The 72,089-nt window shown below is 36.4% G+C and overlaps 5 protein-coding genes and 3 long non-coding RNA genes across 18 annotated transcripts in view; 7 read left to right on the top strand and 1 right to left on the bottom strand.

Moving 5' to 3' along the window:
* Positions 1–4,452, bottom strand: part of LOC105440969 (fibropellin-1-like) — an 89,853-nt gene extending 85,401 nt beyond the window's left edge. For all 11 annotated transcript variants that reach the window (XM_030992371.1, XM_030992376.1, XM_030992372.1 and 8 more), the window contains exon 1: positions 3,946–4,452. In XM_030992371.1, the coding sequence (XP_030848231.1) occupies positions 3,946–4,165 (220 nt within the window). In that variant the 5' untranslated portion in view covers positions 4,166–4,452. The remainder of the gene's footprint in view (positions 1–3,945) is intronic.
* Positions 4,453–12,856: 8,404 nt separating this feature from the next.
* LOC100892133 (neurogenic locus notch homolog protein 1) lies at positions 12,857–26,132 on the top strand. Its single transcript, XM_030992370.1, has 13 exons — positions 12,857–12,948; positions 14,442–14,706; positions 15,353–15,596; positions 16,279–16,340; positions 17,087–17,203; positions 18,189–18,305; positions 18,585–18,704; positions 20,368–20,484; positions 21,159–21,278; positions 23,024–23,143; positions 24,008–24,124; positions 25,155–25,274; positions 25,887–26,132. Exons 2-13 carry the CDS (start codon positions 14,466–14,468, stop codon positions 26,006–26,008), a joined length of 1,617 nt encoding a protein of 538 aa, XP_030848230.1. The 5' UTR covers positions 12,857–12,948; positions 14,442–14,465; the 3' UTR covers positions 26,009–26,132.
* A 7,132-nt stretch (positions 26,133–33,264) lies between these two features.
* LOC115926511 (putative defense protein 2) lies at positions 33,265–36,797 on the top strand. Its single transcript, XM_030991284.1, has 3 exons — positions 33,265–33,270; positions 33,319–33,469; positions 36,556–36,797. Exons 1-3 carry the CDS (start codon positions 33,265–33,267, stop codon positions 36,795–36,797), a joined length of 399 nt encoding a protein of 132 aa, XP_030847144.1.
* Positions 36,798–40,586: 3,789 nt separating this feature from the next.
* On the top strand, positions 40,587–42,514 carry LOC115926565. The gene is made up of 3 exons (XR_004065091.1): positions 40,587–40,619; positions 41,484–41,555; positions 42,414–42,514. It is a non-coding gene; the product is annotated as an uncharacterized LOC115926565 (long non-coding RNA).
* Positions 42,515–43,048: 534 nt separating this feature from the next.
* Positions 43,049–45,623, top strand: LOC115926564. The gene is made up of 3 exons (XR_004065090.1): positions 43,049–43,102; positions 44,593–44,664; positions 45,523–45,623. It is a non-coding gene; the product is annotated as an uncharacterized LOC115926564 (long non-coding RNA).
* A 122-nt stretch (positions 45,624–45,745) lies between these two features.
* LOC764806 (integumentary mucin A.1) lies at positions 45,746–51,277 on the top strand. Its single transcript, XM_030991282.1, has 11 exons — positions 45,746–45,758; positions 46,453–46,524; positions 47,079–47,150; positions 48,009–48,080; positions 48,635–48,706; positions 49,251–49,322; positions 49,877–49,948; positions 50,190–50,261; positions 50,504–50,575; positions 50,816–50,887; positions 51,129–51,277. The coding sequence occupies exons 1-11, from the start codon at positions 45,746–45,748 to the stop codon at positions 51,275–51,277; spliced, it is 810 nt and encodes a 269-aa protein (XP_030847142.1).
* A 684-nt stretch (positions 51,278–51,961) lies between these two features.
* On the top strand, positions 51,962–52,953 carry LOC105439990. The gene is made up of 4 exons (XR_004065089.1): positions 51,962–52,001; positions 52,244–52,315; positions 52,556–52,627; positions 52,869–52,953. It is a non-coding gene; the product is annotated as an uncharacterized LOC105439990 (long non-coding RNA).
* A 12,630-nt stretch (positions 52,954–65,583) lies between these two features.
* LOC115926510 (latent-transforming growth factor beta-binding protein 2-like) overlaps positions 65,584–72,089 on the top strand; it is a 7,969-nt gene continuing 1,463 nt past the window's right edge. The window contains exons 1-6 of the mRNA XM_030991281.1: positions 65,584–65,599; positions 66,491–66,748; positions 67,291–67,425; positions 68,683–68,937; positions 71,240–71,352; positions 71,800–72,016. Coding sequence (XP_030847141.1) covers positions 65,584–65,599; positions 66,491–66,748; positions 67,291–67,425; positions 68,683–68,937; positions 71,240–71,352; positions 71,800–72,016 — 994 coding nt within the window. The remainder of the gene's footprint in view (positions 65,600–66,490; positions 66,749–67,290; positions 67,426–68,682; positions 68,938–71,239; positions 71,353–71,799; positions 72,017–72,089) is intronic.

Below are 72,089 nucleotides of genomic sequence, written 5' to 3'. Positions count from 1 at the left end.
TTATGTTTTATACTTTAGTAGGTGTGTCATATTTATATGTTGACAGTAAATACACCTTACGTGGTATGTCTATAAGACCTAAAAGTGCAAAAACTTGGATATTTCCTGTATTACACTGCTAATAAACGGAACTGTTCATACCCCCTTGTAAATTAGACGTTTTTGTGTGTTTCGTAACTCAAGAATAAAAGGTGGGCTGGTTAGGGCCTTTGTTGAATACATTTAGATGTAAGCTTTGATATGCCACATTCCCCAGAGACATCATAAGGAAAATCTATTTCACATACTTGAACAATTATAAAACTTGGTAAGGATATGATGATTAAGTTGGTAACTGATTGTCATCTAGCCTGGGGTTTTCGTACAAATCTATTAAATATCAAGCTTTAAAAAGAATTAATGTTGATTTACACATTTGTAGTTACCTTCTTATTTTTTAAAGATTTTTAGTTAATAGAGCTTATGAATGAATTAGCGATAGGCATAATAAGTACAGTGTCCCTTACCTCTTTTAAAATGATGGGTGTTAATACTTATTCGACCGACATAGAACAATATCCCTTCCAAGTAAGAACAAATTTACTCAATAATATAATATCAATAATACTATCATTATTCTCTTCATTTGATCCTCTCAGCTGTACTTCTCTTAAGATACCAATATATTTCGTTGTATTTTTCTGTTTAAATACTAAATATAGCTCGAATATAAATATTTATCATTTTTAATTTCATTAAAAACTATCACAAGAACCTATCAATATCCGCCATACGTATTACGTCTAAATGGAGCCATAAACCCGTTATTACTGTAGAAAATGATAATGAAGAATGCCCTTGGCTCCATACGGCCAGCAATACCGTATTCTATTATTATCGTCATTGTGTTTGTGAGATATTCCTTTGGTCATTTTGACAATTCTTCGTTTCATCACAATGTTCATCCCAAATTCGTAAATAGATCAACCGATTTACTTGCTGCTCTAATTCCTCTTATTTTCCACTCAACGCATCGCAAAATCACCTCTTCTTTCTTACTGACCATAGGATTGAGAGCACGCGCACACATCCTATTTCTGTCGGTTATATTGCGTATTTTGTGTCAAACCATAGGTCCATGGTCAACCTCATTTCTGATTTATCTTGCCACATTTCCCAATTAAATGTTCGTATTATCTTAAAGTAATGTTGTATGTTGATGATCACCTACTCCCTTTCTTCTCTCTTTTCCTCAGCACTCTTTCTCTCTCTCTCTCTCTCTCTCTCTCTCTCTTTCCCTCTCTACATCTCTGTCCCTCTTTACATCACACCCTCTCTATCTCTATATCAACCCATCTCTTTCTCTTTCTCTCTCTTTCCCTCTCTCTCTCTCTTTCCCCATCTATCCCTCTTTCCCTCTCTACATCACACCATCTATATCTATCTGTCAATCCATCTCTTTCCCTGTCTCTCTCTCTCTCTTTCTTTCCACCTGCCTCCCTTTCGCGGTCTTCACGTAGATCAATCTGTATTAATTTGAGTCTTCACCTACACACCTAAAATGGTACTACTAATTTTAATGGTAGATTACATGTGCTCCTAAATATTATACTCATGAATAATTAACAAAAATATTGCAGACTGTATTATAATGATGCTATATAGTGTATTTTCATAATGTAAACACTTTTGTAAATCTATTGTACAATCCATTACCCGGGCTGCGATTCATATTTTTGACAACGGAACCATTGCTATTATTATTATTACGCACTATATCATAGGTCAATTTATGGAGCTCCAAATAGTTCCTTCCCATAGAGATTGTATGTCAGAGAGAACTATTGGAGCTCCGTCAATTGACCTGTGATCGCGTTTGTGGGCGCGTGTCACAACTATCTTTCTCAATACGCTATGCAGCTGACAGGCCATACCTAGCCTCCCTCTATTTACAGTTTTTACCTTTCTCATCTTCTGAGAATAGTTTCTTGAAGGTTTCTTTCCCCTTGATACTATCTTTAACAAATCTTATTTTTGCATCGTAATACAAATGTCACACTTTGTTCGGTCCATCCATAAGGCCTATTTTCTATTTTCCTTTTTTTAAAATTAATTATTCTTTTACAAAATATATCAATTTACAAATTCAGTAGGAATGGATACATCATCTCCGTACTTTTATTTCTCCTTATTCTCCATGCTAGAAATGTAAAGAAAGAATACATACATGTATGTTTATTAAAATGGCTTTTACAAAAAGAAATCGATCAAATGTCTAAATATGTTCCCTCTCATTATCAGAAGTAAATGTCTAGTTTTTCCCATTCTCATTTTCCTTCCCAGTAGCATGCAAATAAGTTTTCATACTGAGTCAAATGTTTATGATTGCAAAGACCTTAGAAATCAACATAATAAAACTTTAAAAGCCTTGTCATTCACCTATAAAGTACCATAGCGTGACGTCATACTGGCCAAGTTGGCAATAATCCTAGTTTCAAACAATTTTGTTCTAAAAAATGGCGTGGTGACCACACCAGAGCCAGTACACTGAATTTGCCCTGCTCCAGCCAGTTGCTTGAATGGTTTCACGGTGAACCTCATGCGCAGGTTTTGTTTTTTTAAAAACTGTAACTTGGACGACAACAGAATATGACCAATGACAAAGCACGTTGATACTCTATTGAAATGTGCTAACATTGCAATAACATATTACGTAATCAGAACATGGTGTCTATGGGATATACAATGAGATATTGATATTGTCCTTGAGTTGATTTCTCGAAAGTCTTTGCGATCGTGTTATTGTTTTTCTCAGTGTTCCCAACATAAAATGGCTTTCCGGGTTTTCATGTTCGTGAATTTGCAATGTCTACCGTAATCATGATTGTTCCATTTTCAGAAGGACGTAAATATGAATTTCAATTTCAACTTCAATATTCATCCTATCCTACAGAGGAAGCAACCAAAGTATTTATTATGTTAAGGACATATTAGTTCAACTTCCACGATTGATGCTGAAAAAAAAGTTTCTAATTACACAAGAGTTTCTTTCTCCCCCTCGTCAACTCTCTGATCCTGTAATTTGGGGAATATCCAAGCTATTTCCTCAATAAGTGTCCCATTATTCACCCATACGTTTCTGGGTATTGTGGAGTTCTGTACATTAATTGGCATCAAATTGATGGTCCACTGGTTGTTTACCTACACAAATGTACTTGCTTACTTAGCAGTCCGTTGAAATAAATCATTATAACTTTCATCGTCATCATCATCGTCATCTACACACATGTACGTCGTCGTCATTTGATCTGATCTGAGCTCTAATATGGCATTTAAATCTATGTAATGATCAGATATACAAAACTATCTTAGTGGCCACCTCTCTATAAAGACCACCTGTCTGTAACGGCCATGCATTTTGCATCCCTTGAGAAAGAATTTGGGTAACAGAACATGTTTAGAAAGGCCACCTGTCTACAGTGGCCACTTAACTAATTCGCTTCGGCGGCCTCAATAGACAAGTTTGACTGTACTAAGATTGTCGAAGTGGTCGGCAAAACGTATGGGACAAAGTGGCATGAATTTTTCCTTTAAAGGTATAGACCAGTTTTGGAAACGCCCCCCTCTCAAAAATTAAATGGAAGCTCTTATTACCAATCATGTGAAAGATTATGTTTTTGACTAATACGTGATGATACAAATTTTGCCGGGAAACCGCCTACTAATTGATATATTTTGGAAATTATTATATCGATCCGGCCTGGATAGATATCGCGAATGCACTTCAACATTGAATATTTGGTCATATATTTCTGTTTTTTTTTGTGAATTTTGGTTGAAGTATTGCCATCTTCTGAAGGCAATATTTAAACAATCGATTGATATTGTGCACCCAAAACCCTTGAACCGCAATTTTACCACTTCCGGTCTTTACCTTTAAAGTGACGTGAGTAAAAGAGAACTTACCAGTCATCTGCTGTCCTGGTTGGTAGAATGCAGAACTCACGGTGATGCTGTAGGGACTGACCGACGTCTGAGCACTGAATCCATGATTCGGTGTCATATCACCGCAGGCAGATATAACAGCTCCCGTTGGGTACGCGTTGCTGTTTTGAACCTGACAAAACACGAGAAAGGAAAAGGCCCCGATCATAAATGACAGAAGTGTCATCACGTTTCCCGCCATCTTTGCCGTCTTTCTCTACCCTTCAATATGGGTACACCAGTACACTGAATATTACTTCCTCGTAGACACTAGTATATGTTCGTAATGACTGTTTCCAAAAGTCTTTGAGGAGCTACGCCTGTATAAGGCCTTAAGATATACCCAAGACCAGTTGAATAAATCTATCACAATCGCTATATAAATGTTCCTTGAGTATTCCAAAAATAAATCCAAAAATGGTTTGAAAGAGTCCAGGACCACCAGGAGTGGTTCAAGTTAAGTCTAGAGTTGACTCGCTCACTGCCCAAATCCGGTTTCGCTCTTTCCGTGGCTTTCGCAAATACATGGGTGTACACGCTTTTATGCTTGAGCGAGCATACCAAACAGAACTAAAGCCTTGAGCTGCGGGATGGGCCTGGCACGGATTTCTATTTCCTCACCCCTATTGTATTGTCTGCTCCATATTTTGGGCATTAATCATATTTATTCAGATATAAGCCAACTGTAGACTTATACGGGTGTGCCCGCTTACAAGTACAATTGTCAATGGTACAATACAGTGTCTATAACCAATGAAAACTCGTGGTAGCGTTATGCATTATAAATATGGAATTGAAAGAGACGATAGAGAATGACAAGTCTACAATAAACGAGCAGTTTGATAGGAACCACATTCGTAATGCTAGTTAGTTGAACTATATATGTAATTCAATTTGGAAGCTGAACATAGGTTATTAACATTTTACTTGGAATAACTAATCAAAGTTTTGAACAAGGCAGACTAATTTCATACGATTTTGGGATTGATCAGACGGAATGACATATATCATAAGTCTATATTACTTGTGACTTAACACCCCACATGTCGGAGCAACCTAATACAGGGGCGGATCCAGCCGGCGGCGAAGGAGGGGGATTGGGGGAGCCCAATTTATGAGAAAATAATTGGCGGCGCGTTCCGAACATGGGCGGACAGGAGGAGTCTGAGTGAATGTGACCCCCCCCCTCCGAAGCTGAAGAAAAATTAAACACCGAATCGCATGAATTTTTTCACACTCAATTCGTGCGATTCGGTGTACACTTTTTGCCAGAATATCATTTAAAAACTGACTTTTTCCAGCATAAATGTATAATAAGCCTTGGATTTTTAGGAGTTTCTCCTCTTTGTTTACTTGTTTACAATGTGATGAGTTAACAAACAGTTCGCGTAATTTCGAATGATTAATTTCTGTTTTCTATGACCCTCGGGTATAATGATCTGTCTGGTTGCCATTAGGTAGGTGATGGAAGTGATCTCTGGGCTAGTATCAAAGAGATTCGATCATACACAGTATGTCCTCTGAAGAAGGACTAGAAGGGCAACTAAATTGTGGCCTTTGATATTTCACAGGTATTGCATTGGATGCATTGTGAGAGTTTGTCCGATTTGAACGACGATTTTGGATTAATGAAAACGAATCAAGAAATAATGGATTTTGTAAGGGAATATTATAAATTCTGTTCAACAACATGAAGCAAATAGTAAGCTTCTAATAACTTCAGATGTCTGTTTGATTATGATTAAAGTTTGAGTCATATCAAGTAACACAATACGATCATTATCATGGCAGCGAAATGTTAAAGAAGTTGTCATTTTTCACCACGCCCTCCAAAAAATGAAAATAAATGAACCTTATCAATGCAAGGGAACATTCGAATATATAGTAAAACAAAACAAAAGTAGGAAAAAGAAACAAGTAGAGAATACAATCATGAGAAAATAGACAATATGTCATTAATCTAATGTCTTTAAGGGTACCTTTTTTGCATCTGGCTCGAGTTTGGCTCGGTATTCGGTACTGGCGGATTAACATGGGCAAACTGCACTTGTTTACATGATCGCATTATCTCTTATTCATTTTAGTTCTAATGTTTTATGACTGTTTCAATGCAATATCATGTTTTTAGATCAAAGTTCTATGTAGCTTGATGTCTCAGGGTAATTTTTAGGGAAAAGCAAACTAAGCACCGATTATAAATGTAATGCTTCCTGGGAGAAATTTCAAACTTTTAAACATATTTGTGGCTTACACCCAGTAAATAAGATCGATTGATCGATCTGTTTGGAAAAACAAGTCAGAAAAAAATCTTGGAACCAGCGGGACTTTTTTCTGATTTTGTCTGACTTGTTTTTCAATACAGATCGATCTTATTTACTGGGTGTAAGCCACCAATATGTTTAAATAATTGAAATTTCTCCCAGGAAGCATTACATTTTTAACAGTTATTGTCCTATGGCGGACTAATGAATATTAATGAGTCAGAAAGAATTAGGTGAGCTTAGGTATTTGTTCTAGTTCACCGTGACTGTGCCATGGACCAGTGATGGCCTGGTGGTAGAGTCGCTGCCGGAAAGCATTAGATGCAGGTTTAAGTCCCGCTGGTTCCAAGATTTTTTATGACTTTTTTTTCAATACAGATCGATCAATCGATCTTATTTACTGGGTGTAAGCCACAAATATGTTTAAATAATAAGCAACGATTGTTGAATTTTAGCGACAATCGTTCGCCACTGCTGCTCGGTAATACTTCCATGACATGCAGTAACAAATTGAAATCTCAGGACTCATGACAAATTCGTTTAACAGTTGATTGCGCTTGGTTAAGCCCACTGTCTACAGGAACCAGGTGATCCCTGTGTTAAATCTATGGGAATGTGAAAATTCAGCCGTCAACGGGTTAATACCAATGATGAAACCATTGATAAAGAAGACCAGGGGGGTGTTTCACAAAGATCCTAAGTTGAACTTATCTCTAAGTTGGACTTAAAATTTATGGGAAGCCATTAGCATCCTTGAAAATATTTTGTAATTTTTTTTTTAGAAGGCATGAAATGTTGATTCAAATCATGCATATCTTCTATCATCAAGGAGATTTAATATTCTGGATGTGGAATTTATAAAAAGTCTAAAATACTTGAATTTCTGCTTTTGAATATATTTCATTTTAAGGCTCCAATGGCTGTCCATAATTTTTAAGTCCAACTTAGTATTAAGTTCTACTTAAGATCTTTGTGAAACACCCCCCTGGTTTTTATTCATTATTAACAAATAACAGGAGAAGGGATTCGGATGAGGAAAGCTTATGAACAAATTCCGAATCATTTCACACGGCAATAATTACATCATATATAATTTAAAAGTGAACCCGTGACATTGTTGAAGGTTGATGAAAAATGATTGTATGAAATATTAATTATTATATTCCTTTTACTGTACTAACCCTCTAACATGCAAACAATCCTGAACAAAAATTGAAACCACAAAGATATTTATGGTTTTCTTTGGAGACGACATTGTGCGACATCCTCTTATCATTAAATTCTCCCGACCAATTTTTGAATTTTCCCAAACGTTTTTCCATGAAATTAAGACATAAAACAGGCTCTATACAAAATATAGTTTGGGGAATTAAGGAACCGATCAGATAATTGTTTCCAATTGTTATCATTAATAATGGTGTGTTTTCACTCAAACTCTCAGATTATCTTTAACTGTACATTTCGCATTGAAGTCACTACCTTAGCACCATTTTCTCTCATCTGAACAATGGTACAAGTCCCTTTAAGTGTATTCAAATATGACTTCCCCCTGTATACAAAAAAGTGTTTGGACAATCTGACTGAAATTAAAACCTCTTGTTAAGAAGTCTAAAATGTACAAGTATGTAAAAGAATTTACACATAGCATGATATATGAGACTATGCGAACTACGGGTTTATACAACATATATACTAAAATGATTTTGTAACAAAATGTTTGCAGCATGTATCGTGGGAGACATTGAAACGGACACACATATCTATTTGAGCATTCCTCCTCTACTAGAGCACGGATGAGATCACAAAGCATAGGGGTACTAGCATGACCTCAACAAAACAAAAGAGGGAATATTGCTTCAAAAGGAGGAATGTTTAGCTGTGTTCGGTACTCGTGTTGTTTGTGTAAAATCACTAAGCCTGCCTTTTTTTAATTACAATTTTATTTTTATTCACAGAAATATAGGCGCCATGTGGGAGTGCGAGGCATTCGTGCGCATCACAAGACAAACATTTTTGTACGAAAAAAAAAAATCTGTTTCAATATTAGCTAGTCACTGAACTAATGAACAAATGAACTAACCCCAGATAATGAGTGTAGGTATTCTGAAAAAAAAACGATATGATATCCTCCCTTTTGATGTACAATAAATCTTACGAACGTGTACAAGAGATATATAAATGAAGATTTCTTGGCATGATGTAATTCCTTTTAGCATGAAATGGGTGCAGATATTTTCTTGAAAATGTGACGTACCAGGCGGAGTTGTACATGTGTCGTGCACATGGCTTTTTTGGGAAAAAAATTCAATTCAATAATAAAACCTTTGCTATTCAGTGAGGGACAATCACAGCCGAGAAGTAAAAATTACATTTGGTAAAAAATATATAATAGGGTAACAATTGTAACTCATTCAAAAACAAATTCTGATATAAAGCAGAATATATAAAGAAGAATCTATGTCATTCATGCGAAACCTTCACCCCAGAACAGCACAACTATTTATGCAATTTGCATTCTGGCAATTGGAGTACAAAGGATTATAGCAGGTGAATGAAATGCTTCAACACCACAAGCACCTGGGAAGAAAGCACCCATATATTTGAATATATTTAGTTGATAAAGACTCCGCATAGTTCGTCGTGCAATCAATCTTGCTGACAAACTGTCCATAATACTGCTGTCCAGGGTACTATTGATATGCAGGTGTTTACACAATCAGCCTTAGAAGGATTTCATTTTTATTTTCTAGCTGTCTCTCATTCATTTCGCGATTCACCTTCCCTCATCCCATCTCTTTACCGTCTCCCTTTCTCTCTCCCCCTCCCTCTCTCCCTCTCTCTCTCCCCCCCTCTCTCTCCCTCTCCCCTCTCTCTTTCTCTTTCCCTATCCATTACCAAGTCTTCTCAGAGAGGATTAAAGCCTTTGGTCCCCATGTTAATTACTCATATGAATTATTAGCAGTCGGGTAAAAAAAATAATTAACAAATCTCTCTTTCTGTTCTCCCCTCACAGTTCATTGAATAAACCTTAAAGGTAATACAAAGTTTTGGGAAAATTCAAAAATTGTGTGGGTAATGATTCTTTACAATTTTGATATATTTAGACTCGATTTCAACCGCGACAACGATCACCGAATAGTGCAGGATCGCATATGCTTTCAATACGTTCATTTGAACCAAATTCATAACCCCATACCAAAACTTTGCATTACCTTTAACTTCCATTTCTTTCATTTAAGCCGAAGTATACCCATAAAAGCAATGTACTTTAAAAGATTAAAGTAATCTGATTTAATTATGCTCAATAGAGCACATTCAAAAATAGGTAGGATGGAAGAGATTGCAATGAGATACTAGTTTGAATGAGGATTGCTTCTTTAAAAAAAAAAAAACCTAGACAAGAGTTAATAATAATTTCACATTCAAAATATACCAGATGCATAAGCGGAAAAGCACATGTATACACATAAACTTGTACATGTATATACATGACCTGCTACCATTTCCATGTGTAATAATATTCATTTATACCCTAAGGATTTATTTAAAAAAAAATCATTGACATATATCTAAAATGGAAACAAGATGTACGGTTGAGCAATCTGGTGACATATTATTGGCATTCGTCTTTTAATTTACGAAAAGGTCCAGGTAATGTGCTTTCTTTTAAGATGCAATGCTTTTTTCCATTTGTAACACGTGTAGTTAAAGAAATCTTTCAGTGCTGCTAGATAAATCTGTACAAAATAAAATCTGATTGATTTAACCCTTTTGAAATACATGACCTAATTTGGCGTAAAATAATAAGTGGCTCCTGTGTTGCCATAACCCTTTCTTTAAAAAAAGAAATCAGTTTGTTTTGTGTCATTTTTGTTTCACAATGGGTGAGCACACCTCCTTGTTTTCTTAGGCAATCGTCATCACTGTCAACTATATCTTTACCACTCGAGCCTATGATGGGAAAGGCAGCATCTCGTAGGACTTTCAATGTCACTGTCTTGCTCTTAGCCAAGGTGTGGAATGAAAACAAGGATGCATAAATAGAGGAGGCAGGACGTCCTAAAAACACCGACAGGGAAGGTCCATCAATGTTTAGACACCTTGTAGACGTGTAGCTCTCCATCAGCACCTTGTCAAGGACAACTTTGGAAGCAAAAATGTTGATCAGCTCATTTTATGATTAATTCAGTAATATCTTGTGTTAACCACTTCGTTGATTACATTTTGTATAGTTTAGAATGCATTGATTTCCTACCTAAGGCGTAATAATGTATCGAAGATGGTATAATAAAGCCCCACTGCACTAGTTTGGCCAAGAGTGATTATACCTCCCGGCATGGTCACTGACAGGTGGTTATCTCATCAAATCAGCTCTAAATTAACATAAGAAAAAGGGGATCATTGGGGACCAATGGTCACCGATTAGGCATTGTTTGCTATATAGAGGGCGCAAATAGCTATAAGTAGTGCATTGGGACTTTAATGAAACAGTAATCATGATTATGGTCTTAATTAGTCTTAACCATATCAGGGTTAATATTGACCTGCCAGACGTTACCCTAGCATTAATTGCCAGGTAGCCATTAATGCGCATTGGTCGAGGGGGATAGATATGGGTTAAAAACCTTGCGAAGAGATGGTTACACCGCGGTGCACCATGACGAAATCGAACTCAGCATTTCTAGTATGGGAAACAAGAATCTTGACCAATTGACCATATTGATCCCACTGTTAATTTCATCATCACTAATTTTCATTCCAGGAGTTTGTAATGTTAATCACTTGATATCGTGATTTATGAATAGGAAAAATACTGGAGTATATTTTGGAGCTCCTTATGAGTGCAAGTAAAAGGCGGTGATGAAACAGCAGATTGATTTGGACTTGATTGGAGAGAATCAAGGTGGCTAGTATATACGAAATAACGATCATGAACAATGGCAGTATGAATCCGCTTTTTAAAATTCAATTCAGACGGAGGAAATATTTGTATCACACGTTGAATACAGATTGTCCTTATATCATGTAGTACTTCAGAGCTGCATCGAAATCAGGAGTGTCGATAGAGGGGGCTGTGCGGTGTGAAAACATCTTTCAAAATTAATATCTGCAAACTTGCATTTTTAAAGCTTGGTCGATAAATCTCCATATTTGTGTACCTTGTGCACCTTGTGCATCTCGTTAACGTTCAGAACCACATTCAAACAACACAAACATGAACACATTTAAACTGTAGCAAGGTATCATTTCCATTGTGGTCTCTTTCTACCTGCTTTCTTCGTTTAGGATTGCATCTCTGAGGCAATATGACACATAACGTTGGGCAGATATCTAGGCTTGGGATCGGATAGGGTAAAAAGTAGGTGAGTAGATGGCGGGCTTTTGAATTCGATATCAGAGCCATCTATATACAGAGTTTGTCACAACATGGTGTTTCTTCGTTCTTTTTGTGCGTGCGCGTAAACTATTCAGTATTCGTTATATTGTAACTTACTATATAGAACTGGATTCGCATTTTTAAAAATCTATTTTGATTGCTCTGTTGGATATGATGCACACAAAGAAAACAAAGGGGGCGCTGGTCAGATAATTTGCTGCCTCATCCCCTTGACCAGAATTTTAGGTATGAAAGGCGAAGTCATATCAAACCGTCTTCTATGTCATAAGAATTAGAGAGAGGAAGAAAGAAATATATATATATATATATATATATATATATATATATATATATATATATAGAGAGAGAGAGAGAGAGAGAGAGCAAGAGAGAGGGAAAGGGAGAGGAAGAGAGAGAGAGAGAGAGAGAGAGAGAGAGAAGCAATGAGTGTAAGAGAGAGAGAGAGAGAGAGAGAGGGAAAGGGGAGAGCAGGGGGAAGGGAAGAATAAAGAGACACGTACCAACCCAATAATGTATGAATATCTGTAAACATCCGTGATTTGGATATATGCAATTCATTCAGCTGTCACATCGGAATCTGTAATAGAGTCTTCCCGAATCTTTTTTGTTATATTTTGTACCATAAACCACATCCTGAGTCTACCGATACGTCATTAATTGCACAATATCTTTGGAAGGCCATTCACACCTTAAGAAATATGACAGCCAATAGCTCAGAGAAAAGATAGCTCTAGGAAAAAGTGAACCATCACAATGGTCTGAAACAAATTAAACCGAATAATAATGATACAGAAAGTAGATCACAACCATGACCTCCGTAGGTAGCCCAAGCAAACGGGTGAGATATTTCACAGGTTCCAATAGAATCTTTGTAGACATGGCAGCTATGCATGACTCGTTCTCTCGTTCACACTGCTAGTTTAATTCCATTCGGAATATTGTCTTTAAAAAATAAAGATATCACATTTTCGCATTCAATTAAGTGGATATGATGTTTTTCTTGACATACAAATACTTATTGGTACGAAATAAGGTACGCAGTACATTTCTTACTCCTGTATCCGTTGTTTCTGGTGATTATATCAAACACAGCTAGAGAAAAGACTCTGGAACTTAGACTATATATTCAACACTGTTATTATAGCAGGAGAGAATTAATAAAAGGCATATATTACGCATCCAGCTATTGATTATGATAAATACGAAAACACATGCTATCTACGTGTATCAATTTTGCACCACCATTTCATCCGCTGACACACAGGGAGTAACGTTCTTCTTCATTTGTCCTCACTTCATTGATTAGCAGGAACATATCTGAAAAAGGTTCGTATTTTCAATTTATTACTATTTTATAAATCTCCCAGTTTCACCTCTTTTGCACAAATGTCTTCAAGATTTGTATTATTGCCTATTGCAGACGAGGCTACATTCTGCTTGCATTATTACCTGTCTTAATCGAGTCAGTGAAAGCAATTAGTCAACTTGCCAGTTATTAAAATCATTATGTAAAGCGCTTTTCACTTTCCAATTACTTTTTGTATGATGTGACTTCATATGGTTCTATAAAAAAATAATATCTTCTGCATCAAATACAAATAAATAGAGAGACATATAATAAGGGAACAGAGATAATGGATGGCAGAAAGAGAGAAGGAGAATCAGACGGATTCAACATGACTTATATAGACGGAAATGAATATTAGAGAGAAAGAAAGAGAAAGAAAGAGAGAGAGAGAGAGAGAGAGAGACGGGGAGGGGGTTACAAAAATAGAGTCTGTTATATACCTCACTTAAGAAATCCAGCCATCTGATTGGTCGAAATTGCATTCATAAACTTTAACTATTCCTGTAAAATTTCCGGTAAAATTCCAAACCCATGTAATAGTTCTAAAAAATAGTTCTACAATCCCAGTTACCATGGTTACCGGGAAAATAGTTCAGTCTTGGTGAAATACCCATAGGTTGACATGTTAAAAAATGGTCTGAGCGATCGAGGATACCGTACGTGTGCGATGAAATGGTCGGTAATTTCATTACAATTGAATCTCGATCGATCTTACCGACAATTTTATCTTGCATTGTTGACATGAAGACGAAAATAAAGTTCCAAAAACAACATCTGCCGATAGATCTTGATCTAAGTTCGTGCCAATGCATTGTAAAAGAAGGGCCCGTTTAATGGAGCTGCCGCGAAGCATCCAGCACGCGAAGCCGTTTTCAATCCATTTTAATGTATAGATCAGAGAAAACTGCTAGAATTGGTATCAGTGCGCGATGGCCGAGCGGTCAAAGGCCGTGATTTTAGTCACATCATCGTTGGTGCGCAAGAGATCGAATCCCATCTTCGACAAAAGTGTTTTTATTTTATTTTTTTATTTTTTAGTCTACACTCAAAGATACACTCATAAAAAACAACCGTGCAGATAATTCTAGATAAAGGCCAAGGTGGTGTCATAAGTTGACTCTTTTTTTTTCGGCATATAAAAGTATTAATGACTGCTTTAATATTCGAGATATAGTTGTTTTATACGCTCTCGGGAAGGTTACAATTGGGCTATTGCCCTCGGCACGCCTCGGGCAATAGCACAATTCTAACCTTCCCTTGAGCGTATAAAAACAACTATTTCTCTCAAAGCAGTCATTAATACTATAATATGAATATAAATATAATACTATAACGAGACCAAACAGTGAGCGCGGACGTATCTGAGTGTTATTGAATCACCATTATGTTCATGTTTTAATTATGTTTTAAAAACTAACCGTCAAATATATTTATACAGATAATAATTGAGCTATCTGTATTATTTCCATAGAAAAGGGGCACTATCATCGACGCAATGATGAGAGGAAGTGAATGTTTCGTCCCGAGATGGGTAAGGCTCGCCCTGATTTTTCTGCTAGTAGCATCTTACGGGCATGTCATCACCGAGGCTCGGTCATCAGGGGCGCCGGTCTCCAGCAACCCCGAAATATGCAGTAGCATGCTCCCTGGTCATTATATCCCTCCTTCAATTAGTCCTAGTCCCTACACTATGACAGCTGATGTGAGCACCTTCTCGGCCAGTCAGCAAATCACAGGTAGGCATTGGACAAACCAAACATTGAAACCTAACACTTAACAGTAAGTTCGGAGAAAGCATGATCCCCAAATACCCCCATATGGTTTAAACATACTCTATACAAAGGTGATACACAAAGGTGAGTAATCTTCTGCAACATAATCATCATTATAGAATAACAACTACATGTGGATCGAGTCTCTCTCTCTCTCTCTCTCTCTCTCCCTCTCTCTCTTTCTCTTTCGCTCCCCCTCTCTCTTTCTCTCTCTGTTCATTCTCTCTCCTCCCTTACAATCTGTTGTACTAATTTACCATAAAAACAAATTTTTCACATGATATGGTTGCATTCCTCCGCCCCCACTCAGTGTTATTTAGGGTACGCATATGCGTGTTCCCAGCGACCCCCCCCCCTTTCAGCAAAAGTTCAGTGTGTAAAGTCAATATGGGTCGACCTTTTAATTTTGTTATACGGGACTTTTTCAGCACCCCCCCCCCCCTTTCAGCAAAAGTCCGGTGTGTAAAGTCAATACGGGTAAACCTTTTTCTTTTGTTACGAGCTGGAGAGTTTGGGAACACGCATGATATCCCTCCGTTTACGGAGTGGGGGGGGGGCATTCCAAAAGGCATGCTGGACTAAAAATGAACGCTGTCATATCTAATTACAGTGTCCATCACCACGGCTTCGGGTTCTCCTGGTTTTAAGGGAATCCTCTTGCAAATGAGGCAAGTAGACAATGATGGCATTGTAGGGACTTGGAATGTGGCAGCCTCAGATACGAACTTCCAGGCCGGGTCATGTGACGGAGCGAGCAACAACGTGGTGACGCATAGGAACAGTGCCGTCAAAGATGTGACAAATGAATTTGTGTGGACTGCGCCTGCAACCAAAATATCTGATGTCAAGGTCGTGTGAGTTGAAATCATTAACAAATATTACATATTTAGAAAATCATAAGAATAGGAATCTAAGTACATTTACATACAATATAAATATTTACATACATATATATATATATATATATATATATATATCTTACATCGTCTTTAGACGGTCATATGTAGTGAAAAGTGAGTCATTAAGTGGACATGGTAATTGGCAGGGCATGTGAACAATATACTTACTGGCCTCTACCTTCGTTTGCAGCCAGTAGAAACTTAAAGGCCTTAGTTTAATTAGTTATATTGTTTTGAATTTAGGGTAAGGGTTAGGGTAAGAGTTAGGGCATTCGTAATATACCATTTAAAAAAAAATAATGTCCGGTTAATGTACCATTTAGGGTTATATATACATTGTGGATGTCCTGTTTAATACAACATGTAGGGCTTTATAATAAATATTTAGCTGATAGGAGCCAAAAGGGCGCTAACTCTATGTAAATTGATACGAGTACATAAAGAGCGAGAGTGATACGAGTAAATAAAGAGCGAGAGTGATACGACAGGAAGAACAGATGGGAGAAGCTTGCATCAAAATATTGAAAACATATTATCTTTATTTTTGTGTTCCTTAATCTAAGGGCAAATATATATAACGCATTTTGGATTGGTATACGACCCATTCATTTCATTTGTATATGTTTTTATTTTACAGAGCTACGTTTGTGCAAAGATATCAAACATTTTGGGTAAAGGTCCAAGGACCTACCATTCAGAGTAAGTAGATTTATTTCACACACTTGGAGAAGCATTCAAAATTGTGCATATTTCCAGCATCCTATTCACGAATTGTCTCCGGTAGTGTGAATATTCATGACCGGTATTTCTAGGGGATATTGTGTCACTCTTTAAATTATTACCACTTACATTTCCTTCTTAGTAATGTTGCTAATTTAGGAATTTTGATTCTACTATTCTCTCAATGAAATATCCTGGCTTTAAGCACAATTTGAAAAACCATTTTCGGTCAAGAATCTTAAAATTTTAAGGACTTTGAAAGTTTTTTAACCTAACCGAACCCCAACATGTGGGCGATGGTCGTGGCTGGGTTAGCTGTCCTCCCTAAATATATGGTTGGCTTCAAAACATTTCAATCCGTTGTCCAACACCTGTACAATAAACTACATGCATTTCTGGGATTTAGTACTTCACAAGACTTCTTCAAAATATACCCCTACAATTCATCTAAATTTGCTTTTAGACCAAATTTTTTGAAATATGCGGTTAATATCCAACTGTTATTGTTATTATTGTTATTGTAATTAATATTGTTATTGTTGTTGTAATTGTTGTTATAATATTACATTTATATCAATTGTATGTGTATGATTATAATTATTATTAATATTATTGTTATAATACGAATAGTGTAATCGCTATCATTAAAGTATAGTTCTTCTCATTATTATCAATATTCTTACTATAATTTGTTGTTGTTGTTGGTATTGTTGTTGTTTATTTAGACGTAAACCCCTGCGATTCTAACCCTTGTCTGAGCGGTGGCACATGTCAACAGACTGGTGGAGGATTCACGTGTAACTGTCCTTCTCCCTTCGCTGGTCCAACCTGTCATCTCATTGGTGAGAATGATATTACATAATTGTAATGACTATAATGATTTTATTTCGTTTCATGCCATTTTGTTTTTATTTCACAAATGATGATAACAAAAACAATTGTAAAAAGTTCAAATAGTTTTTCTTGCTTGCTTGAACTTTTTGAAATACATTTACATATCTTGTGTTTTGCACGAAGAAACATATTGCTGGATCCAATATTATTTAAGCACTATTTTTACAAAATACTTCAAAAAATGTATTTTTTTGTCAATGTCTTTTCCAGTATTTCCATGCAATTCTGATCCATGTGAAAATGGCGGAACGTGCCACAATGTTAATCAAGATTCGGAATTCGTCTGCTCCTGTCCGCCTGGCTACACGGGCACCATGTGTGAACTTCAAGGTAAAGTTGATGATAATATTAATAATGATAAACAGTAACCATAATAATAATAACATCAATTAAAACAATGATGATAGTAACAATAATTATAATAATCATTTCAATTACAATTTTATCTCGTCATCTACGCTCGTACACTCACCTCCTTACTCAATTACCCTCTTGGTACCTGTCATTTGGTAATTTATGATTATCTTTACACGGTTGGTAGCTTTCTCTGGAAAAGGCGGCTTATACACCCTACTGGTGTTATTATCACTTCCCATTATCATAATCATTATTACTATCATTTTTATCATTATCATCATCAAGATTATTATCATTATTCTCATCATTAATATTGGTACTAATATTATTATTATTATTGTTATTGTTATCATTATTGATATTATTAATACATAAATGGATATATATTATCATGACAATTATTAATATTATCATTACGATTTTTTAAATTATTGATAATACAGTATTATTATTCATTATTGTCATCATTATGATTATTGTTATTATTAAACGTACTATTTGTTGGTTCATTGTTATTGTCCTCGTTGGCATTATCATACTTATAATTTGTTTTTGTTGTTGTTGTTGTTTATTTAGACGTAAACCCCTGCGATTCTAACCCTTGTCTGAGTGGTGGCACATGTCAACAGACTGGTGTAGGATTCACGTGTAACTGTCCTCCTCCCTACGCTGGTCCAACCTGTCATCTCATTGGTGAGAATGATATTACATAATTGTAATGACTTTGACGATGACTATGATGATTTTATTTCGTTTCATGTCATTTAGTCTTTATTTCACAAACGATGATAACAAAAACAATTGTAAAAAGTTCAAACACTTTTTTTTTTCTTGCTTGCTCGAACTTTTTGAAATACATGTACACATCTTGTGTTTTGCACGAAGAAACATATTGCTGGATCCAATATTATTTAAGCACTATTTTTACAAAATACTTCAAAAAATGTATTTTTTTGTCAATGTCTTTTCCAGTATTTCCATGCAATTCTGATCCATGTGAAAATGGCGGAACGTGCGACAATGTTAATCAAGATTCGGAATTCGTCTGCTCCTGTCCGCCTGGCTACACAGGCACCATGTGTGAACTTCAAGGTAAAGTTGATGATAATATTAATAATGATAAACAGTTACCATAATAATAATAACATCAATTAAAACAATGATGATAGTAACAATAATTATAATAATCATTTCAATTACAATTTTATCTCGTCATCTACGCTCGTACAATCACCTCCTTACTCAATTACCCTCTTGGTACCTGTCATTTGGTAATTTATGATTATCTTTACACGGTTGGTAGCTTTCTCTGGAAAAGGCGGCTTTTACACCCAACTGGTGTTATTATCACTTCCCATTATCATAATCATTATTACTATCATTTTTATCATTATCATCATCAAGATTATTATCATTATTCTCATCATTAATATTAGTACTAATATTATTATTATTATTATTATTGTTATCATTATTGATATTATTAATACATAAATGGATATATATTATCATGACAATGATTAATATTATCATTACGATTTTTTAAAATTATCGATAATAAAGTATTATTATTCATTATTGTCATCATTATGATTATTGTTATTATTAAACGTACTTTTTGTTGGTTCATTGTTATTGTCCTCGTTGGCATTATCATACTTATAATTTGTTGTTGTTGTTGTTGTTTATTTAGACGTAAACCCTTGCGATTCTAACCCTTGTCTGAGTGGTGGCACATGTCAACAGACTGGTGGAGGATTCACGTGTAACTGTCCTCCTCCCTACGCTGGTCCAACCTGTCATCTCATTGGTGAGAATGATATTACATAACTGTAATGACTATGACGATGACTATGATGATTTTATTTCGTTTCATGTCATTTCTTTTCTTCACAAACGATGATAACAAAAACAATTGTAAAAAGTTCAAACACTTTTTTTTTCTTGCTTGCTCGAACTTGTTGAAATACATGTACACATCGTGTGTTTTGCACGAAGAAACGTATTGCTGGATCCAATATTATTTAAGCACTATTTTTACAAAATACTTCAAAAAATGTATTTTTTTTGTGTCAATGTCTTTGCCAGTATTTCCATGCAATTCTGATCCGTGTCAACATGAAGGGACGTGCGAGAATGTCAATCAATATTCGGAATTCGTCTGCTCCTGTCCGCCTGGCTTCACAGGCACCATGTGTGAACTTCAAGGTAAAGCTGATGATAATATTAATAATAATTACACTAACCATAATAATAATAACATCAATGAAAACAATGATGATAGTAACAATAATTATAATAATCATTTCAATTACAATTTTATCTCGTCATCTACGCTTGTACAATCACCTTCTATACCCTCTTGGTACCTGTCATGTGGTAATAATGATTATCTTCACACGGTTGGTAGCATTCTCTGGAAAAGGCGGCTTATACACCTAACTGGTTTTATTATCATTCCCATTATCATAATCATTATTACTATCATTTTTATCATTATCATCATCAAGATTATTATCTTTATTCTTAACATTAATATTGGTACTAATATTATTATTATTATTGTTATTGTTATCATTATTGATATTATTAATATCATAATTGAAGTTATTATTATGAGTATTATTATTATCATCATAATTTTTACAATTATTGATAATACATTATTATTATTCATTGTTATCATCATTATGAATATTGTTATTATTAAACATATTGTTATTTTGTTAATTTGTTGTTGTTATTGTTTATTTAGATAGCAATCCCTGCACTTCTGACCCTTGCCAGAGTGGCGGCACATGCCAAGAGACTGGTGATGGGTTCACGTGTACCTGTCCACCGCTCAGAGCTGGTCTGACGTGTCATCACTTTGGTGAGAATGATATTAAATATTGTAATGATTCCGTTTCATTTAATTTCACTAACCATGATAAAAAACATTGTATAGATATTACGTTGATATGAATCTGATGGTATAAAACATCACAAATTAAATGCATGCAACTCTCAAGTACTGCAATACTGAATATTGGTAAGATAAGTATTGGGGGAGGGGGTAAATGATAGGATTTTCTACAATACAAATATGTTGTGCGGCATATCTAAAAAAAAAAGGCCTAGAGGCCTGAAGGCATGGTAACCCGAGTAAGAATAGATGAGGGTTTGAATATAAAAAGGTCACAATAAGGGTTGGCAAAAGAGATGAGAGTCGAAAAGCTATACAGAGGCGGAGAGTAATGATGATGTAATGATGATGATTTCAATTTTGAGGCTTATAAACACTTGCAGAACTTACAGTTCAAAAGGCTGCTCACACCCACTTGCCAAATGGACACGAAGTTCTGTAAACTCCACCACCCCTCCCCTCCGAAAAAGTCCATAGTTGAAACGTTTGTTCTTGCTTGTTAGATATTTTGGAAATACATGTACACTTCTTGTGTTTTGCACAAAAAAAATATATTGCGGCATCTGGTATTATTAGAGCAATTTTTCTTTGTCAAAATATGACAACAAAAACACGGTATCAATTTGTATTGTCTTTGCCAGTATTTCCATGTGAGTCTAATCCATGTCAACATGAAGGGACGTGCGAGAATGTAAATCAAGAATCGGAATTCGTCTGCTCCTGTCCGCCCGGCTTCACCGGCACCATGTGTGAACTTCAAGGTAAAAAATAGGACGACGATGATGATGATGATGATGATGATTTTGATGTTGATAATGTTAGTATTGATTATGATAATAATGATAATAATAATACAATTAATAATAATGATAATGATAATAATAATAATAATAATGATAATGATAATAATAATAATAATAATGATAACAAAAAAACAAAAGAGAGAATAATAATTTCAAATGCTAAGACAACCTCTCTCTGAAATCATAACCTGGAGAACTTTCCCTTGGACTTAAGCCCCAGGACATACATCCGGACAAATTTCCTCGAACAAGCACCTCCTTATTTAATTACACAGTTGGTACTTGTCCTTCGGTAATTAAAGTTATTGTCATGGCATACTTATCCGGCTTTGTAATTTTCTTACGGGGAAGTTGTCCAAGGGGGATATTACTCTAGGCTTAAGTCTGGGAATAGTGGTATTGATACATATTTAATTTTGTTAAATCTTCCCTCTTTGTTACTTATCCACTTCTTACCTCATCGGACACCATTGGAAAGAGAATGTAACCTTTTAAGATAATTTCAGGAACATTTAGAATCAAATAGCTTCACCATATATCGTTCCTATTTTCACGAAGTGACGGTAGTGAGGAAAATCGCATTCAATTTGCGTGACGATTGTCCTCACTACCGTCACTTCGTGAAAATAGGGATGATATGTACTCCATAATAACCAAATCAACGACTAACCGAATAAAAATTAATATTTTAAAGGCTTGTAGTACTTTTCTTCTCAAAGCTCGCTTGGTAATTTTACTTTTTCCGACAACATGGTTTGAGCATCAAGATATTAACATATTTCCATCCAAAAAGTCCAGTGAGTACCACTGTCTTACAAAGTATCAGTCTTTATGAAATTAGGCCCTTGATAGCCTTTATTACAACATTTTAACGTTTGAAGCATTTTTCAAACAGTAACAACTAATTATGGTAATAATAGGTCCTACCGGCTACCCATTTATCACCTGGGTGGAAGGTGGAAAGGATCGATATAGATGAAAGGTCTTGCTCAAAGACATAACTGCCGTGACTTGCTTCATACGCTTCTCTGTCCTCTATACCTCGCTCCCATAACATTCACAACATGTCGCAAAGGTCATTCACCTCGTAATAAGTTCTCATGTGTATCAGGTATAATTAACAAATTGTCACGTTAAACTTACTAATCGTGTATGTACAGGGCTCTTTTGTAAAGCAGGCCTTTAGCACTGAAAAGACTACCCTGTTTTTAAATAAAACTAAATAAATAAATGTTCAGGTACACCGTACACGTACACTGGAGTTCGACAGGTCAATCGATAAAAACTGGTTATAATCTGTCTAAATCAAACTTTAATTCTGCTTTCTTCTCACCGATACATTCTCCATTAATTCAAAAGCTTTCTCCTGCGACCATTCCCACGTAAAGTGTTCGAGTAAATAGACCAGTTTTCTTGACAGAAAAAGGTTGAAAGATCAGTCGGTTTCCCGGGTTCATATCGTCAGTTCTTTTTTTTTTTTTTTTTTTTTTTTTTTATCTAGAGTGTCTAAACTTTGCCAGAAGGTGGCGCTCTTCACAAGTTTTGGTTTGTTTGGCAGTCACAATCATCATCATCATCATCATTATCAGTATTATTGCTTTCACAGTCCACACTCTGAAAGCCTACATGACTTTGCGACCACATTCTTTCCCGAACCATCACTTTGGCTCAATAAACGTTTATTTGTGTTCTTTAATCTTCAGATAACCCATGCGATTCGACTCCCTGCTTAAATGGAGGAGCGTGTACGAATGTTGAGCAAAACACAGCATTTTCGTGCGCATGTGGCGATACTGGCTTCAAGGGATCTACATGTGATGAAGGTACAATTAAAAGTAATGCTTAAGAAACATTCCCAATAACAATGTGTTGTTGTTAATAAATTCAAATTAAAAAACAATAGTTTTACAACGTGACCATAACACTATGAGACCGAATATCAATCTATCATTATTAAAGAGAACTTTGGGTAAATGCATATTGAATATATGGAATCCCGATGTAAGTCAGAGGTCTACCTTCTTGGAAGAGGATTTTAGAATTATTGAAACAATTCCTTTTGAATATTTGACTTTCTTTATTGTGTATACATTCTTGGGCTTTATACAATGTACTTTTCAGAATTTCTTTGTACTATAGGGTCGACCATACCCATAACTATAATTATAACTATAACTATAAAAAGCTGTGATATTTAGCCTAAATCCAATAAATATTGCTCACAAAATCGCCATTATCATTTTGTGGTCATCGTTTCATTATGAGCGACCATTATCGCTCATAGTTATGGGACCGGTTATGTTAATCAACATGCCCAACATTTCGCCCCCCCTAAGAAAGTAACGTTTAATGGAATGCTTTATAGTTTCAGAATCAATTAAAATTTCAATTTTCCTTCTTTTTATAATTCATGGAATATATTTATAACAATTCGTTTTAGTATGGGCATTTAGATATTATGTTTAAACAATATTTGAAATGTACCCTTGATTCAGCAATAATTGATCACTGTAACTTGTACGCTTATTGAAAAAAGTACAAGTCAACTCGATTAATTAATTTTTATAAATTAAATCCAAAACGGTTAGATTATAAAGACATTAAAACTATTATTGATGTACCCGCCTATTTTATGGATGTTACTGCATTTCATTTATTATCTATGTTTCCTTGATCATCTTGAAAAGCCGTCGCTTGTCACTCGAACCCCTGCACCAATGGAGGAACGTGTATCGGCATCAACCAAGAGAATGATTACACGTGTGACTGTCCGTTGGGATATACTGGGCTTGTCTGTGAAACAGGTATGTTTGTTGTTAAGAAATATATGTAATTCGAATGTGTTAACCCGTTGACTATTGAATTCATTCATTGCCATATGCTTAATACAGGGGCTACCCGGTTCCAGAAGGCAATGGGTATAGTAAAGATCGATAAATATTTATAAAAAAAATTATTTTAGAGTAATAAAATACATTGTGTGTGTTAATTTTGCGGCTCGTTTCCAAAACACACAAAGGCAGTAATATACATGTAGTTATTACGCTTTCCCTATTGCGATATGGTAATTTTTGTCTACTCTTTGCTTGCACTTTACTGTTGCTATAAATAAACACAGGTTAATAGCAGTCGACTTTGAGGAATTGTCGTGGTGTAGTGCTTTATTTGACTTGGCTCTTAATCCTAGGGTTGAGGGCTCGAAACCGGCGCTAAAGTCCTATGGCAAGACATTCATCTACATTATTGCCAATCTCTCCGGGTTTAAATGGGTACCTGGCAATTATTTTTGTAATAATAATCACAAGGCCCTCAGAAAGAATAGCCTTGATGCTGAATGTTGAGCCTTCCCCGTGTAGAAAATGTTTCATTATTATTATTATTATTATTATAATTATTGTCTTTAATATTATTATTGTAATTAATATTACTATTATTATCATTATTAATATTATTATTAATATTATTATCATCATCATACTACCTTAAGGTAAATACAACTGAGCTTGGTACAAAACCAATGTTATGAAACAAACCAGATTAGATTTGAAGCTCGGTCTGTATCGTGTACATTCGCAGAGGCGACAGTGAGACGTCGGTCCATGGTTTTATAGATTTAACCCATTGCCTACTAAACCTGAGTGATCTTTGTACATGTATTTATAGGGTAACATTTTCTCGTGATATCTCGAATATGGCGGCGATGCTTTTAAGATGAACTTTCTACTTTGATATTCTTTGATACTGATATACAAAAAGTGAGAAAGCTCCCATGATAAATTATCATCTTTACAAGAATTTAAATATTCTTTGACCTTTGCTTGTTGTATTTCCTAGCTGTCAGCCCATGTGTTGCGAACTCTTGTGAGAATGGTGCCACATGTAATGGTGCTGTTGGTGAAACGGCCTACACGTGTACCTGTCCAGCCGATCATACTGGGACTCTCTGTGAAACATGTAAGATATAATTAATTTGTAATCACATATACTTTCGAGAAAAATCGAAGCAAGGGAACTTTCGGATCCCACGACAGTCTTGTCGGGACCAAATAATTAACACTTGCAGTGTTTGCAAACTTCAGTAAAACATTATGGCAATTCGCCTCTAATGTTTGTTTTGTTATAGTGATATATGTTCATTATATAATTAACTTGTAATACATATTTTTGTTGTTCGTTTAAGAGATAATATTCTCATTTCCCAAAGGGCAGTAGTGACAGATTTTTTTTACTACACAATCTCCTGCGAAAATTAATCCATAGTCAAGTCCCTATACTAACTGAGTTCATAACTTCAACCCTGGTATTCCTAACCGTTACCATAATCCAAGGTATAAACTTAACCTAAGAACCAATCGCAACCCTGACCATTATTTGTTCTCTTTGTCGCCGGAGGAAATGCCGGATCCCCTATCCCCTGACGGTATATGATTAGGAAATACATTTTGCTTCTTTGCTTATATGTAAGGGGAGTACCAAGTAACGATCTGAATTCACAATACGCCCCCATGTTTATCATTCCTGGATACGCCATTGCATAAATGTTCATCCTTTGAATCTTTTTTACAGCCCTTGCAACCACTCCAGCTTCTGTGCCAACAACGCCTGGAGATGGACCGAAACTAACCCACAACATATTCATTGTGGCAACCGCAATTTGCGTTTTCCTCATCAATTTTATGACTATGTAATTAAAGCAATAACTTATGAAAAGTGACAAAGGGTAATTTGAGGCCCCTCTGCACCAGTTTGGCCAGGAGGGATTAGACCTCCCTGCATGGTCACTGGTCGGTGGTTATCTCATCAAATCAGCTCTCAATTAACATAAGAAAAAGGGGACCATGGGGACCAAAGGTCACCGATTAGGCATTGTTTGCTATATAGAGGGCGCAAGTAGCTATAAGTAGTGCAGTGGGGCATCAAAGGGTAGTTTTAGAAACTAATTAGGCGCCATGTGTGGTGTTTTATGGAGAAACCCGTTTAGATACCATATCAGCTGTAATGAGCGAGAAGGGCGTTTATCTCCATATATAATTATATGAGTTTAATATTGCCTTATGGCTCTAAACAAACGATATCTGAATATCGCTTTTAATTGTTTATAACAAAGGGATAATCGTATCATACAAAGCCGAATGAACGGATTCATTAGCTGAGTACATAAGAAGTTCTTAAGAATTTCCCAAATAAAGTCCTAGTCCGTCGAGGATTGTGTTATCTTTAGTTTCTGACCACATGCAAATAAACACGGACATACGACAGCTCGCTCTGTATGTAAATGATGTGTTTGTTGCATGCTGTCTTGCTACTGTAAATATTACAAATACCCTATACTCTCAATGTGTTTAGATAATTCAAATTTATTTAAATTGAATTTGTACATGCATATTGAAATTTCAATGAAATCAAATTAATTTGAGGACCTATGCTTGTAACCTAAGACGCACCGGTCGCTGTGGTTGTTAATTCCTATGAGTCACTAGTGTGATATTACATCACTTGTTTAATTAATCATTATATTACGGTATATGTTATTTTCAGATGTAGCCAAATTTGAATGGTGATGCTTACTCGATTCTACTACCTGTACATTGTAAGTGTGTGTTCAGAGCGTACATTATAACCTTTCCTCTTTGGAATATAAGCTGAGCACGTACGAGGCCTTATTTTGATTTGGAAAAAACATCATCTTTGAAATAAATGCTTTTCCTAATATTATTAGGATAGTTTAGGGGATCAGAAAATCCCACAAGAATTGCAAATACATATATATAAGTTAATCAACGCTGGACCATATTTGAATCCCACGTGATCAGTCAGTTGCATATTCTAATATCTATGTAATAGCGATTTGTATTGTTGTAAATTGTGAGCTAAATACCTGTTATAATAGTCAATTTGTTATTATTTGGATGATTCTAAAACCTGACAATAAAAAATGGTTTATATTCGAAATCAAGTCAACGATCCTTCTATCATCCAGACAGTCCCTATCCCATTTTAAACACGTTAATGACAAGGTCAGTATCCTACCCTTCAAGCTGTTAGTCTTCTCTTTTTTAATCTTCCGATTCCAATATCTAATTTTTTCAGTAGTCTAATGAACTATGTTTTCATTCGTGAATGTACACTCAAATAATACCTAGGTAATTGCTTTACCATTACACTTAAAGATTTCAAATCCAATTGTAAAACGTCTTGGTTAAAAAAACATTTGTTGTTTCATTTTATTTAGTATATCTTCTCTGAATGTATGGTATTTCTTGAAGTAAGTTTATTTCATTTTATGTATAATTAAATCTTGACCATAATTGTTAGCCTCATGCTTGTAATATTTGGTGAATTCTCCTCTCTAAAATAAAGTTATTTGCGAACAAAAGTGAGCAGTCATTTTATTTGTATCTGTGAAACAAAAACAAGTAGGGATAAGTATATTAGCATATTTTAAACATAAGATATACGAATAGCTATATTGAGCAGAAAGACAGCATATGGTTTTTAAAAAAGGAAATAGATGAACAAAAGTATTTTTAATCTTCTCGTATCATTTTGATTAACATTTGATTTTTAGTTTTAAAAAAATTTAAAGCAAGTTCTCAGTTTTAATAGTGGCTTATCTTTATATTCTTGTGTACATTATATGTTTCCACACATTGCAACCATCATGTCTCTATATCTAGTCTCTGCATATTCTATCAAAAACATTAATTTTCAAGAAGAGGTCAACATGGTGTCTGGCATTGGTTCTGAGACATTTGAGACTTCTTTTTATCAGGGTCAGGTGCCAGTGTGTTTACAAAACTTTGTTACAAACAAAAACACAGTTCGACCCCCTTTTCACTTTACTTTATGAATAAAGTGTAAGATTACGTTTAAGCTACTGTCTCGTCTAACGAACTCTCAGGGGCGTAGCCACGGGGTAACGATTGACAATATTATTTCAGCATTTTACATAGAGACTATTATCGAATTTTCATATAGAAACGTTTGCTTGGATTTGTCTCATAAAAGAAGATGAACGCAAGTCCACAACTACATGTATACTCCCACACAGTGTAGAGTGCATCACGGGCTTCATCGGGCAGGTATAATTCTATTATCTGAATGGGTAAATTCCGACAACAATATACATGTACAACCGATCAAAACAAGTTTGATAACAGAAGAAAGCTAGCGATTAGTGTATTCATGAGCCGCCGATCCCAAAGCCATTTGACAACAATGAAACGAGTGAGGAATTGGGAGAGCGGCCAAAGTGCAATTGAAAATCGCTATTTTGCTCATCAGTTCTCAAACGCAAAAAGAGACGAAATCGTGTATTTTATTGCATTGTATTTATTTTTTGTCAATTAAAAAATAACAAAAAATATAAATTTACAATCATAAAGACACCCTTATAAAAGGTAGACGGAGGGATGGCCCCTACATTGTGCTGGATTACTATGTTTTTCCAACAAAAGTACAGAAAAATTCCGAAAATTATTTTTATTATCAAAACAGTCAAATCTTCAAGAAGAGGTCAACATGATTTCTGGCATTGGTTCTGAGACATTTGAGACTTCAGGGTCAGGTGCCACTATGTTTACAAAACTTTGTTTAAAATAAAACACAGTTCGACACCGTTTTCACTTTAATTTATGGATATAATGTAAGGCTGCGTTTAAGCCACTATCTTGAATCTTGAATCTTGAATCTTGAATCTTGAATCTCTTGTCTTACGAACATTCAGGGGCGTAGCCACGGGACAAGGATTGGGGAATACGTCCCCAAATTAAATTTCAAAACGAAGAGCGAGAGAGAGCGAGAGAGAGAGAGAGAAAAAAAGGGTGGAAAAGGGGAAAGGTGAAATGAAAGAAGAGGCTACGACCCCTTTCATACCCCTGCATTAATGCCATTGTTATGTTGTACTTCATTTAAAGAAATAGTAAGAGCCTCCATATCAATGTCTGTACACACCCTTCTGTCTGTAATGTCACAATCACCGCCACGACCACGACCACGACCACGACCACCACACAAAACCCTACGCCATTGCCCACATCTAAGCCTATCTATTCAATAAAATGAATGTGTGTGCGCGCACGTGTGTGTGTACCAATTTTCACCCTCACCGGCCATCATTGTTCATTTTTATGAATTGTTGGTTTTGTATTTAATAATGGGGGATAATCTTGATCATAGGTGATAGCCTTTTGTAAGATTTATTTATTCAAGTTCTATTCATAATAGAGGGTAGGTGGTAGGTACATTCAGTTTTGTAAAAAATGCGTTGCAAGTACGCCCAAAAGGTTCTAGTTCAATTTAAGAATGGTAGCGTCGAAACTAAAATAATTATGTGATCATACACTAAGAAATAAGAGTGCAATTGGGGTGCATATTTTTCACCCACCTATGCGTATTTGTCAGAGGGTGCTGATCTGCTATTTTTAGGGTGCAGTATCTGACAAGCGGCGTAAATTGGCACCCTTATGGGTGCGAGAAATTGGAGGGTGCGCAATATGCACCCGGCGTAGTCTGTTTAAGGCTTAGTGATAAAATATCCTCAAGCTTGTGTCGATATTCGAAAAACTAGATTAAACATGTTCAAAGATAAAAATGTCTTTCTCTTTTTCATAATATAATCATACAAAATGCAATGGGCTCAATATCATTTGAAACAGATTGAAGTCAGGACATCTTCTATACAGACTATCAATCTCTGTCGGGGTTAGGGTTAGGGTTATACTAATCATGCAACCCCATCTTTCATCAACCCATCGTTGGCTCAATCGGTAAGGTCAGCATACGATCATTTAGAGTAGTGGGCTCGACACCCAGTAATTATTCTTTCCTAGTTTTGCCTTTATAAATAGTGAGGCAAAGCAAAAAATAATAAAAGTCGAATTGGTTGTGACCTCTTGTAAAGTCGTTTTGAATAAATAACAGGATGGCTTGCCTAGGTTAAACAATGACGCAGGCGGGCTTGACGTGTACACCTAAGGGCGCACATCTGCTCCCTCTACGGGGCAAGTATGCACCCCGAATGAAGGTGCTGCTTTTTTAGCAAATGTCTGCACCCCCTTCCAGCCTTTCTACAACAAAAGATAATTTTCTTAATGGATGATAAAGCGAAACCACCGTAGAAAAATTAATTCAAGAAAATAAATATTCTAAATATTTTCTCAAGATTTGGCCCCCCCCCCTCTTGCCGCCGGCTGGATCCGCCCCTGCCTGCAACAACTGTTGTCAAAAGGCCCATGAGAGTAATATGTCGGTCCGTGGCCTGCTTGTCATGTCAACCACCGGTCGATTAATACTAGCCCTTCTGACAACTTGGATGAACCCTCAGAAAAGTTATCAAACGGACTGTCGGTATAGTGGGCTAGCGGTCTCGTGGGCTGCAACCCCAATATTACCTATAAGGCTCTATTCATGACCGTGCTTTTTTGAAGAACCCAATTCAGGCAGAAACAACGGATCCTCGTATCTCCCTGTTTTTCCATAATGTCTTCCCGAATTTCCATTGTCAGAAAATCGTTCTTACGGCGTTCGTAGCAGTTCGTATTAAATGGCATTTGTGACCGAGGCTTAACCTATGTTCAGCTTCCAAATGGAATTACAAATATATTGTTCGACTAATTAATATTAAACATGGGGTAGCTATCAAACTGCTCGGTTTGTGTACAAAAACCATTGTCTATTATCTCTTTCCATTTTTCATTATATTGCATAATGCTGCCAGGAGTTTCCATTGGTAATATATACACTGTAGGCAATTGTACAATGTGGTCATCGTGTTTCTCGCTCTATCGGGCACATCCGCATACTATCTACAGTTTATTCAACACTGAAAAAATTATGACCAATGCCAAAAATCTGAAGCAGACAATACATAAGGGTTGAGAAAGAAAAAAAAGAGTTCCGTGCCAGGCCGATCCAATAGCTTAGTTCAGTTCGGTATGAACGCTCAAGCATAAAAGAGTGTACATCTATGCATTGGCGAACGCAATGGAAATAACTAACACTATTTTGGCAGAGGACGAGTAAATTCTAGCCTTAACTTGAACTTCCTGGTGGACTCTTTCAAAAAACTCTGGATTAATTTGTGGAACACTCAAGGAAGATTCTTATAGCGCCTGGGATAGATTTATCAAACTGGGCGTGGTTATAGTCTAAGCCTTATACAGGCGTTGCTCCACGAAGATTGACTTGAGATTCATACAAGAAAAACCACCCCCCCCCCCAAAAAAAAAAAAAAAAAAAAAAAAAAAAAAACGTTTTTACAAAGAAGATTCTTGTGAAAAGCATTGCTTATTCAAAAAAAAAATCTTTGCATCAATTTGAATCACAATGATCATTTGTCGCATGATCCTTTCATTAAATAACCTTTGTTCGCAGGGGGAGAAGAAGATATGTCACGTTAAGAATTAATAAAGATCAGTTGTATTATGTGTATATAATATGAATACAGAACAAAATATTGATTATCAGAATGTAATTTAGAATACCTCTATAAATATACCCGATCTAACTGTGCCGATACCACATTGTCTATAGCCCTTATCAGTATTAGTATGATGATGATGATGATGATGATGAACAACAGTTCAGTATAATGCTTTTCCTCAAAAACAGTTTCGCTATTTTTTTAGGGTTGAGACGCTAAGAAATGGTTTCAAATGTACATTACACAAACCCTGAACCATTGCATAATGATGGTGGTTCTCTCTATCTCTCTCTCTCTCTCTCTCTATTTATTTCAATCATGCACACATGTGCTCTTACTACCCTCCCCCCCCCCCGATCATTTGCCGTTCACCGGTGGCTGATTCGCCGCTAAATATTTTCTCAAGATTTGGCCCCCCCCTCTTGCCGCCGGCTGGATTCGCCCCTGCCTGCAAAAACTGTTGTCAGAAGGCCCATGAGATTAATATGTCGGTCTGTGGCCTGCTTGTCATGTCAACCACCGGTCGATTAATACTAGCCCTTCTGACAACTTGGATGAACCCTCAGAAAAGTTATCAAACGGACTGTCGGTATAGTGGGCTAGCGGTCTCGTGGGCTGCAACCCCAATATTACCTATAAGGCTCTATTCATGACCGTGCTTTTTTGAAGAACCCAATTCAGGCAGAAACAACGGATCCTCGTATCTCCCTGTTTTTCCATTGTCTTCCCGAATTTCCATTGTCAGAAAATCGTTCTTACGGCGTTCATAGCAGTTCGTATTAAATGGCATTTGTGACCGAGGCTTAACCTATGTTCAGCTTCCAAATGGAATTACAAATATATTGTTCGACTAATTAATATTAAACATGGGGTAGCTATCAAACTGCTCGGTTTGTGTACAAATACCATTGTCTATTATCTCTTTCCATTTTTCATTATACTGCATAATGCTGCCAGGAGTTTTCATTGGTAATATATACACTGTAGGCAGTTGTACAATGTGGTCACCGTGTTTTTCGCTCTATCGGGCACATCGCATACTATCTACAGTTTATTCATCTCTGAAAAAAATATGACCAATGCCAAAAATATGAAGCAGACAATACATAAGGGTTGAGAAAGAAAAAAAAAGAGTTCCGTGCCAGGCCGATCCAATAGCTTAGTTCAGTTCGGTATGAACGCTCAAGCATAAAAGAGTGTACATCTATGCATTTGCAAACGCAATGGAAATAACCAACACTATTTTGGCAGAGGACGAGTAAATTCTAGCCTTGACTTGAACTTCCTGGTGGACTCTTTAAAAAAACTCTGGATTAATTTGTGGAACACTCAAGGAAGATTCTTATAGCGCCTGGGATAGATTTATCAAACTGGTCTTGGTTATAGTCTAAGCCTTATACAGGAAGATTGACTTGAGATTCATACAGGAAAAATCATTACAAACTTATACTGGAGTCTACGAGGAAGTAATATTCAGATTACTGGTGTACCTATATTGGAGGGTAGAGCAAGACGATAAAGATGGCGGTAAATGTGATGACACTTCTATCATTTTCCTTGTTCGTCGTATGTCAGGTTCAAAACAGCAACGCGTACCCATCGGGGGCTCCTACATCGGCCTGCGGTGATATGACACCGGGTCATGGATTCAGTTCTCAGACGTCAGTCAGTCCCTACACCATCTCCGTGAGTCCTGCATTCTACCAACCAGGACAGCAGATGAATGGTAAGTTCACTCTGCCTCACGTCACTTTAAAGCTCCGCTGCACTACTTAAAGCTACTTGCGCCCTCTATATAGCAAGCAATGCCTAATCGGTGACCATTGGTCTCCCATGATCTCCTTTTTCTTAGGTTAATTGTGAGCTGATTTGATGAGATAATCACCTATTGGTGACCATGGTGGGAGGTGCAATTCCTCCTGGCTAAACTATTACAGACGGGCTTTAAAGGAAAAATTCATGCCTCTTTGTCCCATACGTATTACCCACCACTTCTAAAACCTTAGTACAGTCAAACATGTCTATTGAGGCCACCGAAGTCAATTAGTTAAGTGGTCTTTCTAAACAGGTTTTGTGACCCAATTTCTTTCTCAAGGGATACAAAATACATGGCCACTACATACAGGTGGTCTTTATAGAGAGGTGGCCAGTGAGATAGATTTGTATATCTGATCATTATATTGATTTAAATGCTATACTAGAGCTCAAATCAGACCAAATAACAACGCCGTTGATAACGATGATGATGACGACAACGATAATACTGATTTTTGTTAACTGACTGCTAAGAAAGCAAGTACATATCTTGTAGGTAAGCAACCAGTGGACCATCAATATGATGACAATTGATATTCAGAACACCTACGTATGGGTGAATAATGGGACACTTATTGACGAAATACCTTGGATATTCCCAAAATTACAGGAGAAGAGAGATGACGATCAGAGAAATAAACTGTTGTGGAAACGAAAGAGACTGTTTTTAACCAATTTGAAGTTATCATGAATAAAAAAAATCAAAAAAATCAAGGTGAATAAACACGCAGCTTCGATAATTAGTCTGCTTAGTAATAAATTATTAAATATATGAGGAGATATTATTTGTTTCATGAACATCATTAGTGTTACTATTTATGCATGTCTGTTCAGTTTATATCACGAACACACCACACATACAGACATACAACTACCTGGAATTCGATAGATCGCATTATGGAAAGTAAATAGTCCATAACAGTATAAGTAAAGTTTTGGGAAATTTTGAAAATTGGGTGGATAATGAATCTTTACAATTTGTATATATTTGGATGCCCCTGTGGATGTATTATAAGCAGTAACAAAATTAGCCCCTAAAACACTTCTGTTTTCGAGAAAAATTGAATTATAACAATTTACCGGTGCTCCCGGTAAATTTTGATAAATTTCGAATAGTGCCTATGGCCGTACAATGCTAGCTGCGACCATGAAAATCTCAGAATATGTAGTTGTGATATAAAATTTCCAAACGGGAATAGCTAATCGGTCGATTTTAGTCGAAAAACATTGTTTCATAGCTAAATTAATATCTTGACCTTGAGAGGGAGCTATACAACATAACGAGTTTATTATTTATAATTTCATAACTTTAGACTCCATTTCAACCGCGACAACGATCAATGAATATTGTAGGAACCCATATGATTCCAATATGTTAATTTGAACCTTTTTCATGACCCCATACCAAAACTTTGTAATACCTTTAATGCATATCTGTTCAGTATATATCACGCACACACCACATCAACTTTTGCCATTTAAATTGCGTCTCGAGCGTCTATGTGAACGGAGTGTTTTTACACGCCTCGTCGCGTATCATGAATGTTTGTCTTTTAGACAGAAATACAACCACTAGGATTTCGATATATCGCATTATGGAAAGCAAATAACCCATAATAGTATTACTCTTAATGCATATTTGTTCAGTATCTATCACGCACACACCACACCAACTTTTGCCATTCAAATTGCGTCTCGTGCGTCTTTGTGAACGGAGTGTTTTTACACGCTTTGTGGCGTACCACGAATGTATTTGTTTCATAAAGAAATACAACCTCCTGGATTTCAATAGATCGTACTATGTAAAGCAAATATTCCTTTTTGTGATGGAGTTTGGAGAATTCATGTAGCCGTACTCTCTGGCCTATTCAAGACGATATTTTTAAATGTTTAATTGAGTTGTAGAGGAGAATAAATGTGTTGTGAGGTTTACAAATCATCAAATATCATAGAAAATGTATTGACTAAATCGAGCAGGAAATCACAATTAAACAACGAAACCACTTGAAACCAAATATGGGTACATGGGACTAAAAAAACATGTGATGTCAAACTTCGGTCTAGGATTGTAGAATGTCTGTGAGCTGGTTTTATTTGATAAAAATGGGAGCACCTCAAGAATAATCATTTTATCGGGATATGCCATATAACTATAAAAGTTAACATTCCACAAGGAAACAAGATCGGTGGGAAGGCTCACAAATTAACTTTTATTAATAATAATAATAATGAAAATAATAATAATAACAATGATAATAATAATAATCATAATACATGTAGTAAGAATATGTCTTTGTGTATCCAGGGTAGCCTCATCATTATTAATACTGTTCTTCCTGAGGGCCTCGCAATCTTATTATCACCCCGGCTTCACCTTGACCTAAAGCAAAAGTCATTCTTGAACTTTTTACAAATGTTTAATTGTGGTCCAATTATCTACAACGTTGATACTTCATCGTTCAAAGACACAAACATAATGTAAGACCTGGCAGTACAGGGCGTCCCAGAAAAAAAAGCAAACCGGATTGCATGGCAGATATTTTGTATCATAACTAATGATTTCCTTAATGAGATATATATTTTTAAAAAGCTAGGTTTTTCTTCTTTCATTAAATGCACTACTTGTCATTCATTATTCAGGCATGATTTTATTAAAAAAATGGAAATTTGTACAAGCACCATTTTATTTCCACGCACAAATTGCAAGTTTGAGTGATTTTTTAGAGTGGTAAACGTAATAATTTAAAATGGAAAGAAAAACTTCCGTATGACTCGTCATGCGAAAAGAAATGAATGAGCTTACCGTAAAAAAAAAGTTTCTGCCGGTTTCCCTTTATTTTTAGACACTCTGTATAATTCATGCATCATGCTGCATTACACCAAGCTGAGTGTTTTGAGATGAATTGTATTGTGTGCATCTTTTTCACTAAACTGACAAAATGAAGAAAAAAATTATCAGCTTTAAAAATAACTGCATCGGTATTGTTTTCTTTTCAGTCACAATTTCGAGGAACGCCAACACCCCAGCTTTGAAGGGTATTCTGTTGCAAGCTCGTCTCACTGGCACCGATGAAATCATCGGTACATGGTCGTTAGAGGGCACCACGGGTTTTCAAACGCTGGCATGTAACGGTGCTAATTCGGCAGTAACGCATACTAATAACGACGACAAACCGGCTACTTTTCAATTGAACTGGACACCTCCTGATGACAACGGAGATGATATCTATGTGACGTAAGTAGACCTATAATGCAATGCTTGCTCCAAGACTTTCGTAAACTCAACTCAAGGGCAATTCCATTACCCTTTGTCATGCCTCGTAGAACTCATGTTGCGATTACGTAACTAATATATCCGTGTCATGTTCGAACATTTCAAAATGTGACGTGCAAGGCCTTTGGAGTTTCCTTGTGTTTTCTTTTGGAAAGTATATAGGTCGAAATGAGGTCGAAACCAAACCGACAACAGACCGAACAAAACATGGAATTACTCCGTATCCAAGATCCCGTCGGTTTGGAGGAGGGGTGGAGTAGTAGGTTTGGAGGTGTGAGTGAAGTATTAGTGCAAGAGTTAGACCGCGGGGCAATTTTTGCCAGGTAATTTGACATACGACCAACATATTTCTAATCAAAAATATCTAAAAGTGACGCCCTCTTTCGACAAGGCGCGGTACGGTAAAGGGCCTTAAAGTGCCGGTTCACAGAATATCACATATCTGGCAAATAACGTATCCCTAGAAACTGGGAAGCTAACAGATCGCCATCGTACAAGTTTTAGGTTAACTACATATCGGATAATTTATAAAAATACAAATAAAACCACATCCATAGCATCTAAGATATGCGAGAGATTCGGCAGAAAAATACCGAAATATGCCGTCACAATATGAACCAATCCTGCCCAAGCAGGCGACATCCCATAAAGAATGAACATATTTGCAATGCTATTATTTTTAAAATTTTAATGAGTTTAGTGTCTTTAAATATGATGGAATTTTACACCATTGAAAAGGGATATGACCCCATTCTGATAACTAAATTATTTTGTTTGTAAATACACATGATGAGGATTAATGAACAATCAAAGAAACCACACTTTCAAATTCACCCCCCCCCCCGGAATGGTAGCATGGAAGGCATTTGTTCCCTCTTGAAACTCCAAACAAACCGTGGTGTATGCAGCTGAAAATACAATAGCGTCTTATTATATTTACAAGCCACGGATTCCTTTATTTTTTATCGCTGCATTTTTTATTAAAAAAATAAATTGCGCGGGTTTAGAGTGAGGCAATAGATTAAACATTTAGCCTGACGGTAGTAAAGTAAATGAAATAACTGAAGAGAAGATGACAAAACAGGCGCTGAAAATGTATGAGATATGTCATGGGACAATCGTGTGCTGGTGCAAATCATGTTCAACATGTGACGTCAGACAACTCAGCAGCAATCGGAAGCTTTTCAGGTGCTATGCCGGGGCTGTATTTAAGCATTTTGTAATAGATAATAATCATTACTTCGAATGTTTCCAAGTATTGAATTTGTTTAACCTCGTCCAATCAAAGTTTCACCTTTGCAATAATGACAATAAAGTTAGTTTTTAAGATCAATGAAACTTCCATTAAAATACAATATCAAAATATCACTCGCTTCATAAATAAACAGTAGTACATTGGAATGACTATTTTCCTTGTATTGTAGTGTAGTTCTATTATTTGAATCATTAATGTATTTATAATCTTGTTCATGGAAATTTAACACATTTTCACTTTAAGAATATAAGTAAGATAATATGGAGAATTATTGACACCCTTCATTTACTTCTTAATGGAGATGACGGTTGTGATCTTATATTTTTTACAAGAGATGGTTTGTTTTCTTTTTTTCATCTGCACTTTTAGGGCAACATTTGTCCAGACACGGCCAGTCTTTTGGGTTGCAGAGAGGACAAGCAATATTCAACGTAAGTCATATTTTACGTCCTGAATTTAAAACCACAATTCGCAGAAATGTTAGAAGATCCCGTATTTATGAACTTAAACAATGCTCATTTAGGAAGCGATAACCCAACATGCATTAAATTGTATGTTTTGGAATCAATCGTATGTGTAATTCTCTGGTACTTTGTGTTAAAACAAATGTACGTCTCTTATGTTTCACAAATTAACATGTTCTTGTGACAACGTAAATTGTGTTGTAAAAGAAAAAAAGATCGTTAGCACAAATTAACTAAGCTTGGTGCCGACAACTGGTCGTCAGATTTCTAAATTCATCGCCGTAGATGTTCACATTTTCCTCATTAAACAGTAACGAAATATAAAATGCCATGATTTACTGATAGGACATGAAATATTTGCCTATAAATTAAAATCTTTAAAGGGGGTATCACTCTTCCCCTCCTATTGACGATCCTGGCTGCATATTATATAAACTAGTGAAGCCGCAAGAAAATAGGCAAATGTATTTTTGTTTTCTATAATTATCAACGTAAATATTTAATTTGTTTTGTATTTTTAGTTCGAAAGACACATTTCGCTAATCCCAACATGTACTAAATGTATGTTATCAATATAGTTATATATTTATTGTGTGCATAAAATATGTCTCGTTTTATCGGGAAAATTGATTTGTAATCCTGAGAACTAAAACGTAGACCTTCCTGTACTTCTAAGAATAATGTTTAGTATTTAGTTAGTGCTAGCAAATTGTACAACTCTCTTTGTGTATGGCCTGTGTGTAAATGCACCTTTTAACTAACTATTACTCCATGCAAAACAAAAATGTACTGTTTGTTTAATAGTGAAGACATGCGACACGTACGGTGCCAATATATGTGGTGCTAATGGTAACTGAGAGAGTCTTATAATAAAGGAGGTGGTAACAATTGCATCTGCGAGGATATACCTGAACTTTATGCAAACACTGTAGTAAATAAACCTTATTCTGTAATTTCCAAATTGTTTGGCATATTATCTGTACGAACCGTGATAAGGGCTCATTAGTTGCTATCCTTTTCTTGCAAACTTTAAAGTAAAGTGAGGGCAAACACAGCTGAGTTGAATTCAAATGTATTTCTTGGAACACTATGAAAAAATAGGATGTAGAAGAATTTGTACAAAACAGATTGTTTCATGCGTTAGTACAAGCTAAAGCCCTTATCATCCAAAATGATATATCATCATATTAAAGCGCATTATATTTAATCATATCTTATTATTAATTTTCTATTTATTTTATTAGTTTGGGGGATTTGGGTTCTCATAATGTCACGTGGTTATTGCCTCCGTGAGCAGCTTTAACAAATTGTCTGACCTGATATATGTCATTTCCTAGGCCGAACATTAATTGATAACCATAAAGCGCAAGATTTTGAATATAGGTGCATATGTATATAATAATGCATATAACATGTATTTTTACCTCAGAAACAACTCAGGGTTCAACACCTGAAACAACATCAGGAGCTACAACTGGTATTTCACCAGAATTGTAAAGGATTTGTGCTCTCTAAATTCCATATGGTTATTGCCCATGTGAGCAGCTTTTCAAATTTGTCAGACCTGATACATGTCATTTCCAAAGCCAAACAGCATTTGTAAACCACGTAAATTCAACACAAAAATCATGAATAACGGTGATATGTATAAATAATTGCATATAACATTTAGTTTTTTCCTCAGGAACAACTCCGGTTACAATACCTGAATCAACACCAGAAACTGCAACATGTACTACACCAGGCACAACACCAGGTAACGTCAAGTTTTTTAACGTTTCATAGCTAGACACCTTATTGAATTTTAAAGGATTTGTTTTCTCTGAATTTCATATGGTTTTTGCCCCTGTGAACAGCTTTACAAAATTGTCAGACCTGATAAATGTCATTTCCAAAGCCAAACAGCATTTGTAAACCACGTAAAATCAGCATAAAATTCTTGAATATAGGTGTATATGTATAAATCATTGCATATAACATTTACTTTCTTCCTCAGTAACAACACCGGTTACAATACCTGAATCAACACCAGAAACTGCAACAGGTACTACACCAGGCACAACACCAGGTAACGTCAAGTTTTGTTTACGTTTCATAGCTAGACACCTTATTGAATTGCAAAGGATTTGTTTTCTCTGAATTTCATATGGTTTTACCTCTGTGAACAGCTTTACAAAATTGTCAGACCTTATAAATGTTATTTCCAAAGCCAAACAGCATTTGTAAACCACGGAAATTCAGCATAAAATTATTGCGAATGGGTGTATATGTATTAATCATTGCATATAACATTTATTTTCTTCCTCAGGAACAACACCGGATACAATACCTGAAACAACACCAGAAACTGCAACAGGTACTACACCAGGTACAACACCAGGTAACGTCAAGTTTTGTTTACGGTTCATAGCTAGACACCTTATTGAATTGTAAAGGACTTGTGCTCTCTAAATTCCATATGGTAATGGCTCCTGTGAGCAGCTTTACAAAATTGTCAGCCCTGATAAATGTCATTTTCAAAGCCAAACAGCCTTTGTAAACCTCGTAAATTCAGCACAAAATTCTTGAATATAGGTGTATATGTATAAATCATTGTATGTAACATTTACTTTTTTCCTCAGTAACAACACCAGTTACAATACCTGAATCAACACCAGAAACTGCAACAGGTACTACAACAGGCACAACACCAGGAACGTTGAGTTTTTTTACGGTTCATAGCTAGACACCTTATTGAATTGTAAAGGATTTGTGTTCTCCGAATATCATAGGGTAATGGCCCCTGTGAACAGCTTTACAAAATTGTCAGACCTGATAAATGTCATTTCTAAAGCCAAGCAGCATGTGTGAACCACGTAAATTTTGCATACAATTCTTGAATATAGGTGTATATGTATCAATCATAGCATATAGCATTTACTTTCTTCCTCAGGAACAACACCGGTTACAATACCTGAAACAACACCAGAAACTACAACAGGTACTACACCAGGCACAACACCAGGTAACGTCTAGTTTTGTTTACGGTTCATAGCTAGACACCTTATTGAATTGCAAAGGATTTGTGTTCTCTGAATTTCATATGGTTATTGCACCTGTGAGCAGCCTTACGAAATTGTCAGACCTGATAAATGTCATTTCGAAAGCCAAACAGCTCTTGTAAACCACGTAAATTCAGCATAAAATTCTTTAATATAGGTGTCAATCATTGTTTATAACATTTACCTTTTCCTCAGAAACAACACCGCTTACAATACCTGAATCAACACCAAAAACTGCAACAGGTACTACACCAGGCACAACACCAGGTAACGTTAAGGTTTCTTTACGGTTCATAGCTAGACACCTTATTGAACTGTAAGGGATTTGTGTTCTCTGAATTTTATATGGTTATTGCCCCTGTGAGCAGCCTTACGAAAGTGTCAGACCTGATAAATGTCATTTTGAAAGCCAAACAGCATTTTTAAACCAAGTAAATTCAGCGTAAAATTCTTGAATACAGGTGTATACGTATCAATCATTGCATATAACATTTACTTTCTTCCTCAGGAACAACAACGGTTACAATACCTGAAACAACACCGGAAAATACAACAGGTACTAAACCAGGCACAACACCAGGTAACGTCAAGGTTTTTTTAAGGTTCATAGCTAGACACCTTATTTAATTGCAAAGGATTTGTTTTCTCTGAATTTCATATGGATTTTGCCCCTGTGAACAGCTTTATAGAATTGTCAGACCTGATAAATGTCATTTTCAAAGCCAAAGAGCAGTGGTAAACCACGTAAATTCAGCATAAAATTCTTGAATATAGGTGTATATGTATAAATCATTGCATATAACATTTACTTTCTTCCTCAGTAACAACACCGGTTACAATACCTGAATCAACACCAGAAACTGCAACAGGTACTACACCAGGCACAACACCAGGTAACATCAAGTTTTGTTTACGGTTCATAGCTAGACACCTTATTGAATTGCAAAGGATTCGTTTTCTCTGAATTTCATATGGTTTTTGCCCCTGTGAACAGCTTTACAAAATTGTCAGACCTTATAAATGTTATTTCCAAAGCCAAGCAGCATGCGTGAACCACGTAAATTCTGCATACAATTCTTGAATATAGGTGTATATGTATCAATCATAGCATATAGCATTTACTTTCTTCCTCAGGAACAACACCGGTTACAATACCTGACACAACACCAGAAACTACAACAGGTACTACACCAGGCACAACACCAGGTAACGTCTAGTTTTGTTTACGGTTCATAGCTAGACACCTTATTGAATTGCAAAGGATTTGTGTTCTCTGAATTTCATATGGTTATTGCACCTGTGAGCAGCCTTACGAAATTGTCAGACCTGATAAATGTCATATCGAAAGCCAAACAGCTCTTGTAAACCACGTAAATTCAGCATAAAATTCTTTAATATAGGTGTCAATCATTGTTTATAACATTTACTTTTTCCTCAGAAACAACACCGCTTACAATACCTGAATCAACACCAAAAACTGCAACAGGTACTACACCAGGCACAACACCAGGTAACGTTAAGGTTTCTTTACGGTTCATAGCTAGACACCTTATTGAACTGTATAGGATTTGTGTTCTCTGAATTTTATATGGTTATTGCCCCTGTGAGCAGCCTTACGAAAGTGTCAGACCTGATAAATGTCATTTTGAAAGCCAAACAGCATTTTTAAACCAAGTAAATTCAGCGTAAAATTCTTGAATACAGGTGTATACGTATCAATCATTGCATATAACATTTACTTTCTTCCTCAGGAACAACAACGGTTACAATACCTGAAACAACACCGGAAAATACAACAGGTACTAAACCAGGCACAACACCAGGTAACGTCAAGGTTTTTTTAAGGTTTATAGCTAGACACCTTATTTAATTGCAAAGGATTTGTTTTCTCTGAATTTCATATGGTTTTTGCCCATGTGAACAGCTTTACAGAATTGTCAGACCTGATAAATGTCATTTTCAAAGCCAAACAGCAGTGGTAAACCACGTAAATTCAGCATAAAATTCTTGAATATAGGTGTATATGTATAAATAATTGCATATAACATTTAGTTTTTTCCTCAGTAACAACACCGGTTACAATACCTGAATCAACACCAGAAACTGCAACAGGTACTACACCAGGCACAACACCAGGTAACGTCAAGTTTTGTTTACGTTTCATAGCTAGACACCTTATTGAATTGCAAAGGATTTGTTTTCTCTGAATTTCATATGGTTTTACCTCTGTGAACAGCTTTACAAAATTGTCAGACCTTATAAATGTTATTTCCAAAGCCAAACAGCATTTGTAAACCACGGAAATTCAGCATAAAATTATTGCGAATGGGTGTATATGTATTAATCATTGCATATAACATTTATTTTCTTCCTCAGGAACAACACCGGATACAATACCTGAAACAACACCAGAAACTGCAACAGGTACTACACCAGGTACAACACCAGGTAACGTCAAGTTTTGTTTACGGTTCATAGCTAGACACCTTATTGAATTGTAAAGGACTTGTGCTCTCTAAATTCCATATGGTAATGGCTCCTGTGAGCAGCTTTACAAAATTGTCAGCCCTGATAAATGTCATTTTCAAAGCCAAACAGCCTTTGTAAACCTCGTAAATTCAGCACAAAATTCTTGAATATAGGTGTATATGTATAAATCATTGTATGTAACATTTACTTTTTTCCTCAGTAACAACACCAGTTACAATACCTGAATCAACACCAGAAACTGCAACAGGTACTACAACAGGCACAACACCAGGAACGTTGAGTTTTTTTACGGTTCATAGCTAGACACCTTATTGAATTGTAAAGGATTTGTGTTCTCCGAATATCATAGGGTAATGGCCCCTGTGAACAGCTTTACAAAATTGTCAGACCTGATAAATGTCATTTCTAAAGCCAAGCAGCATGTGTGAACCACGTAAATTTTGCATACAATTCTTGAATATAGGTGTATATGTATCAATCATAGCATATAGCATTTACTTTCTTCCTCAGGAACAACACCGGTTACAATACCTGAAACAACACCAGAAACTACAACAGGTACTACACCAGGCACAACACCAGGTAACGTCTAGTTTTGTTTACGGTTCATAGCTAGACACCTTATTGAATTGCAAAGGATTTGTGTTCTCTGAATTTCATATGGTTATTGCACCTGTGAGCAGCCTTACGAAATTGTCAGACCTGATAAATGTCATTTCGAAAGCCAAACAGCTCTTGTAAACCACGTAAATTCAGCATAAAATTCTTTAATATAGGTGTCAATCATTGTTTATAACATTTACCTTTTCCTCAGAAACAACACCGCTTACAATACCTGAATCAACACCAAAAACTGCAACAGGTACTACACCAGGCACAACACCAGGTAACGTTAAGGTTTCTTTACGGTTCATAGCTAGACACCTTATTGAACTGTAAGGGATTTGTGTTCTCTGAATTTTATATGGTTATTGCCCCTGTGAGCAGCCTTACGAAAGTGTCAGACCTGATAAATGTCATTTTGAAAGCCAAACAGCATTTTTAAACCAAGTAAATTCAGCGTAAAATTCTTGAATACAGGTGTATACGTATCAATCATTGCATATAACATTTACTTTCTTCCTCAGGAACAACAACGGTTACAATACCTGAAACAACACCGGAAAATACAACAGGTACTAAACCAGGCACAACACCAGGTAACGTCAAGGTTTTTTTAAGGTTCATAGCTAGACACCTTATTTAATTGCAAAGGATTTGTTTTCTCTGAATTTCATATGGATTTTGCCCCTGTGAACAGCTTTATAGAATTGTCAGACCTGATAAATGTCATTTTCAAAGCCAAAGAGCAGTGGTAAACCACGTAAATTCAGCATAAAATTCTTGAATATAGGTGTATATGTATAAATCATTGCATATAACATTTACTTTCTTCCTCAGTAACAACACCGGTTACAATACCTGAATCAACACCAGAAACTGCAACAGGTACTACACCAGGCACAACACCAGGTAACATCAAGTTTTGTTTACGGTTCATAGCTAGACACCTTATTGAATTGCAAAGGATTCGTTTTCTCTGAATTTCATATGGTTTTTGCCCCTGTGAACAGCTTTACAAAATTGTCAGACCTTATAAATGTTATTTCCAAAGCCAAGCAGCATGCGTGAACCACGTAAATTCTGCATACAATTCTTGAATATAGGTGTATATGTATCAATCATAGCATATAGCATTTACTTTCTTCCTCAGGAACAACACCGGTTACAATACCTGACACAACACCAGAAACTACAACAGGTACTACACCAGGCACAACACCAGGTAACGTCTAGTTTTGTTTACGGTTCATAGCTAGACACCTTATTGAATTGCAAAGGATTTGTGTTCTCTGAATTTCATATGGTTATTGCACCTGTGAGCAGCCTTACGAAATTGTCAGACCTGATAAATGTCATATCGAAAGCCAAACAGCTCTTGTAAACCACGTAAATTCAGCATAAAATTCTTTAATATAGGTGTCAATCATTGTTTATAACATTTACTTTTTCCTCAGAAACAACACCGCTTACAATACCTGAATCAACACCAAAAACTGCAACAGGTACTACACCAGGCACAACACCAGGTAACGTTAAGGTTTCTTTACGGTTCATAGCTAGACACCTTATTGAACTGTATAGGATTTGTGTTCTCTGAATTTTATATGGTTATTGCCCCTGTGAGCAGCCTTACGAAAGTGTCAGACCTGATAAATGTCATTTTGAAAGCCAAACAGCATTTTTAAACCAAGTAAATTCAGCGTAAAATTCTTGAATACAGGTGTATACGTATCAATCATTGCATATAACATTTACTTTCTTCCTCAGGAACAACAACGGTTACAATACCTGAAACAACACCGGAAAATACAACAGGTACTAAACCAGGCACAACACCAGGTAACGTCAAGGTTTTTTTAAGGTTTATAGCTAGACACCTTATTTAATTGCAAAGGATTTGTTTTCTCTGAATTTCATATGGTTTTTGCCCATGTGAACAGCTTTACAGAATTGTCAGACCTGATAAATGTCATTTTCAAAGCCAAACAGCAGTGGTAAACCACGTAAATTCAGCATAAAATTCTTGAATATAGGTGTATATGTATAAATCATTGCATATAACATTTACTTTCTTCCTCAGTAACAACACCGGTTACAATACCTGAATCAACACCAGAAACTGCAACAGGTACTACACCAGGCACAACACCAGGTAACATCAAGTTTTGTTTACGGTTCATAGCTAGACACCTTATTGAATTGCAAAGGATTCGTTTTCTCTGAATTTCATATGGTTTTTGCCCCTGTGAACAGCTTTACAAAATTGTCAGACCTTATAAATGTTATTTGTAAAGCCAAACAGCATTTGTTAACCAAGGAAATTCAGCGTAAAATTATTGCGAATTGGTGTATATGTATTAATCATTGCATATAACATTTATTTTCTTCCTCAGGAACAACACCGGATACAATACCTGAAACAACACCAGAAACTACAACAGGTACTACACCAGGCACAACACCAGGTAACGTCAAGTTTTGTTTACGGTTCATAGCTAGACACCTTATTGAATTGCAAAGGATTCGTTTTCTCTGAATTTCATATGGTTTTTGCCCCTGTGAACAGCTTTACAAAATTGTCAGACCTTATAAATGTTATTTCCAAAGCCAAGCAGCATGCGTGAACCACGTAAATTCTGCATACAATTCTTGAATATAGGTGTATATGTATCAATCATAGCATATAGCATTTACTTTCTTCCTCAGGAACAACACCGGTTACAATACCTGACACAACACCAGAAACTACAACAGGTACTACACCAGGCACAACACCAGGTAACGTCTAGTTTTGTTTACGGTTCATAGCTAGACACCTTATTGAATTGCAAAGGATTTGTGTTCTCTGAATTTCATATGGTTATTGCACCTGTGAGCAGCCTTACGAAATTGTCAGACCTGATAAATGTCATTTCGAAAGCCAAACAGCTCTTGTAAACCACGTAAATTCAGCATAAAATTCTTTAATATAGGTGTCAATCATTGTTTATAACATTTACTTTTTCCTCAGAAACAACACCGCTTACAATACCTGAATCAACACCAAAAACTGCAACAGGTACTACACCAGGCACAACACCAGGTAACGTTAAGGTTTCTTTACGGTTCATAGCTAGACACCTTATTGAACTGTAAGGGATTTGTGTTCTCTGAATTTTATATGGTTATTGCCCCTGTGAGCAGCCTTACGAAAGTGTCAGACCTGATAAATGTCATTTTGAAAGCCAAACAGCATTTTTAAACCAAGTAAATTCAGCGTAAAATTCTTGAATACAGGTGTATACGTATCAATCATTGCATATAACATTTACTTTCTTCCTCAGGAACAACAACGGTTACAATACCTGAAACAACACCGGAAAATACAACAGGTACTAAACCAGGCACAACACCAGGTAACGTCAAGGTTTTTTTAAGGTTTATAGCTAGACACCTTATTTAATTGCAAAGGATTTGTTTTCTCTGAATTTCATATGGTTTTTGCCCATGTGAACAGCTTTACAGAATTGTCAGACCTGATAAATGTCATTTTCAAAGCCAAACAGCAGTGGTAAACCACGTAAATTCAGCATAAAATTCTTGAATATAGGTGTATATGTATAAATCATTGCATATAACATTTACTTTCTTCCTCAGTAACAACACCGGTTACAATACCTGAATCAACACCAGAAACTGCAACAGGTACTACACCAGGCACAACACCAGGTAACATCAAGTTTTGTTTACGGTTCATAGCTAGACACCTTATTGAATTGCAAAGGATTCGTTTTCTCTGAATTTCATATGGTTTTTGCCCCTGTGAACAGCTTTACAAAATTGTCAGACCTTATAAATGTTATTTGTAAAGCCAAACAGCATTTGTTAACCAAGGAAATTCAGCGTAAAATTATTGCGAATTGGTGTATATGTATTAATCATTGCATATAACATTTATTTTCTTCCTCAGGAACAACACCGGATACAATACCTGAAACAACACCAGAAACTACAACAGGTACTACACCAGGCACAACACCAGGTAACGTCTAGTTTTGTTTACGGTTCATAGCTAGACACCTTATTGAATTGTAAAGGATTTGTGCTCTCTAAATTCCATATGGTAATGGCCCCTGTGAGCAGCTTTACAAAATTGTCAGACCTGATAAATGTCATTCCAAAGCCAAACAGCTCTTGTAAACCACGCCAATTCAGCATAAAATTCTTGAATATAGGTGTCAATCATTGTTTATAACATTTACTTTTTCCTCAGAAACAACACCACTTACAATACCTGAATCAACACCAAAAACTGCAACAGGTATTACACTAGTCACAACACCAGATAACGTCAAGGTTTCTTTACGGTTCATAGCTAGACACCTTATTGAACTGTAAGGGATTTGTCTTCTCTGAATTTCATATGGTTATTGCCCCTGTGAGCAGCCTTACAAAAGTGTCAGACCTGATAAATGTCATTTTGAAAGCCAAACAACATTTTTAAACCACGTAAATTCAGCGTAAAATTCTTGAATACAGGTGTATACGTATCAATCATTGCATATAACATTTACTTTCTTCCTCAGGAACAACACCGGTTACAATACCTGAAACAACACCAGAAACTACAACAGGTACTACACCAGGCACAACACCAGGTAACGTCAAGTTTTGTTTACGGTTCATAGCTAGACACCTTATTGAATTGCAAAGGATTTGTGTTCTCTGAATTTCATATGGTTATTGCACCTGTGAGCAGCCTTACGAAATTGTCAGACCTGATCAATGTAATTCGAAAGCCAATCAGCTCTTGTAAACCACGTAAATTCAGCATAAAATTATTGCGAATGGGTGTATATGTATTAATCATTGCATATAACATTTATTTTCTTCCTCAGGAACAACACCGGATACAATACCTGAAACAACACCAGAAACTACAACAGGTACTAAACCAGGCACTACACCAGGTACCGTCAAGGTTTTTTTATGGTTCATAGCTAAAGAACCTTATTGAATTGTAAAGGATTTGTGTTCTCTGAATTTCATATAGATATTGCCCCTAAGAGCAGCTTTAAAAATTTGTCAGACCTGATAAATGTCATTTTCAAAGCCAAACAGCATTTGTAAACCACGTAAATTCAGCATAAAACTCTTGAATATAGGTGTATATGTATAAATCATTGCATATAACATTTACTTTCTTCCTCAGTAACAACACCGGTTACAATACCTGAAACAACACCAGAAACTACAACAGGTACTACACCAGGCACAACACCAGGTAACGTCAAGTTTTGTTTACGGTTCATAGGTAGACACCTCATTGAATTGCAAAGGATTTGTTTTCTCTGAATTTCATACGGTTTTTACCCCTGTGAACAGCTTTACAAAATTGTCAGACCTGATAAATGTCATTTCGAAAGCCAAACAGCTCTTGTAAACCACGTAAATTCAGCATAAAATTATTGCGAATGGGTGTATATGTATTAATCATTGCATATAACATTTATTTTCTTCCTAAGGAACAACACCGGATACAATACCTGAAACAACACCAGAAACTACAACAGGTACTAAACCAGGCACAACACCAGGTAACGTCAAGGTTTTTTTAAGGTTCATAGCTAAAGAACCTTATTGAATTGTAAAGGATTTGTGTTCTCTGAATTTCATATAGATATTGCCCCTAAGAGCAGCTTTAAAAATTTATCAGACCTGATAAATGTCATTTCCAAAGCCAAACAGCATTTGTAAGCCACGTAAATTCAGCATAAAATTCTTGAATATAGGTGTATATGTATAAATCATTGCATATAACATTTACTTTCTTCCTCAGGAACAACACCGGTTACAATACCTGAAACAACACCAGAAACTACAACAGGTACTACACCAGGCACAACACCAGGTAACGTCAAGTTTTGTTTACGGTTCATAGGTAGACACCTTATTGAATTGCAAAGGATTTGTGTTCTCTGAATTTCATATGGTTATTGCACCTGTGAGCAGCTTTACAAAATTGTCAGACCTGATAAATGTCATTTACAAGCCAAACAGCCTTTGTAAACCTCGTAAATTCAGCACAAAATTCTTGAATATAGGTGTATATGTATAAATCATTGTATGTAACATTTACTTTTTTCCTCAGTAACAACACCAGTTACAATACCTGAAACAACACCAGAAACTGCAACAGGTACTACACCAGGCACAACACCAGGTAACGTCAAGTTTTGTTTACGGTTCATAGGTATACACCTTATTGAATTGCAAAGGATTTGTTTTCTCTGAATTTTATATGGTTATTGCCCCTGTGAGCAGCCTTACGAAAGTGTCAGACCTGATAAATATCATTTTGAAAGCCAAACAACATTTGTAAACCACGTAAATTCAGCGTAAAATTCTTGAATACAGGTGTATACGTATCAATCATTGCATATAACATTTACTTTCTTCCTCAGGAACAACACCGGTTACAATAACTGAAACAACACCAGAAACTACAACAGGTACTAAACCAGGCACAACACCAGGGACAACATCAGGTTCAACACCCGAAACAACACCAGAAACAACACCGGGTTCAACACCTGAAACGATGCCAGGTTAGCTCAAGTTTTATTGGAGGATTAAAACTAGACACCTTATTGAATGATAAAATATTTGTGTTCTCTGAATGTCATGTAGTTTTTGCCCTTGCGAGTAGCTTTGAAAATTTGTCAGACCTGGCACATCTCATTTCCAATGCTAAACAACATTTGAAACCCACTTAAATTAAGCGCAAAATTCTTGAATATAGGCGAATATGTTTAAATCATTGCTTTTAACAATTATTTGTTTCCTCAGTAAAAACACCGGGTTCAACACCTGAAACAACATCAGGTTCAACACCTGAAACAACACCAGAAACAACACCAGGTTCAACACCTCAAACAACACCTGGTTAGGTCGAGATTTATTTTAGGTTTAAAGCTTGACACTTTTTTGAATTTGAAAGGATTTGTGTTCTCCAATTGTCAGGTAACGTCAAGGTTTCTGTATGATTCATAGCTAGACACCTTATTGAACTGTAAGGGATTTGTGTTCTCTGAATTTCATATGGTTATTGCCCCTGTGAGCAGCCTTACGAAAGTGTCGGACCTGATAAATGTCATTTTGAAAGCCAAACAGCATTTGTAAACCACAGTAAATTCAGCATAATATTCTTGAATATAGGTGTATACGTATCAATCATTGCATATAACATTTACTTTCTTCCTCAGGAACAACACCGGTTACAATACCTGAAACAACACCAGAAACTACAACAGGTACTAAACCAGGCACAACACCAGGTAACGTCAAGGTTTTTTTAAGGTTCATAGCTAAAGAACCTTATTGAATTGTAAAGGATTTGTGTTCTCTGAATTTCATATAGATATTGCCCCTAAGAGCAGCTTTAAAAATTTATCAGACCTGATAAATGTCATTTCCAAAGCCAAACAGCATTTGTAAGCCACGTAAATTCAGCATAAAATTCTTGAATATAGGTGTATATGTATAAATCATTGCATATAACATTTACTTTCTTCCTCAGGAACAACACCGGTTACAATACCTGAAACAACACCAGAAACTACAACAGGTACTACACCAGGCACAACACCAGGTAACGTCAAGTTTTGTTTACGGTTCATAGGTAGACACCTTATTGAATTGCAAAGGATTTGTGTTCTCTGAATTTCATATGGTTATTGCACCTGTGAGCAGCTTTACAAAATTGTCAGACCTGATAAATGTCATTTTCAAGCCAAACAGCCTTTGTAAACCTCGTAAATTCAGCACAAAATTCTTGAATATAGGTGTATATGTATAAATCATTGTATGTAACATTTACTTTTTTCCTCAGTAACAACACCAGTTACAATACCTGAAACAACACCAGAAACTGCAACAGGTACTACACCAGGCACAACACCAGGTAACGTCAAGTTTTGTTTACGGTTCATAGGTAGACACCTTATTGAATTGCAAAGGATTTGTTTTCTCTGAATTTTATATGGTTATTGCCCCTGTGAGCAGCCTTACGAAAGTGTCAGACCTGATAAATGTCATTTTGAAAGCCAAACAACATTTGTAAACCACGTAAATTCAGTGTAAAATTCTTGAATACAGGTGTATACGTATCAATCATTGCATATAACATTTACTTTCTTCCTCAGGAACAACACCGGTTACAATAACTGAAACAACACCAGAAACTACAACAGGTACTAAACCAGGCACAACACCAGGGACAACATCAGGTTCAACACCAGAAACAACACCGGGTTCAACACCTGAAACGACGCCAGGTTAGCTCAAGTTTTATTGGAGGATTAAAACTAGACACCTTATTGAATGATAAAATATTTGTGTTCTCTGAATGTCATGTAGTTATTGCCCTTGCGAGTAGCTTTGAAAATTTGTCAGACCTGGCACATCTCATTTCCAATGCTAAACAACATTTGAAACCCACTTAAATTAAGCGCAAAATTCTTGAATATAGGCGAATATGTTTAAATCATTGCTTTTAACAATTATTTGTTTCCTCAGTAAAAACACCGGGTTCAACACCTGAAACAACATCAGGTTCAACACCTGAAACAACACCAGAAACAACACCAGGTTCAACACCTCAAACAACACCTGGTTAGGTCGAGATTTATTTTAGGTTTAAAGCTTGACACTTTTTTGAATTTGAAAGGATTTGTGTTCTCCAATTGTCAGGTAACGTCAATGTTTCTGTATGATTCATAGCTAGACACCTTATTGAACTGTAAGGGATTTGTGTTCTCTGAATTTCATATGGTTATTGCCCCTGTGAGCAGCCTTACGAAAGTGTCGGACCTGATAAATGTCATTTTGAAAGCCAAACAGCATTTGTAAACCACAGTAAATTCAGCATAATATTCTTGAATATAGGTGTATACGTATCAATCATTGCATATAACATTTACTTTCTTCCTCAGGAACAACACCGGTTACAATACCTGAAACAACACCAGAAAATACAACAGGTACTAAACCGGGCACAACACCAGGCAACGTCAAGGTTTCTTTAAGGTTCATAGCTAGACACCTTATTGAATTGTAAAGGATTTGTGTTCTCTGAATTTCATATAGATATTGCCCCTAAGAGCAGCTTTAAAAATTGTCAGACCTGATAAATGTTATTTCCAAAGCCAAACAGCATTTTTAAACCACGTCAATTCAGCATAATATTCTTGCGAATGGGTGTATATGTATAAATCATTGCATGTATCATTTACTTTTTTCCTCAGGAACAACACCGGTTACAATACGTGAATCAACACCAAAAACTCCAACAGGTACTACACAGGGCACAACACCAGGTAACGTCAAGTTTTGTTTACGGTTCATACCTAGACACCTTCTTGAATTGTAAAGGATTTGTGTTCCTTGAATTTCATATGGTTATTGCCCCTGTGAGCAGCATGACAAATTTGTCAAACCTGATTGATTCTTTTCCAGGGCCAAACATCAACTGATAACCACTTGAATTAAGGGCATGAATCTCGAAAAAAGGTGTACATTTATATATTAATGCATTTAACATTAATTGTTTTCCCCAGGAACATCACCGGGATCAACACCTGAAACAACACCAGAAACAACACCGGGTTCAACACCTGGAACACTACCAGAAACAACATCAGGTTCAACACCCGAAACGACACCAGAAACAACACTGGGTTCAACACCTGAAACGACGCCAGGTTAGCTCAAGTTTTATTGGAGGATTAAAACTAGACACCTTATTGAATGTTAAAATATTTGTATTCTCTGAATGTCATGAGTTATTGCACCTGTGAGTAGCTTTGAAAAGCTCTCAGACCTGATACATGTCATTTCCAATGCTAATCAACATTTGAAACCCACGTAAATTAAGCGCAAAATAATTGAATATAGGCGTACATGTTTAAATCATTGCATTTAACAATTATTTGTTTCCTCAGGTACAACACCGGGTTCAACGCCTGAAACAACACCAGGTTAGCTTAGGTTTTATTGGAGGATTAAAACTAGATACCTCATTGAATTTTAAAAGATTTGTGTTCTCTGAATGTCATGTAGTTATTGCCCCTGTAAGTAGCTTTGAAACAACACCGGGTTCAACACCTGCAACAACACCAGGTTAGCTCAAGTTTTATTAGAGATTAAAACTAGATACCTTATTGAATTTTAAAAGATTTGTGTTCTCTGAATGTCATGTAGTTATTGCCCCTGAGAGCAGCATGACAAATTTGTCAGACCTGATACATGTCATTTCCAATGCTAAACAACGTTTGAAACCATCTTAAATTAAGCGCAAAATTCTTGAATATAGGCGAATATGTTTAAATCATTGCATTTAACAATTATTTGTTTCCTCAGGTACAACACCGAGTTTAACACCTGGAAAAACACCAGAAACAACACCGGGTTCAACACCTGAAACAACACCAGAATCAACATCAGGTTCAACCTGATACATGTCATTTCCCATTAACATTTGAAACCCACGTAAATTAGGCGCAAAATTCTTGAATATAGGCGTACATGTTTAATTCATTGCATTTAACAATTATTTGTTTCCTCAGGTACAACACCGGATTCAACACCTGAAACAACACCAGAGACAACATTAGGTCCAACACCTGAAACAACACCAGAAACAACACAGGGTTCAACCCCTGAAACAACACCCGAAACTACATCAGGTTCAACACCTGAAACAACACCAGAAACAACACCGGGTTCAACATCTGAAACAACACCAGAGACAACATCAGGTTCAACACCTGAAACAACACCAGAGACAACATCAGGTTCAACACCTGAAACGACACCAGGTTAGCTCAAGTTTTTTTGGAGGATTAAAAATTAGACACCTTATTGAATGTTAAAAGATTCGTGTTCTCTGAATGTCATGTAGTTATTGCCCCTGTGAGTAGCTTTGAAAATCTCTCAGACCTGATACATGTCATTTCCCATCAACATTTGAAACCCACGTAATTTAAGCGCAGAATTCTTGAATATAGGCGTACATGTTTAAATCACTGCATTTAACAATTATTTGTTTCCTCAGGTACAACACCGGGTTCAAAACCTAAAACAACAACAGAAACAACACCGGGTTCAACACCTTTGTTAAATGCAATGAATTAAACATGTACGCCTATATATTGAAAAGCTCTCAGACCTGAAACATGTCATTTCCAATGCTAATAAACATTTGAAACCCACGTAAATTAAGCGCAAAATTCTTGAATATAGGCGAACATGTTTAAATCATTGCATTTATCAATTATTTGTTTCCTCAGGTACAACACCGGGTTCAACGCCTGAAGCAACACCAGAAACAACACCGGGTTCAACACCTGAAACAACACCAGAGACAACATCAGGTTCAACACCTGAAACAACACCAGAGACAACATCAGGTTCAACACCTGAAACAACACCAGAAACAACACAGGGTTCAACACCTCAAACAACACCAGAAACAACATCAGGTTCAACACGTAAAACAACACCAGAATCAACACCGGGTTCAACACCTGAAACAACAACAGGTAAGTTCAAGTTTCATTTAAGGTAAAAGGTAGACACCTTATTGCATTTTAAAAGATTTGTGTTCTCTGAATGTCATGTAGTTATTGCCCTTGCGAGTAGCTTTTAAAAGCTCTCAGATCTGATAAATGTCATTTCCAATGCCAATCAACATTTGGAACCCACGTAAATTAAGCGCAAAATTCTTGAATATAGGCGAACATGTTTAAATCATTGCATTTAACAATTATTTGTTTCCTCAGGTACAACACCGGGTTCAACACCTGAAACAACACCAGAAACAACACCGGGTTCAACACCTGAAGCAACACCAGAGACATCTTCAGGTTCAACACCTGAAACAACACCAGAAACAACACCGGGTTCAACACGTGATACAACACCAGAGACAACATCAGGTTCAACACCTGAAACAACACCAGAAACAACACCGGGTTCAACACCTCAAACAACAACAGGTAAGTTCAAGTTTCATTTAAGGTAAAAGGTAGACACCTTATTGAATGTTAAAAGATTTGTGTTCTCTGAATGTCATGTAGTTATTGCCCTTGCGAGTAGCTTTTAAAAGCTCTCAGATCTGATACATGTCATTTCCAATGCCAATCAACATTTGGAACCCACGTAAATTAAGCGCAAAATTCTTGAATATAGGCGAACATGTTTAAATCATTGCATTTCACAATTATTTGTTTCCTCAGGTACAACACCGGGTTCAACGCCTGAAACAACACTAGAAACAACACCGGGTTCAACAGCAGAAACAACACCAGAGACAACATCAGGTTCAACACCTGAAACAACACCAGAAAGTACATCAGGTTCAACACCTGAAACAACACCAGAAACAACACCGGGTTCAACACCTGATACAACACCAGAGACAACATCAGGTTCAACACCTGAAACAACACCAGAAACAACACAGGGTTCAACACCTCAAACAACACCAGAAACAACATCGGGTTCAACACGTAAAACAACACCAGAATCAACACCGGGTTCAACACCTGAAACAACAACAGGTAAGTTCAAGTTTCATTTAAGGTAAAAGGTAGACACCTTATTGAATGTTAAAAGATTTGTGTTCTCTGAATGTCATGTAGTTATTGCCCTTGCAAGTAGCTTTTAAAAGCTCTTAGATCTGATACATGTCATTTCCCATCAACATTTGAAACCCACGTAAATTAAGCGCAAAATTCTTGAATATAGGCGAACATGTTTAAATCATTGCATTTAACAATTATTTGTTTCCTCAGGTACAACACCGGGTTCAACACCTGAAACAACACCAGAAACAACACCGGGTTCAACACCTGAAGCAACACCAGAGACATCTTCAGGTTCAACACCTGAAACAACACCAGAAACAACACCGGGTTCAACACCTGATACAACACCAGAGACAACATCAGGTTCAACACCTGAAACAACACCAGAAACAACACCGGGTTCAACACCTCAAACAACAACAGGTAAGTTCAAGTTTCATTTAAGGTAAAAGGTAGACACCTTATTGAATGTTAAAAGATTTGTGTTCTCTGAATGTCATGTAGTTATTGCCCTTGCGAGTAGCTTTTAAAAGCTCTCAGACCTGATACATGTCATTTCCAATGCCAATCAACATTTGGAACCCACGTAAATTAAGCGCAAAATTCTTGAATATAGGCGAACATGTTTAAATCATTGCATTTAACAATTATTTGTTTCCTCAGGTACAACACCGGGTTCAACACCTGAAACAACACCAGAAACAACACCGGGTTCAACACCTGAAGCAACACCAGAGACATCTTCAGGTTCAACACCTGAAACAACACCAGGTAAGCTCAAGTTTTATTTGAGGTAAAAGGTAGACATCTTATTGAATTTTAAAAGATTTGTGTTCTCTAAATATCATGTAGTTATTGCCCTTTCGAGTAGCTTTGAAAAGCTCTCAGACCTGATACATGTCATTTCCCATGCCAATCAACATTTGAAACCCACGTAAATTAAGCGCAAAATTCTTGAATATAGGCGTACATGTTTAAATCATTGCATTTCACAATTATTTGTTTCCTCAGGTACAACACCGGGTTCAACACCTGAAACAACACCAGAAACAACACCGGGTTCAACACCTGAAACAACACCAGAGACAACATCAAGTTCAACACCTGAAATGACACCAGAAACAACACAGGGTTCAACACATGAAACAACACCAGAAACAACATCAGGTTCAACACCTGAAACAACACCAGAAACAACACAGGGTTCAACACCTGAAACAACACCAGAAACAACATCAGGTTCAACACCTAAAACAACACCAGAATCAACACCGGGTTCAACACCTGAAACAACAACAGGTAAGTTCAAGTTTCATTTAAGGTAAAAGGTAGACACCTTATTGCATTTTAAAAGATTTGTGTTCTCTGAATGTCATGTAGTTATTGCCCTTGCGAGTAGCTTTTAAAAGCTCTCAGACCTGATACATGTCATTTCCAATGCCAATCAACATTTGGAACCCACGTAAATTAAGCGCAAAATTCTTGAATATAGGCGAACATGTTTAAATCATTGCATTTCACAATTATTTGTTTCCTCAGGTACAACACCGGGTTCAACGCCTGAAACAACACCAGAAACAACACCGGGTTCAACACCTGAAACAACACCAGAGACAACATCAGGTTCAACACCTGAAACAACACCAGAAACAACATCAGGTTCAACACCTGAAACAACACCAGAAACAACACCGGGTTCAACACCTGATACAACACCAGAGACAACATCAGGTTCAACACCTGAAAAAACACCAGAAACAACACCGGGTTCAACACCTCAAACAACACCAGAAACAACATCAGGTTCAACACGTAAAACAACACCAGAATCAACACCGGGTTCAACACCTGAAACAACAACAGGTAAGTTCAAGTTTCATTTCAGGTAAAAGGTAGACACCTTTTTGAATGTTAAAAGATTTGTGTTCTCTGAATGTCATGTAGTTATTGCCCTTGCGAGTAGCTTTTAAAAGCTCTCAGATCTGATAAATGTCATTTCCAATGCCAATCAACATTTGAAACCCACGTAAATTAAGCGCAAAATTCTTGAATATAGGCGAACATGTTTAAATCATTGCATTTAACAGTTATTTGTTTCCTCAGGTACAACACCTGGTTCAACACCTGAAACAACGCCAGAAACAACACCGGGTTCAACACCTGAAGCAACACGAGAGACATCTTCAGGTTCAACACCTGAAACAACACCAGAAACAACACCGGGTTCAACACCTGATACAACACCAGAAACAACACAGGGTTCAACACCTCAAACAACAACAAGTAAGTTCAAGTTTCATTTAAGGTAAAAGGTAGACACCTTATTGAATGTTAAAAGATTTGTGTTCTCTGAATGTCATGTAGTTATTGCCCTTGCGAGTAGCTTTTAAAAGCTCTCAGATCTGATACATGTCATTTCCAATGCCAATCAACATTTGAAACCCACGTAAATTAAGCGCAAAATTCTTGAATATAGGCGAACATGTTTAAATCATTGCATTTAACAATTATTTGTTTCCTCAGGTACAACACCGGGTTCAACACCTGAAACAACACCAGAAACAACACCGGATTCAACACCTGAAGCAACACCAGAGACATCTTCAGGTTCAACACCTGAAACAACACCAGGTAAGCTCAAGTTTTATTTGAGGTAAAAGGTAGACATCTTATTGAATTTTAAAAGATTTGTGTTCTCTAAATGTCATGTAGTTATTGCCCTTTCGAGTAGCTTTGAAAAGCTCTCAGACCTGATACATGTCATTTCCAATGCCAATCAACATTTGAAACCCACGTAAATTAAGCGCAAAATTCTTGAATATAGGCGTACATGTTTAAATCATTGCATTTAACAATTATTTATTTCCTCAGGTACAACACCGGGTTCAACACCTGTAACAACACCAGAAACAACAACTGGTTCAACACCTGAAACAACACCAGAGACAACATCAAGTTCAACACCTGAAATAACACCAGAAACAACACAGGGTTCAACACCTGAAACAACACCAGAAACAACATCAGGTTCAACACCTGAAACAACACCAGAAACAACACCGGCTTCAACACCTGAAACGACACCAGGTTAGCTCAAGTTTCATTGGAGGATTAAAATTAGACCCTTTTTTTAATGTTTAAAGATTTGTGTTCTCTGATTGTCATGTAGTTATAGCCTCTGTGAGCAGCATGAGTAAAATTGTCAGACCTGATTTATTTCTTTTCTAGGGCCAAAGATGAAATGATAACCACTTGAATTAAGGGCATGAATCTCGAAAAAAGGTGTATATTTATAAATTAATTCATTTAACATTTAATTTTTTCCCCAGAAACAACACCGGGTTCAACACCAAGTTGGGTCAAGATTTATTTGAGTTTTTAAAGCTAGACACCTTTTATTGAATGCTAAAAGATTTGCGTTCTCTGAATGTCATGTAGTTATTGCCCCTGTGAGTAGCTTTGAAACAACATCAGGTTCAACACCTGAAATAACACCAGAAACAACACAGGGTTCAACACCTGAAACAACATCAGAAACAACATCAGGTTCAACACCTGAAACAACACCAGAAACAACACACGGGTTCAACACCTGAAACGACGCCAGGTTAGCTCAAGTTTTATTGGAGGATTAAAATTAGACCCTTTTTTTAATGTTAAAAGATTTGTGTTCTCTGATTGTCATGTAGTTATAGCCTCTGTGAGCAGCATGAGTAAAATTGTCAGACCTGATTTATTTCTTTTCTAGGGCCAAACATGAAATGATAACCACTTGAATTAAGGGCATGAATCTCGAAAAAAAAAGGTGTATATTTATAAATTAATTCATTTAACATTTAACTTTTCCCCAGAAACAACACCGGGTTCAACACCAAGTTGGGTCAAGATTTATTTGAGTTTTTAAAGCTAGACACCTTTTATTGCATGCTAAAAGATTTGCGTTCTCTGAATGTCATGTAGTTATTGCCCCTGTGAGTAGCTTTGAAACAACACCGGGTTCAACACCTGAAATAACATCAGGTTAGCTCAGGTTTTATTGGAGGATTAAAACTAGATACCTTTTTGAATTTTAAAAGATTTGTGTTCTCTGAATGTCATGTAATTATTGCCCCTGTGAGTAGTTTTGAAACATCACCGGGTTCAACACTTGCAACAACACCAGGTTAGCTCAAGTTTTATTGGAGGATTAAAACTAGATACCTTATTGAATTTTAAAAGATTTGTGTTCTCTGAATGTCATGTAGTTATTGCCCCTGAGAGCAGCATGACAAATTTTTCAGACCTGATACATGTCATTTCCAATGCTAAACAACATTTGAAACCCACTTAAATTATGCGCAAAATTCTTGAATATAGGCGAATATGTTTAAATCATTGCATTTAACAATTATTTGTTTCCTCAGGTACAACACCGGGTTCAACACCTGAAACAACACCAGAAACAACACCGGATTCAACACCTGAAGCAACACCAGAGACATCTTCAGGTTCAACACCTGAAACAACACCAGGTAAGCTCAAGTTTTATTTGAGGTAAAAGGTAGACATCTTATTGAATTTTAAAAGATTTGTGTTCTCTAAATGTCATGTAGTTATTGCCCTTTCGAGTAGCTTTGAAAAGCTCTCAGACCTGATACATGTCATTTCCAATGCCAATCAACATTTGAAACCCACGTAAATTAAGCGCAAAATTCTTGAATATAGGCGTACATGTTTAAATCATTGCATTTCACAATTATTTATTTCCTCAGGTACAACACCGGGTTCAACACCTGTAACAACACCAGAAACAACAACTGGTTCAACACCTGAAACAACACCAGAGACAACATCAAGTTCAACACCTGAAATAACACCAGAAACAACACAGGGTTCAACACCTGAAACAACACCAGAAACAACATCAGGTTCAACACCTGAAACAACACCAGAAACAACACCGGCTTCAACACCTGAAACGACACCAGGTTAGCTCAAGTTTCATTGGAGGATTAAAATTAGACCCTTTTTTTAATGTTTAAAGATTTGTGTTCTCTGATTGTCATGTAGTTATAGCCTCTGTGAGCAGCATGAGTAAAATTGTCAGACCTGATTTATTTCTTTTCTAGGGCCAAAGATGAAATGATAACCACTTGAATTAAGGGCATGAATCTCGAAAAAAGGTGTATATTTATAAATTAATTCATTTAACATTTAATTTTTTCCCCAGAAACAACACCGGGTTCAACACCAAGTTGGGTCAAGATTTATTTGAGTTTTTAAAGCTAGACACCTTTTATTGAATGCTAAAAGATTTGCGTTCTCTGAATGTCATGTAGTTATTGCCCCTGTGAGTAGCTTTGAAACAACATCAGGTTCAACACCTGAAATAACACCAGAAACAACACAGGGTTCAACACCTGAAACAACATCAGAAACAACATCAGGTTCAACACCTGAAACAACACCAGAAACAACACACGGGTTCAACACCTGAAACGACGCCAGGTTAGCTCAAGTTTTATTGGAGGATTAAAATTAGACCCTTTTTTTAATGTTAAAAGATTTGTGTTCTCTGATTGTCATGTAGTTATAGCCTCTGTGAGCAGCATGAGTAAAATTGTCAGACCTGATTTATTTCTTTTCTAGGGCCAAACATGAAATGATAACCACTTGAATTAAGGGCATGAATCTCGAAAAAAAAAGGTGTATATTTATAAATTAATTCATTTAACATTTAACTTTTCCCCAGAAACAACACCGGGTTCAACACCAAGTTGGGTCAAGATTTATTTGAGTTTTTAAAGCTAGACACCTTTTATTGCATGCTAAAAGATTTGCGTTCTCTGAATGTCATGTAGTTATTGCCCCTGTGAGTAGCTTTGAAACAACACCGGGTTCAACACCTGAAATAACATCAGGTTAGCTCAGGTTTTATTGGAGGATTAAAACTAGATACCTTTTTGAATTTTAAAAGATTTGTGTTCTCTGAATGTCATGTAATTATTGCCCCTGTGAGTAGTTTTGAAACATCACCGGGTTCAACACTTGCAACAACACCAGGTTAGCTCAAGTTTTATTGGAGGATTAAAACTAGATACCTTATTGAATTTTAAAAGATTTGTGTTCTCTGAATGTCATGTAGTTATTGCCCCTGAGAGCAGCATGACAAATTTTTCAGACCTGATACATGTCATTTCCAATGCTAAACAACATTTGAAACCCACTTAAATTATGCGCAAAATTCTTGAATATAGGCGAATATGTTTAAATCATTGCATTTAACAATTATTTGTTTCCTCAGGTATAACACCGGGTTCAACACCTGAAACAACACCAGAAACTACAACAAGTCCTACACCTCAAACAACACCAGGTTAGGTCAAGTTTTATTTGAGGTTTAATGCTTGACACCGTATTGAATTTTAAAGGATTTGTGTTCTCTGAATGTCATGTAGTTATTGCCTCTGTTAGTAGCTTCGAAATTTTTTCACACCTGATACATATCATTTCTTAAGCCAAACAGCATTTGAAAACTACCTAAATTCACCACAAAATTCTTGAATATAGGTGCTTCAGATATATACAATTTTAGGATAGATCACAATTTTATTTAAAGTTAGTTCAATGAATATAACAGAAAGTAGTTGCAGCTTGTATAAAATAATGATAATGACTGTCTGATTTTCGATCTTTTGCTTCACGGTATCTTTCTTTCAGTTGTGACCTGTCAACTTCCTGTGGAATTCTCTGAAGAACTGTCTCCTCTATCCGAAAACTGTGATGCTGGAAGCTCTATAGAATTTAATACAACCTGTACCTTTAAATGCCCAATAGGGTATACTTTGTCCGGTAGTGACGCTATCACCTGTCAGAATGATGGAACTCTTTCGGCATCTCTGCCTAATTGTAATGGTAAGAGTTATGAGAATGAGTTTTGCTCCTTGATAATAAACAAAAATAAAAGCCTTTAAATCTCAGACACTAATACTGACAACATTCTTATAGCCATAGTGTTTCTCCCTCGCACATGTCTAATGGTAAGATGGATCAGTCATTGAACGGTGGAACACATGGTTTGTGGTATGAATACCTGCCTAGAATCACATATGCCACTCCAGAAGTAACAGATAATTTCATTAATACGCCAGAGCACCTCATGGAAGCTCAGGTAATGTGATGTTTCAAATGAAGTACATTTACTCAAAATTAAAGACCTTCGAAAAATTCGACCAAAGATAAAATCAATAGCCTTTTGAAATGTTTGAATATTACATTTCGATATTATGCAATCCAAACATAATTCTACACGAATACAAGCGGGAATGGGAACTGTCCTTGGGTTGATTTCTGAAAAGACGTTGTGATCGTTTCCTATTTATTGTAGCCTGGCAATGCGAATGCATGTATCATTGTTATTATCATATCTTATCTCGGCAGTTGTTATGTGTAACATCCCAGCTTTCCCGGCAAACCTCACTTATGAAAATAATACACAATGCGGTGCAGAGATGAGGATAGACTACAACACATCGTGCATGTATGGATGTCAGCACGGATATGACCTCATTGGTAACTCGTCTATCACGTGTCAACCTAGCGGGGCGCTTTCCGCTGATCTACCAACTTGTGAAGGCATGTCAAACTGAAAATTCTTATCAGAAAATGCACATGAATAAGTTCAAACATCTTTGTGTTCTAGTAACATAATCCAGGACTGACTGTGATAGTTCTTGTCGTTTTGTTTTAAATCATGTGTGCGATGATTAAGTTTGTTGCTTATTTTATTTTGAGTAAGAATATGTAAAATATTAATTTATGCATAAATCTTTATTATATTGATTAAAATACGGGGAAAAGAGTATAGTTATTTGGATTTCGTTAAGAGAGATGTCTTGATGTACTATATACTCCAGATAAATATTACGTAAAAGCACCTAATGCGTTACATAATACTCTTTTCAGCGGAAGGATCACAATTTGTTGAGTTGTTACACCGAGCAGGCGCGGATCCAGGGGGCGTGGGCCTTGCCACCCTCCGGCAAAATAAATAAAAAGAAAGGAAATGGAGAGAGGAGAGAAAGGGAGGAAAGAAGAGGAAGAAGAAAAGAAAAGTGGAAAAAGAAGGAGATCGTGGGGTGGGCCTAAAGGGCCTTGCCTATCCCCTCTCCCACCCCTCCCCCAGCAAACTTTAAATAGAGATAGGGAAGGGAAAGGGAAAGAGGAGAGAAATGAGAGGGAAAAAAAGGAAGAATAAAGTTTGGGGAGATCAGTTGCGATTTTTCGCGCCAATATGGTGTGGATCGGGGGTGGGGGGGGGGGGCTGAATTACTCTTGTCCTTGCTTCCGGGGGCTTCGCCCCCTAGACCCCACGCCAATTATTGACCTGCCAATGTCAAAAATAAGGTATAACATTATGCTCATCATTAAAAACCCTAAGCTTCCCGGGGCTCTGCTCCTGAACCCCACCTAAGGCGGGCCCCTGAATGCTTATCTGACCGTTATAAAATGCCACGAATTCCTGAGTGTCATGGGGCTCAGCCCCCTGGACCTCACGCCAATTAGTGACCTGCCAGTGTCATGAATAACATATACAAAATATGCTAATCTGACCGTAATTTAATGCCCATACATCTGAACTTTCGGGGGCTCCGCCCCTTGGCACCCCCCCCCCCCCCCGCCGGGCCTTTGCCCCTAGACTACACGCCAATTTACGTTACCTTCTTCCTGACTGTAAACACTTTAGCCTACCCACACCCACTTTGAAACACGTTCAGTTGTGCATGCATGTAAGAGTGGTGGTGCCAACTGCTGGTCACCATTACGTACCAATATTTGCCTCCCATGATTTCAAATTTGGCCCCCCCCCCCCTAGGAAATCCAGGATTTGCGCCTGAGATCGAGACACTAAACATATGTTAATCAAAGAAATTATTACAATGTTGTTGTTTTTTACCTTATATATCACAACCAGAGACTAACAGAACTAGGCTCGGGTCAAGGTTTCATGGAATCCCGTTTTAGTGTCAAATTAGTGTCTTTCTGCAGACTTGCGTTTTAACACATTTGTCCCTCTCGACCCCGGTGCAATGAGGGCATTCTTAAAACTGATGAGGCTACCCTCGGTTAAAGTCTATAGTGCACCAGTGAGCTGAATTTGCAATAATGTGTATCTTTTCTCTCTTTATACATACTTCCAGTCATTGACATATGTCAAAGGTTCGCACCCTGCCCAAGGGTCTCAACGTGTACCGGGGGTATCGGAAGCTACTCCTGTGAGTGTAACGCTGGGTACGTTACTGTAACAGATGAAATGACCACATTCACCTGTGTGAACATCCCCGAATGTACCGGGTCACCCCCAGTGTGTGACAGTAACGCATTGTGTAGCGATCTAAGTGGCAGCTACTTGTGCACCTGTATGGAGGGATTTACCGGCAATGGGACCTATTGCGAAGGTACAGTAATTACACAAAGTACAGTACGTTTTGCCATAAATATGTAAGACCAGACCACTGTAATAAATGATCTTTCCAGCAGATTGCTAGATAATACGACAGCCCCTGACAAAACACCTGAAATAGGAAAACAAACAAAACAAAACAAAATAAAAAATGGATTTTTAGAATGAATAGGAAATGGTAAAAGTGTCTCCATTATAATGTCTGTCAGCTAAATCAGTATCGAAGTAAACAATGTCTCCTGAAATAGTTTTCTATATATTTTTTGGAAATATGAAAAGAGAGAGCTGGCAAATGAGGTCTAAATGTTATTGTTTATTCGTATATAGGCCCTACCCATTTCTATATAAAGTGCATGTGATCTCCACAGAAACTGTAAATTTCTTATCATTTTGATGATTCCAGAAACTCACACAATACACTGGTATACTGTGATTATGTGCTATATTATACAACTTTTCCGAATCTTTCAAAGGCGCTCACATGTCTGAACTAACTCAACTTTATCTTTAAATTTCATGGTTTAATTTCACCCACAGCCATTGAACCTTGTGCCAGGTCACCTTGTCTGAATGGAGGCACCTGTACGACTAGTGACGATGGAACATCGTATGTTTGCACGTGTGCAGAATCGTACATTGATGTTAATTGTAACACTCAAGTTAGGGAGCAAGGTAAGATCGGTGTGGGTGTGTGCGTATGTGTGTGGGTGCATATGCGCATGTGTGTGCCTAAGATATACAGTGCGTCCCCCCAAAAATAAAAAAATAAAAAAATAAAAATCAACAACTTGGAAACAAAGGGGGGGGGGGGGGGTTATGAGAAAACTATGATGTATATACAAAATAGTTTATTGCTTATCATAAAGTAGAAGTATTATGCTTTCAAATGATACTATAATTGCGATAAATCATACCTTCGTTGAGCAACATTGTGTAAACAAAATGGCATGTCATTATCCATTCTGTTCCATAAATATACCCACACATATATAGGTATACTTAACTTGGTTCAACCGACCGGTAAATGCATCCACACATATCTCGTTATATTTCTTATCATTTTGATGATTCCAGAAAATCACAATATAAACTTTAAAACTGTCATCATGCGCTATACTATAAACTTTTCCGACTCTTTCTCACGCAATCAAATGTCACAATAATGAGTTAGAATAGCTTCCGGCCCCTGGTCATCCTCAGCTTTTATTTTGCTGACAAAATAGTCGAAGCAGAACCTATATGGTGTATTTAATGTTGTTAGGGTGTGTGTGTGTGTTTATTTGTGTATGTATGTAGGTTTCACATGTATAAATGTGTATGCATACTTTTGAATAAACATTACTTCACTTAAACCTCATCTACTCGTCATTATCAAATATTGTATAATACATACAATTTAAATTTTCTTTATTTATATTAAATACTTTTTAATAAACAATGATTCTCGTGAACCCTATTAAACCTTAAAGTCATCGTTTAACGATGTTAAATCTGAGATGCACGGTCCTACGTGCTACCAGTGTCTGTGATATGGTGTAATATGGAAGCCCCGCAAAAAAATATCGAGCTTCAAAATGATCAAGAAGTGCCTCAAAAAAGTAAAATCTTTGAGTGACTGGTTTTACCACACTCGTTTTCCCCAATAGACTGTAATTTTATGTAATCCGTTTGGCAAACGCAAACTTTGGTTTCGATTTCCAATCATAAATATCTTGACAATAAGACAGGCGACCGGCTTGTACAAGTCATGGAGTTCATGACTGACCCAGATGTTTATAATTAGTATTGCAGCATGAGCTAAATCCAGGATTTTCTTTCAGAATCTGAGACAAAGTTACCGGACCCCTTTAACCGTGGATTATTCTTATGTTGCATAAAAAATTAAGTATTTGTTAATCTACATGTATAATTATTATATCACATTTTTAGAACCTCTTGCGGTTTTCACCAACCCGATGTCTCAGATGGTAGATGTAGAGCAGCGGGTCACCTTCTCCTGTTCCTTCCAGAATGCACGAAGTTACAGGTGGTACAAGGACAGCGTCCCCATCTTGGGCAGTGAGAACAGGTCCCCGTTAGTTATCAATCCAGCTCTAGCCGAGGACCAGGGATACTATTACTGCACTGCTGTCGGGGAGGACGGCACTAATGCGTCCACAGATCGAGCTCTGCTGACAGTCAACGGTTAGTTTGTAGTTTGAAGTTGGCGAATAGTAGCATGTGTTTGAAGAAGCAAATACGACCTTCAACTCTCCTAGTCTTATCTCCTACTTATATCTTTCTCATAATAATAATATGTTTGACCTCCAATCTTTCAAGCTATGGATTCTTAGATGAATCAGGTCCTGCCATGTACTATAAAAATGGCCTTCAACTTCTACCTGGGTAAGGCTAGTTAGGTGGTCTGTTATCAACAGACCACCTATTGTTTTCGTCAGAATTTTCTTTCTTTATTTATTATTATTATTATTATTATTATTATTTATTTTTATTTCTTCCCGTTTTTTGTTTATCGGTTAACTCAAGATCGGTTATGTTAATTTCTTTCAATTTCGACACAGTCATAGGTCATTGTCATGAGACGTAACAGTAACCTTTTTAAGGTCATCAGGTCATCGTGACGTCATCCATGCGCCATTTTGTGAAATCACGTTATCCATCATATCTTCATGATGCATAAGCAAAGGTCATTCATATTCATATCACATATACTTCAGGTCAAGGGTCAACAAGTCATGTCATCAAAGGTCACATAAAGGTCATGACGCGCACGTACGCGCGCGTCAAAATTTTAAAATGCTCAAAATCACTTAACTATTAAACGAGAGTACGAATCAGGTTATTTGAAGCATTTCAAAAATTTCCGTCCGTACTTGTCCCCGCGCGCGGTGCGCGCGCTCACAACGCGCGGAAAAGGTCAAATTCAATTTGTTTACATGATTTGGATTCCTCTTACCGTAAATGACAATTTACATTAATTTCAGTCACTCTTGACCTTTCATAAGGCCGTGAGCGCGCGTCAAAGTTCAAATTCCGTGCGTGCTGCTATGGGCAATATAATGTGAAATTTGATCAAAAACATGCTACTTTATAAATCGAAATAGCTCTTCAGATAGTCCGTCGACCCCCAATTTTTATATCATGGTTGGAAAGAGCATGAGTTGGAGATATGATTTCATACCATCCTGACTCGTACAAAGTGATACAAAATCTTCATATTTGCATCTAAACTAAAGAAAATGTATTTTGTTGATAACGTCATTTTTGTCTTTGTTTAATTGAGATTATCTCGCTTATCAGTGATCGATTTTCTCCCAGATTTCGATATGTTATAGCTGAGATAATTCTCTATCAGAAACATAGCATTTTTTTTCATTTAGATGACGTCATCATAGTTAAATATTCGATTAAATGCGACAATGCATAATTTGTCATATTTGCGTGTTATGTCTATGGGAGGTCACTTTTTTCAAAACATGAATCTGCATGACAATGTGTTTTGACCAGTATCTCGGTTGTTATTCAACAGTTTTCTCCCAAATTTTAGTATGTTGTAGCTGAGACTATTTGCTATCTTAATATTTCCTTATTTTTTCAATCAGATGTCAGGATCATGCTTATGCTCATCATCATCATTAACATTATCGTTTTTATCATCATATAACATTATCATTATCATCATCATCATCACCTTTACTATCATGATCATCATCATGGTCATCATGATCATCATTGTTTACATGTCTATATAACTTCTCCCATCCTCAATTCTATCATAAGACTTAGACAGACCACCTTATTCGTCTTCGTGACGAATTAAATTTCTAGTTGTAGTTGTTCTTCAAGGCACTTGGACATTATGATGAACGATTACTCACAATACCTTTACTCCCTCACACCAATAAGAAAATAATATTTTGTTCTAAGTAAGATACCCTTAAACGCGAATTAAACCCTTCATTGTAACCTACGTCATTATGTAGAGGACATTTAAAGGTAATGTTAAGTTTTAGAAAAATTAGCCTCTAAAACACTCTCTTTTTGAGAGATTGAATAATCAAATATTTACTGGTGGTCCCGGTAACTTTTGATTTAAAAAGTATGGCGGCAGCCAGATACCGGTAGGATCGTGATGAAATAACCTTTTAAAATTTGATTTATCACAAAAAAATGATGAATAAGATCTAAAATTTTCTTAGTGATTTCAATCTACTGTTATTATATTTTTTACATTTACTACATCTTTTCTACTTGCTTACTCATTAAACTTTAAACAAGTGATGTGAGGGGATAATGTAACTATATTAATTTTTTCTATCAAAGCAAGTGCACTTCTGTAGATGCCCCAGGTGTCAATCGTGTTTCTGATACTCCATTAAGTTATTTATATTTTGTTTAACCTGTTGCCTAATTTATATGATGTAAATTACAAAAAGTTTTCTATTGCTTTTTAAAAAAATCGTTATGGCTTTTGTTTCATTTCCAGGTGTTGATAACTATGTAGTAAGGGCGACCTTTTTGACAAAGACTTTCAACAACAGTCTTTTGGATAGAACTTCCTCATACTTTCAGCAGCTTTCAGAAGAATTAATCACTTTTGTGAGTATGATTATAAAGTTATCTGATCTGCTGACTAACTTCTTGCTCCCTGTCATTCTAAACTATTATATTTTGTCTAAAATGTCTTAAAATTAAAGTTACCATAGATAGTCTGAATTGCATTTCAATCATCTACAGATATTTTTATGTCAATCATCTAAAAAGAATTCATCATGATTTATTCATTCATTTATTCAGATGCAATAGATATATATAAATATGTTTATCCCGACATTACCCCTTAAAGTGTCATGTTTCATTTTACTCGTACATGGCGTTCCAAATACATCTGTGCTTTGTTGCTATTCGTCTCTTACTGTCAAGAATATTATATACAATTTTCCCACAAGGAAATAAATTTGAATTAAAATTCGTTACATTCAAATTCACATCGCATAGATTAGGTTGACTGGCCGGCACTCAAATGATATTCTGTGTTGCTTTCAGATCCTAACACCTCTTCAGAATAACTTTGAAGCCACCGTTGCAGTTAGAGTAAACATCTTCTCACCTGGAAGCGTAATTGCAGAATTCGGTATCTATGTATACGATGGTTCAATACCCGATGACGAACAACTGTCCATCATCAGTTCTACAATTACAAGCCTTGCTGAGGGAAACCCTACTTTCCTGGACCCAGCTTTTGTTCAATCCTTTAGTACAGGTGATTTTTATCATTACAGTCAAAGTTTCCTGATAACATGATCGTCACTAGTACTTTAACAAAATCAACTCAA

The sequence above is a fragment of the Strongylocentrotus purpuratus genome, unplaced genomic scaffold (genome assembly GCF_000002235.5).
Source record: "Strongylocentrotus purpuratus isolate Spur 01 unplaced genomic scaffold, Spur_5.0 spur5_scaffold_2, whole genome shotgun sequence".
Lineage (NCBI taxonomy): Eukaryota > Metazoa > Echinodermata > Echinoidea > Camarodonta > Strongylocentrotidae > Strongylocentrotus > Strongylocentrotus purpuratus.
This window is presented reverse-complemented; position numbering and strand designations above follow the sequence as displayed.

Excerpts from the sequence above, each read along its gene's own strand:
- LOC100892133 (XM_030992370.1), top strand. The coding sequence starts at position 14,466 with ATGATGAGAGGAAGTGAATGTTTCGTCCCGAGATGGGTAAGGCTCGCC. Across the intron at positions 18,705-20,367 it reads CACCATGTGTGAACTTCAAG|ATAGCAATCCCTGCACTTCT; the intron begins GTAAAGTTGATG and ends TTGTTTATTTAG. Across the intron at positions 20,485-21,158 it reads TCTGACGTGTCATCACTTTG|TATTTCCATGTGAGTCTAAT; the intron begins GTGAGAATGATA and ends TGTCTTTGCCAG.
- LOC764806 (XM_030991282.1), top strand. Across the intron at positions 48,707-49,250 it reads TACACCAGGCACAACACCAG|GAACAACACCGGTTACAATA; the intron begins GTAACGTCTAGT and ends TTTCTTCCTCAG. Across the intron at positions 49,323-49,876 it reads TACACCAGGCACAACACCAG|TAACAACACCGGTTACAATA; the intron begins GTAACGTCAAGT and ends TTTCTTCCTCAG.
- LOC115926511 (XM_030991284.1), top strand. Across the intron at positions 33,470-36,555 it reads ACCAGGACAGCAGATGAATG|TCACAATTTCGAGGAACGCC; the intron begins GTAAGTTCACTC and ends TTTTCTTTTCAG.